The sequence below is a fragment of the Carassius auratus genome, chromosome 49 (assembly GCF_003368295.1).
Source record: "Carassius auratus strain Wakin chromosome 49, ASM336829v1, whole genome shotgun sequence".
Lineage (NCBI taxonomy): Eukaryota > Metazoa > Chordata > Actinopteri > Cypriniformes > Cyprinidae > Carassius > Carassius auratus.
The window spans coordinates 15,555,795-15,611,237 of NC_039291.1; the positions used below are offsets into that span (position 1 = coordinate 15,555,795).

The 55,443-nt window shown below is 38.2% G+C and overlaps 1 protein-coding gene across 3 annotated transcripts; it reads left to right on the forward strand.

The window, feature by feature from the left end:
- The first annotated feature begins 4,697 nt into the window (after positions 1–4,697).
- cdh19 (cadherin 19, type 2) lies at positions 4,698–53,273 on the forward strand. Of its 3 annotated transcripts, none has more exons than XM_026238252.1 (9): positions 4,698–8,286; positions 17,728–17,895; positions 18,449–18,636; positions 20,163–20,416; positions 21,872–22,008; positions 32,767–32,888; positions 33,108–33,225; positions 38,826–39,068; positions 52,553–53,273. In XM_026238252.1, exons 1-9 carry the CDS (start codon positions 8,211–8,213, stop codon positions 53,038–53,040), a joined length of 1,794 nt encoding a protein of 597 aa, XP_026094037.1. In that variant the 5' UTR covers positions 4,698–8,210; the 3' UTR covers positions 53,041–53,273. The 3 variants fall into 3 exon arrangements, with proteins under 3 accessions (XP_026094037.1, XP_026094038.1, XP_026094039.1); XM_026238253.1 differs by lacking the exon at positions 52,553–53,273 and adding an exon at positions 39,216–41,058; XM_026238254.1 differs by lacking the exon at positions 52,553–53,273 and adding an exon at positions 39,219–41,058.
- Positions 53,274–55,443: the final 2,170 nt, after the last annotated feature.

A 55,443-nucleotide genomic window follows, 5' to 3' on the forward strand; every position in this document is an offset into this window, starting at 1 on the left:
TTAATGAAGACTATGATGAAAAATGTTTGTTGAAAAGCTTTTTTCCCATGACAAAGATGAGATGAGAACGAGATGAAAATAAGGTAAAATATAGCTGCAAGCAGCAATTACGGGGCCAAGCACTGCAACGGCAAATGTAAGAGCTAAGCATGGCAAGGAGCATCACACCAAATGCATTAATGAACAATAACAGCAATTTTAGGATTATTGTAATTGAAATGGCTAAAAAAAATAGCTCTACTAGCATGATTACTTGGCTTATCAAGTTTTACCAATAGGTGGCACTGTTATAAAATCAATTTGGTGTACTCTGTGTTACTTTGCAATGACACACACAAAGTTTGGTGTTAATATGCCAAAGCATTTCAGAGATACAGCCTCAAGTGTCATTTTCTCATTGTGCCTCAACTTCGTCGCTGTGGTATGCAAAAACGGTTTTGTCTATCGACACAAAATCCATAACTTTGTTTCAGCATAGTCTGAAGATCAATTGATTCGAATTTGGTGAAAATCGGACCTACGGTTGATGAGGAGTTAGAAAAAGTAGGTTTTCAACATAAATCAAAATGGCGGACCGGAAGTTCAGCTTACTATGGCATATTTGGTATCTATGTTATCGGCATAAGTCAGGGAATATTTTGAGACCAGTTACGTTGCAAAAGATAATGCATTAAAAAGTTATTAGCATTTTTATACCTGTAATTATTCATGGATAATGAATGGTTTATTACTCTTGACCAATAGGTGGCGCTGTTACAAATTCATGTGGCATGGTCAGTGTGAGGTGTGGATGACACATACAAAGTTTGGTGCAAATATGTCAAAGCGTTGCAGATATACAGCCTCAAATGCATTTTGGCTTCGTTGATGCGCTAAATGAAAACCGTTTTGTATATCGACACGAAATCCATAACTTTTTGCCAGCATGGTCTGAAGATGATTCACGTCCAATTTGGTGAAAATCGGACTAACAGTCTAGGAGGAGTTGGAAAAAGTAGGTTTTCAACATTAATCAAAATGGCGGACAGGAAGTATGGCCAATTTTTGCATAATTGGTATCAATGCTCTCGGCATGACCCACAGAATATAGAGAGACCATTTTCATTTTAATAGTGTAATTTATTCAAAAGTTATTATTATTTATTTGATATTTCATTATAACTCTTGGCCACAAGGTGACGCTGCCACCAAACTTTTTGAGTACCTTCAGGGCATGGAGCCGAATATTTTTGTAATTATTTGCGAAACGATACGATGCTGCGTTCAAAAAATACAGCATTTTAAAACATAATTCAAAATGGCCGACGCCTAAAATGGCCGACACAGGAAACTTGGATATTATTCGACTCGACATGACTCACTGAATCTAAAGAGACAAGTTGTGTGATTTTTGGCCAAACCATTCAGAGGTTATAAGCCAAAATATGCAAAATATTTTCTATATCTCCTGACCACTAGGTGGCGCTGTGTCGAAACACTGCAGGTAGTCTCAGGTCATGCTAATTATAACACACACCAAGTTTGGTCTCAATACGCCAAACCGTTGCCGAGATATAGCCTCACGTGTATTTTTGTGTGTTTTTTGTCATATTTTTTCACGTGTCATTCGAGAACGATTAGACGAATCAACTTGAATTCCATAACTTTTAGCCAGCATTGTCTGAAGATGGTCTGAGCCAATTTTCGTGAAAATCGGACAAACAGTCTAGGACGAGTTCGAAAAAGTAGGTTTTTCGAACAATCGAAAATAGCTAAAAAACTAAACCTTGCGATTTTGGAAGTTCATTCGACTTGGCATGAACCAAGGATTCAGAGGAAAAAAGAATTTCCATTTTCTGGCTTACGGATCAAAAGTTATTAGCATACAAACATTGAAAGTTTGGACAAGTGGTGGCGCTAGAGAGTAGGAGTTAGAGACTTAAAACTTGCTACAGTTAACCCCTTACTAGTAACCCCCCTTTTTTTGGCATGGAGACCGAAATTACATACCCAAAATAAAAAGGTTTCTGCTCATGATTCTTTCTGACTAGATACATAATCAACCTTTGTTCACAAAGCTGACACTTTAAAGTTTACTGTTCAGGAATCAGAATCACTCAGACTGTTATGATAATAGAGATATATAAGCTCAAACATAAAAACAAAAAATAAAAATATAAAAAACATATATGTTTTAAATGTATTTAAAAAAATGTGTTGATGTAGGAAATAAGTTTGAAAACACAGTGTAGCTAAGGCCACAAGTCTTCCAAAACTTCATTAAAAATTTCATAATCAAATCTGTAAAACTGTGAATTTTATGAAATATTTTCTAAGGCCATGTCATGTGTGTTTTTAGAGAAGGTTAATCAGATTGATTTATGGCCCTTGTCATCTCTATAAGATCTCACATGTAAACATTCCTGTGCTCTTTGTGTATGTTTCACTGTTGAAAACTGCCCGATTCATTATTCTATTGTTCTCACCAAACGAGTCTTTCACACCTCCGTCAGGTATGACACATTATCCGCATTATTCTTTTATCATTATTCTTTTGTTTTTATTCCACCTTTATTAGCCTTGATTGTGGTTTTTCAGGCTTTACAAAGCAACAAAGCAGCGATCTCACTTCAGTCTCTCTTTGCATTTAGCCCTTATTTATCAAAAGTCTTACTATAAAAATACAACAAAACATTTTCGTACGACCTTACGTGAATTGTTGAGACAAAAACGCATTATGAAGAAGAAAAGCACCTGCTATGAGTAGCATTGGTGCTAACGTTAGCATCAAGCTACATCTGACAGTTTATGAAATTATTAGTACACTTTTACACAAATTTTTACATTTTTACACTTTAAACCCCGATCGAGTGTTTATAATAACTTCCTTTAGCGATCAGGGGTGGAATTTGGTCGTTTACTGTTACATAAAAATATGTTATTTGTAGCCTTTTTCATCGCTGCACAAGTTAGCATTTCCGATGTACATTTTCGATTTTTTTTTATAAAAACGCCCCAGATCTCAAGAAATGCTCATACCAAGCTTTACTATCGTAATCGCGGGTTTATTATTCGGATATTTTGTGTGTACAGAGGTGTTTCAGTGTTGTTTTGGCCAGATAACTACCAGGAAGTGTGCAGGAAGCATGTGACACGATGGGGCGGTGTCCAGATATGACACTCTCAGATTGACATTGGGAAGGCCCAATCGGAGTCTGAGTCACACACAGCACAAGCTGACACCACTGCAAACACATACACAGATCGCTGGGAGAGGCTGTTTATCATCTGATCGCGTAAATCCGTGGAAAATGAATAGAAATGACGATTCTGTCTGAAGAAATATGAAGTAAACATCAGTAAATATATCCATATATCTCCGCAGATATGCATCTTTGGTCTATAAATCCTTATTGATGCTGTTCAGTGAGTCTATGTGAACACAAATAAACCGCTGCTGACGTGACTGAATATGAGTGAGTGGTGAATTTCTATTCAAAATGTGGCATAATACGGATTTATTATTTTGCACTCCTGACATAAATCACTAAATATCTGTCACTGCAACAATGTTTTATCAAAATATTGGTCAAATATCGAAGCTAGAGTCTTTAAACTTTCAATTGATGCACAGTTTGTCCAGATGAAGACAGTGATGTTTAATGTGCTGTGAAAGTGAAACAATAATAAACTGGGGCCGTCGGCGATGTTTGCACGTAATTAATGATGGGACTGTCCTCTATCAGTGTGCCAAATTATACAACTTTCCCGCAATTGGTTCTATGGGCTGCCATAGACTTGCGGCGGAAGAAGAAGAATAATAACGCCAACGATTACAATAGGTGCCTATGCACCTTCGGTGCTTGGCCCCTAATAAACGATAACTAAGACTATATCAACTAGCAATTTTGTTGACAACATAAGACCAGACTAAAATGTATTAAAAAATCAAGAAATCTCTATTTTTTTCATCAAAAAGGGCAGACTGTAACACAGTTTGTAGGAAGAAGGAGGCGGGAACCAGTGAACATTTAAATAAAACTTGAATAAAGTAAACACAAACAGCATGACGGCCCCTTGCAGATGACTGTCAGAAACAGAAACAAAACACAAAATAAAATCCAGGCCTGGTCCTCTCTCTTCCTTCACTGTCGCTACTCCTCCTTTTAACCTTCCGGAGCTCCTCCGTGGAACTCAAGGCTGTGAGTGGTGCAGGTGTAGCTAATTTTCAATTATTCGCTACGTTCCTGTTTCTCTCGGCACCGCCCCACTCATCACATAGACAAAGGCTGCATCCGAAAACTGAAAAATGCTGCCTTCGGAGGACGCATTCCAAGGTAGGAAGACATCAAGGCACGTCCGAAATCAATGTCAGCTTCATTTCCTGTCTCCTGAGATGCCTTCATCTGGTCGGTTTTTGAAGGCAGCATAGATGTATCCTTCACTGCCTTTGATATCCCACAATCCTGTGGGTTCCATTCTGTGACCGTTAAGCCAAAAAATAAAGATGGCGTCTGAAGTTGCGATCGGTGGTCAGTTTGTGTGTAAATGTATGTTTCTGAACAACGTTTTCCACTTTTATGTCATTTCTAGCAATAAGTTAATATTGCAGTAATGAAATATCCACTTAGTTATCACCAAAGCTCTCTATATTTTGCTGTAGATCATTAAACCATTACTCCGCCTCAGAAGCCTGTCCGAAATCCGTTTCATGAAGTGCCTCTGGGCAAAAACGCTGCCTGCAAAGTCATTGCCTGATTAGACAGCAAGGCAGCAAGTCACCTGCCTAAGTTTTCGGATGCAGCCAAAATGTTATTGCAGGCTGCTCTACAGGCTTCTACCACGCGAGCTTTCATGAGTGCTGTTGCCAGATATCATAAATTCTAATCCCTGAATCAGAACTTTTCTTATTTATACAATCTGGCAACCATACACATGTGCTTACTCTTCATTGTGGAAGCACCGCCGCTGATGATCTGAATACACCAACAGACAAGCTGGAGTTTATAATTTAAATGAAAGCATCACTCAGCTGGTCTGACTTCTGTCATGAGATCTCGGCTGTATTGTTTGCGATTGTAATTGCTAAATAAATTCACTAACTCAGCCGTTGTTGTTCTAATAGAGATATTAACTATTGCAATTTTGGAATTAGTGGAATTACTAGGAATTTCATAGTTATAATATATTCATTTGTTTTAGCTGTTTTCATAATGTAGACAGAGAGATTGCAAGTCTTTGGTATTTATTTATATAATAGAAAGCCTATAAATCAGTACACTAGATTTGATCAAATACACCATGTGTGTCCATTCTATTGACTTATGCTTACTGGAGAAAGTGCAATATCTGAAATGCAAAAGTAAATTTCTAAAATGGCAACAATCATTATGATTATTATTTTGAGAATATCTCTACCGCAAGGGACTCACAGCCGAATTGCAGTCTGAGCTCACCTGTTCTGACGAGAGGAGAACCCTTGAACAGTTTATTGATCTCTCCATCCGCACTGACAATCTGATGCGAGCATGACGTGTCCCTCGCAACCTTCCCATGCACCCTCGAACAACCACAGTTTCTGCCGAGTCAGAACCCATGCAGATTGGTTAAACTCACCTCACTAATGAAGAAAGAGAGATGAGGATTTGCAATCATCTTTGCCTCTATTGTGGTTTGTCTGGACATCTGAGAGTTCCTGCTCTACTCATTCTACCCCTTGAGGCTTCCCTGCGGTGAGTTTAAATCTCAAATCTACAAACTGCCTAGAAGTTCCATTAACTCTTAAATGTAACAAAATATTTACTAAAACCATAGAACTGATAGATTCAGGGGCTGTAAGAAATTTAATTGACAAAGTTTGCCAATACTCCTAATCTTCCATGTGAATAATGGGTGGCAGTGGCAGCCTTAGATGGATGTCCTTTGTGCTCAGGACAAGTCATATTTGTCACCAAGGATATGTGTCTTCAAACTGGCATACTTCATACTGAAACCATTCGTCTATACAGTATGCCATTGAATCTCCTCAGATTCCCACCATCCTGGGTCTGCCCTGGCTATAGAGACACAATCCTTGGATTTCATAGACAACCAAACAAATTCTTCAATGGTCTGATTCCTGCCAACATAACTGTCTACTTACCACTCAAGCTCATCCTTCTTCATGAACAGTCCAATCTACAGCAAACTCACCTGTGCAGGGATTACGGGCAGTACTTCAGAGACTCATCGATAATCAGCTATACTCCAAGATTGAGAAATGTGAGTTCCACCAGACAGTAACATCATTCATTGGTTACATCATCAGTGCAGAGAAGGTAGCAATGGGTTATAAAAAAAATACAGTCTGTGCTCAACTGGCCTCAACCTATGATTGTAAAGGAACTACAATGATTCTTGGGCTTAGCAAATTTTTACAGACTGTTCATTCATAACTTCAGCACCTCTCACCTCCATGATAAAAGCAAACAGACATCGTCTGCTCTGGTCTTCGTCTGCTACCATGGCATTCTAACAGTTGAAAGAACGTTTCACCACTGCACCCATTCTTCATCATCCTGACCCAGAATTAGAGATCACTGTGGAGGATGATGCATCCATCACCAAGATTGGTGCCATACTCTCTCAGTGACAAGGTAATCCTCTCAGACTCTTCCCTTGTGCCTTTTATTATCGTAAATTCAACTTTGCAGAGCAAAATTATGATGTAGGAGATCAGGAACTTCTAGCCAAGAAGGCAGTCTTGGAAGAATGGCATCACTAGTTGGAGGGGGACAAACTTCCCTTTGCTGTTCTAACGGATCACCAAAACATTGCGTACTTCAGATCAGCCAAACGACTCAACCCACAACAGACAAGATGGTCTCTGTTTTTCACTTATTTAAATTTCCAACTAACATACTGGGCCGTGGGCCATGTAGCAGTGACAGACAAAGGAGCAGAGAGGGATCTGGGCTGTGGAGCAGTGACAGACAATGGAACGGAGGGAGACCTGGGCCATCGACCAGATCCAGACCATTATGTTGCCATGGCAGAGCAGGCCTAGCTGGGAGCCATGGCAGAGAAGAGACATGGACAGAGAGCCACACACCTCAGGAGGTTCTACAGTGGAAGCCACCACCTCTGGAGGTTCTGTAACAGAAGAGTGGAGTGGATTCATGTTCAGGAGAGGACTCAGGAGCAGACTCGTGGACAGGAAAGGTCTCTGGAGCACAGTGTGCAGCCAACATGCTCAAAATAGTGAATGTCATAACAGGAAGCACTGAGGTCAGGGGAATAGTCTCTGTGACAGCCAATCCTGAGACCCTGCGGATGCCAGCTGCTTGCACTGACATCAATGGTGGGTCCATCGTACTGGCAATCAGTCCTAACCCAAGCTCCACATCTGTGGGGGACTCAGGCATGGCGTCCATCTTGGCCGGAGAATAAGGCGTGGCCACCATCTTGTGTGAAGGCCCAGGTATGACATAAGCAGACACCAAATTGGTGGCCATGTTGTAACAAGGTTTCGAAAGATTAGCGTCATGAGAGATGTGACGAGACTCTACAAGCGCAGCTATCTTGTGAAGAGACTCTTCAATGGTGGCCATGTTGTGGAGAATCTCTTTTTTGAGACTGGCATGATGTGAGTAGACTCTGGGGTAGCAGAGAGCATGTAATCAGACTTTGACTTGGTAGACATGATATGAGTAAACTGTGAATTAACTGGCATGTTGTGAGCAGGTCCCGGATTAGCAGGCATGAGATGAGCAGGCATTGGCTTAGCAGGCATGATGTGAGCATGCTTTGGGGAAGTGTCATGTTCCTCCTCCATAAATGGACAGACATTTTAATTAATGTGGGTATTATATTTGTACTTTGAAATTTCTATGCATTGAGTTAGTCAAACCTCTTCAACGGGGAGGTGATAGGGATCGCTATCTTCTTCAACGAGAGGCTTTTTGGATTTACACACTACCAACAGTAACAAAAAATATACGAAAGCCAGCAGAGAAAAGACAGGACAGAAGACAGCTAGGAGCAATTGTAGTGACACTTGATGGAATGATTAAAGAACAGAATCACTGAAGGACTTTTCATAAATGAGAAACAGACAAACAATGGCAGATTCTATGAGAGTAACATTTTGAAAGTGTGTGAAATAATGTGAGTTTGCTTATTACGTTATTAATTCTCTCTCTTCTACAGGAACCACAGTTATCCAGGTGACAGCCACAGATGCTGATGACCCTATGTTTGGGAACAATGCTAAACTCATCTATTCCATCCTGGAAGGGGAGCCCTACTTTTCAGTGGAACCCAAAACAGGTGCAAATCTTACAAATCTTGCAAATACTTAGCAATATGATTTAAACAGCCACACATTAAATTATCTGAATCTCAGTGCATTAAATGCTAAATATAAAAATAAATGGCATTTATGTAAAATAAGACAATCATAAATACAGCACTGTATAGTTATGAGAATGAAGACACTGTGTCACAATGAAGTATTGTAAAACATTTCCATAGTGATGTTATAAAATATACCAGTGGTTACTGTGCTAGTTTAGACACCTGCGGCCTTATTTATCAAATGTGCATATGCACAGATTTGATCTTAAAGTTCGAATATGCAAAAATCCATGGCAATGTTCATATTTTAAAAAACCTTTACCTTAGAAAAGGACTTACCATCAAGTCAGGGTCTGAGCAGGAATACACACTTTTCTCTGTGCAAAGTCAAAGTACTGCAGCTATTTGAACATCTAAGCTGCAATTATAACAAAAGCGGTGTATGTGCAAGCACCGAATTCATCATAAACAACAAAGATGCAGTGTAAGAGATTAATTGTGCAATGCAGTCAGATTTTCTTCTTAACAGAAGTTTTTGCGAGATTAAACTGACCTTTTTAGTTGCCTGATGTTGAGAGTTCTGTATTCGCTTTCTGTACAGTTTAGTACACGTTGTTGTTGTTTTTTTTAATTATTTTATTTTACAAGATAAATGGTGAAGTGTTGATTTACTACTAATGCAAGAAATAGAAAAAACAAAATGCATAAACACATGTCCTGTTTGTGTAGCCTAATAGGCCTATGTCATGCAATTACGGATTTAATCTATTCTATTAAATAACATTGTTAACTTTCTTGATTTATAACATCTGCTGCTTTACTTCTGTCAAGACATCAGCTTTATTTATATAGCTCTTTAAACAAATAAAAGATTGTGTCAAAGCAATTGAACAACACTAATTAGGAAAACAGTGCCAATAATGCAAAATGACAGTTAAAGGCTGTTCATTATTGAATTCAGTGATGTCGTCATTCAGATCAGTTCAGTTTAAATAGTATCTTTGCAATGATTTTGCAATCAAGACAACAATATTGCTGTAAATGAAGTGTCCCCAACTAAGCGAGCCAGAGACGACAGCGGCAAGGAACCAAAACTCCATCTCTGACAGAATGGAGAAAAAACCTTGAGAGAAACTAGGCTAATATTACAGACTAATATTAGCATAGATGCCATTCTTCTAATGATGTAGCAAGTACATTGGTACATAAGTTATGGGGAAAAAATCCTTTAACAGATTTGGATATTAGATGTGTATTAGTGTTATGTGTAAGCCAGGTTAAAGAGATACGATTTTAATCTAGATTTAAACTACAAGATTGTGTCGGCCTCTCGAACAATGTTAGATAGGTTTGATAGGGAGCCAGAGCATTTTGGAATAAGATCTAAGATCGGTCTATAATTAACTAGTTCTTTGGGGTCAAATTGTGTTTTGTTTTGTGTGTGTGTGTGTGTGTTTTATTGATGAGAGGCTTAATAACGGCCAGTTTGAAAGTTTTTGGTACATATTTCAATGACAATGAGGAATTAATAATAGTTAGAAGAGGATCTATGACTTCTAGGAGACTTTTAGGAGCTTAGATTGAATAGGGTCTAACATACATGTTGTTGTATGGAGTGGTTTAGATTATTTAACAAGTGTATACAATTCTTCCTCTCCTATAGTAGAGAATGAGTAGAACTGTTCCTCAGGGGGTCTATAGTGCATTGTCTTATGCAATATTGTAGCTGATGGCTGATTGGTTAAAATTTTATCTCTAATAGTATCAATTTTAGAAGTAAAGTAGTTCATAAAGTCATTACTGCTGTGATGTTGGGAAATGTCAACACTTGTTGAGGCTTTATTTTTCATTAATTTAGCCACTGTAGTGAATAAATACCTGGGGTTATGTTTGTTTTCTTCTAAAAGAGATGAAAAGTTTTATTAAGTTTTACATTACATTAAGTAATTTAAACATTAAGTTTTTAATGTTTTTCTGTAGGATAGGTTACTTTACAGCGCCAAGCAATTCAAAATACCTCTATTCTTGTTTTCCTGCAGGTCTTTCCGGGCTGTTCTCTTTAGGGTGCGAGTGTGCTCATTATACCACGGTGTCAGATTGTTTTCTTAACCTTCCTTAAGGGGAGGGGGGGTGAAATGCTATTTCATGCATACTGAGTTTTTTACACTGTTAAAGAGTTGGATTCCCATGCTAAACATGGACAAAGTTTCAAAAATTAAGTTGTACGTTTGAAGGAGTATTTCTGTTCCAAAAATACTCCTTCCGGTTTGTCACAAGTTTCGGAAAGTTTTTTTCGAGTATGGCTCTGTGTGACGTTAGATGGAGCGGAATTTCCTTATATGGGTCCTGAGGCACTTCTGCCGGAAGAGCGCGCGCTCCCGTATAGCAGAGCACTGAGAGCACAACAGACTTCACTGATCAGAGCGAGAGCGTCACCAAATGTCACAAAAGGAGTGTGTTTTTGGTTGCCAGGGCAAGACAACCCTGCACAGATTACCAAAAGAGAAACAGCATTAAGGGACCAGTGGATGGAGTTTATTTTTACAGAGCATCAACGGAGTTGTGCAAGTGTTTGTGTTTGTTCCCCTGCATTTCGAAGATGCTTGTTTTACAAACAAGGCCCAGTTTGACGCCGGATTTGCACATCGTTTATTTCTTAAGGATAATGCAGTCCCAACGAAAAAGGGTCACGATCGTGTGTTGGAGTTTCAGCCTCTGGATCTGATTCTGGATCATAAATATACGCTGAATCTGACTGTTAGCCATGGTTTGTTTTGGTTGGTTTTGTCCTCACGGTAATGTCACAGCCATGCGCGTAATTTGCAGGGGGGTTACGGGGGTCATGACCCCCCCAAAAATCAGATCCAACTAATATAACCCCCTTAATATCATAACATCATTCAGATTAAAATAATATGAAATATTCAGAATGAATACTTTTGTTCGTTTTCTTTATTAATTTCATTTGCCAGCAAGAAAGATAGTATCATATTTTAAATAATCTGTAGTGTAAATTAGCATGTTACCTTTTACACAAGATAATTATTCATATGCCGCGAGTTTAACCCCCCCAATGGTAGACCCAAAGTTATGCCCTTGGTCACAGCTTCCAAACGCTCTCAACGCAAAAGCCTACTCACGCTCGTGATTCTTTAGCTCCGCCCACATGTCACGCCTCCAGCCGCTCGTGTTTTTCCGGGAAAAATCGGTACAGACTATCTTTCTCTTATGAATATAATAAAACTAAAGACTTTTTGGAGTTATGAAGGATGCCGTACTACTCTATAGGTACTCAAGATTAACAGGATATTGAGTGAAAACGAGCATTTCACCCCCCATTAAGCATAAAGGAGCAACTGTATTTAAAATGCTAGAAAAGTCCATAGAGTCCATAGTTTCTGTTACATCATCAAGTTGTTCTGAGGTTTTGGATATGCTAAGGAATTCAGATACATAAGGAAGATTACTTACAAAGCAGTCTTTTGTGGTAGAAATGATGGTTCTACAATACTTGTAACAAGAAGTAGAATTTACAGTTTTAGCTATATGAAGTTTGCAAAAAACTAAATAATGATCTGAGATATCATCACTTGGCTGCATAATTTCAACACCATCAACATTCATTCCATGTGACAGTATTAAATATAGAGTATGATTACTACAATGACTAGATTAGGGGTATGCAAGAGTGGTCCTAGAGAGCCGCAGTCCTGCACATTCAGCTCCAACCCTGAAAAAAAAAAAAAAACTCACCAGCCTGTACTTAGTAATCCTGAATGGATTGATGAGCTTGTTCAAGTGTGTTTGATTAGGGTTGAAGCTGAACTCTGCAGGTCTGCGGCTCACTAGGACCGAACTTGCCTACCCCTGGACTAGATCCTGAGACGTGTTGCCTAACCCAAATATAGTTCAGAATATCTATAAATGCTGATCCCAATGCATTTTTTCATTATCGACATGGATATTAAAATCACCAGCTATTAAAACTAGCACTGTGCGATGTCTAAACTGAATGCACTGTATTTTATGTTTTGATCTAGGGATGCATGACTAATCAAATGCTATTGTCATGTGCATTTTGTTTGTAAAGCCAGTTCTATAATCAGCAGTAAATCATCATCACATGCTTTCTGATGGAGCAGCATTTACTACACAGACCCACAGCTCTCTGACAAGTTATGCAGACGATAGTATTGTACGATTATGAAATCGAAGAAATCGTTGGCAATAATGAAAGCTGTTTGTGTAGCTTCTCATTGAACTATGGCTCTGTGCAATAAATGCATGTACAAATACCACATTTAATAACACATTTTTACTCCAAACTCAATTCATAACATCAGTCGAGTGTTTGAAATAAATCCTTCTGTGAGATGATGTGGCTTTCTAACACAGAATAAGAAGTTTCAAGATTCAAGATTTTTATTTAGCATATACACAATTACATAGAGCATATATAACCAGCAGTGAAATGTGAGTCCGGTCTGCTCCATGGACAGTGCAATTACTAAAGGATACAGCACAGATGGAAGTATACATAAATATACTTCCATCTGTGTAAAGTGAATATTAAGTGGAGAGAAGGAATAAGGCATGCAACCTAAATATATTAAAACAAAACATAAATATAAAGCATTTCATTATAAATATGCTTTATTTTAATAATAATAATAATAATAATAATAATAACTCAGATAAACCATATATTGTCATAATCATGTGTTTTTAGTAATGCTGAATCAATAAAAGCAGTTAAATCTTCTGTTTATCCAGCTATCCAGTTCATATATCTTCAAAAAATTGACTTATTTCACTAATTCCATTCAAAAAGTGAAACTTGTATATTATATTAATTCCTTGCACACAGACTGATATCTTTCAAATGTTTATTTCTTTTAATTTTGATGACTATAACTGACAACTAAGGGAAATCCCAAATTCAGTATCTCAGAAAATTAGAAAAAAATAAATAAATTAACTAGAATTAATTAGAAAATTAACTTAAGACCAATACAAAGAAAATATTTTTAGAAATCTTGGCCAACTAAAAAGTATAAAAATGAAAGGTATGAGCATGTACAGCACTCAATACTTAGTTAGGGCTCCTTTTGTCTGAATGACTGCAGCAATGTGGCGTGGCATGGAGTCGATCAGTCTGTGGCACTGCTCAGGTGTTATGAGAGCCCAGGTGTCTCTGATAGTGGCCTTCAGCTCTTCTGCATTCCTGGGTCTGGCATATCACATCTTCCTCTTCACAATACCCCACAGATTTTCTATGGGCTTAAGTTCAGGCGAGTTTGCTGGCCAATTAAGAACAGGGATACCATGATCCTTGAACCAGGTACTGGTAGCTTTGGCATTGTGTGCAGGTGCCAAGTCCTGTTGGAAAATTAAATCTGCATCTCCATAAAGTTAGTCAGCAGCAGGAAGCATGAAGTGCTCTAAAACTTCCTGGTATACGGCTGTGTTGAACTTGGACCTCAGAAAACACAGTGGACATACACCTGCAGATGACATGGCACCCCAAACCATTTACAGTGGACCTCAAGCAACTTGGATCCCCCACATTTTTGAATGCATTTTGTTTCACAATCCTCTCCTGGGTGTGCTTATCCCTATTGCTTATACACTTTTTCAACCACATCTTTTCCTTCACTCCGCCCTTTCTATTAATGTGCTTAAACACAGAGCTCTGTGAACAGCCAGCCTCTTTTGCAATGACCTTTTGTGTCTTGCCCTCCTTGTGCAAGGTGTCAGTGGTCATCTTTTGAACAACTGTCAGGTCAGCAGTCTTCCCCATGATTGTGTATCCTACAGAACTAGACTGAGAGACCATTTAAAGGCTTTGTAGGTGTTTTGAGTTAATAAGCTGATTAGAGTGTTACACCAGGTGTCCTCAATATTGAACCTTTTTGCAATATTCAAATATTCTGAGATACTGAATTTGGGATTTTCCTTAGTTGGAAATAAACATTTGAAATATATCAGTCTGTGTGTAATGAATGAATATAATAAACAAGTTTAAATTTTTGAATGGAATTAGCTAAATAAATCAACTTTTTGATGATATTCTAAGTATATGACCAGCACCTGTATACTGAAGTTATTAACTATTATTATTATTATTTATTATTATTATTATTATTATTATAAGCTATTAGGCCTACTTGAAGTATAGCATACTCTATTGTGCAATAGTACTATATTTCTGTTTAAATTTATTCAAGTTATACCAATGTTTTATTTTGACAGGTTGTCGTAAACACATTGCATTTTCTATCTGTGTATATGATACGAATGAATGAAGATAGTTTTATCAAATGAAATGGTGAAATCCTCTCATAGCGCGCTGTGCACATGTGTAGCATACCACATGTGTTAACATAGTGAAGAGCTGAAAACAACACGCGTGCTTCAGTGTGTGTGTGTGTGCAGTAGAGGACTCATTGAGCGCTCATTGTATATAACATGTTTAACATGATGTGTATAACACCTTTAAGAAACTAGTCCATATTGAGATTTGATTTAAGATACAGCCTTCTTTTTATTTATTCCTTCAAAAATGGCCGAATTCCGTGACATTCTGCTGTATACAGTAAGTTCCATTTGTGACTGAATTACGCAATTCAATCCGTGTCGCTTCTCAAACAGACAATAAGACAAGCCTACCACAAGTTTAGGGCCTAGTCCATGCGTTGAAAAATGTCTTGTGGACTATATATGAAATATAACAAATAACTCTGTCTGATCTGTCTAAAGCTCAGTTTGTGTTATAATAATCAATATAATATTGTGGTGACACTAGGGCTGGGAAAATAAAGCGAAGCATCGCTAATCTAGAAATTATTCATCATCGAGTCTGGGTTTTTCCGAATGCATCACTATTCTTTCTTGAGTCGATCCTGAGCTTAGTTTTGAACAGCAGATGGCACTGCATGCTTTAGAAACAGCAGTACTCTGCTTGTTTCCAAATCCGTATACACACTTGAACCTAAAATAAACATTCATAAAATTCAAAAAGTTTGAAGTGTATTACAAGGGTGTTCTGAGCTGAGGCGACACAGCCAAATGCACAAGGGCTCTTTAGCACTCTTCTTCATTTGAGAGTGCGGATAAAAACTAGATTAGAGTGCCTTCTGTTTGATTCCAGATGTAATCGATCCATGAATCGATTTATCATCCCACCCCTAGCTGACCAGGAGACTGTTTAGAGATTTTGTAACTGTGTTCCAGACCGGAACAACAACCCTTTTTCTGAGGTCCTCAAAGATCTCATTTGTTCGTGTCTTGATTCATTTCCACGAACATGATCAGAATTTGATAGATTCCTGGGCTCATATTCACAAAACATCTGAAGACTTAAAGTAGCTCCTAACTTGCCGATTTAGGAGAAAATAGTAAAAATAGTGTGTGTAAGTAATGTAGGACTCCTACATTTTTGCTCTAAGAGTATTTCGTAAAGTGTATTAGCTCTAAAACTAGCTCCTAAATCTGTGAAACGTTAGGAGTAGTGAAGAGGACTTCTAAGTACCTAAGACCAAATCTGAAATATCTTAAAATGGCTGTTGCCAACAATCTACATTGGAATATAAACATTTTATAGAACAAAAAAAATGTTTCTAATCGGTTTGGTTTGGAGGTTATCCCTACTCCAAAAGTTTGATTATATATTTAATATATATGTAGCGAGTGGGGCGGGGCCGAGAGGCGTGGGAACGAGGAGTGAGGCCAGGTGTAGTGATTGAAGATGAGCTGCACCTGCGCCCCACCGCCAGTATCGAGTCCCACGTAGGAGATGGAAGGATATAAAACTGGAGCGACGACCGTGAAGGACGAGAAAAGGACCAGGCCTGGGACATTGTTTTATGTTTGCTTTTTATTTATGCGCACCAGTCGTCCGTGAGGGAATAATGTCCCAGGCCTGGTCCTCTCTCGTCCTTCACGGTCGTCGCTGCAAAATGTAGCATAACACAGTAGTCAGTACACTAAGGAAAATAAAAAAGTTTTTAGCAAGGATTTAAAAATAGACAAGGAAGGGGCCATTCTGATCTCTAAAGGCAGGGTATTCCAGAGTCGTGGCCCAGCCACTGCAAATGCACGCTCCCCTCTACGCTTTAGCCTAACGCGAGGGACCACCAACAGAGCCTGGTCATAGGAACGTAGGTTTCTCGATGGAGTATAAGGTTGAAGAAGTTCAGATAAATAGACAGGAGCTTTGTTATGAAGGGATTTATAAATGAAGAGGAGAATTGGGGTTATGTGTTCATGTTTACGACAGTTTAAAAGAAGTCTGGCTGCAGCATTTTGGACAAGCTGAAGTCGTGCAATTTGAGATTTAGATATACCGCAATATAAAGAATTGCAGTAATCTAGACGCGATGTAAAAATGCATGAACAGCCATTTCTAGAGTTTTTGGAGTGAGAAAGTTTTTAATTTTAGACAGTAAACGAAGCTGATAGAAACTGGATCCAATAACAGAAGAGATATGTCTATCAAATTTTAAGTGTTGGTCAATAGTAATACCTAGGTTCTTCAACCGTGAGGATCTGAAAATGGATAGACTATCAAGCTCAGGGCTTATACACTGAGAGTTATCATTAGGACAGAAAACAATTACCTCGGTCTTGTCCTCGTTTAAGAAGAGGAAATTTTGGGCTAGCCATAATTTAACCTCCTCTAAATGTTGTGATTTTTAAGAATAATTAAAGCAAATTACGTGCTTTCTGTAGATTTAGATGCTGTGAACTTGAGCGTGTCACTTCGAAACTCCATGGGTGGTTGCCTTATTACAGACATGAAAAATATATTGGTCCCACCTTATATTAGGTGGCCTTAACTACTATGTACTTACATAAAAAAATAAGTACAATGTACTTATTGTGTTCATATTGTATTGTAAAACACGTTTGCTGCTATTGAGGTGGGATAGGGGTAAGGTTAGGGAGAGGGTTGGAGGTATGGGTAAGTTTAAGGGTGGGTTAAGGTGTAAAGTATGGGTCAACAGTGTAATTATAAATGTAATTACAGAAATTAAATACAGATGTAATTACATGTAGTTTTTTTTTAATATAAGTACAATGTAAAAACGTATGTACACAATAAGAACATTGTACTAAATTATTAATTAAATTGTAAGTACATAGTAGTTAAGGCCACTTAATATAAAGTGGGTCCAATATATCTATAGAGAGTAAAACTTTTAAATTAACCAATTCAAATGGAAAACATATTCTCACATTTGCTATGCAATTGATAAGGAAGCTAAGGATAAGCTAATAAATTACTTTGCAAACTAATGAAGGTAACCAAAAACCAATATTTTTTATTTTTTATTATTTTATTTTTTTTTACAGCAGATTTAAATATCCAAATACTATCTGTGCTCGGTTTATTTAAATTTTTCTCCAACACAGGTATAATTGTGACCTCATGGCCTAATATGGACAGAGAAGCCAGGGAGACATATCTGGTTGTGGTTCAAGTGGAAGATATGCTCGGACTCACTGGAGGCTACAGTGCCACAACCACAGTGACCATCAGCCTGATGGATGTTAATGACAACGGACCAACTTTCCAGCACAGTAAGAATCCAAAACACCATCATTACATATTTCAGCCAATCAAACAGTTCAATTATGTTAAACCCCCAAAACATATAATGTCAAATATGTCATTCAAATAAGCAGTACTTCCCTTATACAAATATAAAAAATATATTAAGAAAATGTTTCCTAATATTTGAATAATCAATATATTAAGCACTGACAGAAAAAAAAAAAAAAATGAAATAAAGCATGCTGGGAACGAGAGATCTTCTTTAACTTATTGTGTTAATGTGAGTATTTATGTGTGTATATATTCACATTTATATGGGAGGATCTATGTGTAATACATACTCAATAAAGGATCAAACAATAAATATTTATTTTTGTCTTCATTTCTAAATATATATTTGTATGCATCAGTATATAACCATACATTGTCAATGCACATTGCTATTTATTGAAAAAATATAAACACAAGTTTTCAATATATGAAAATGTATTAGGTAATAAATTGCATAATATTTTACAGTATATTCCCATATACAGTCATGGCCTATAAAATATGATCAAATTTCCTCTTTATGTCCAGATTTGTACACATTTGCTATATCAGAGTCAGCACCAGTGGGTACCACATTGGGAAGAATAATGGCAGATGATGGTGATGTTGGTCTGAACGCTAAAATGAACTACAGCTTAGAAGATCTTGAGGAGAGCAGCACCTTCACAATCCAGACAGACCCTGACACTCAAGAGGGGATTGTCATACTGGCTCAGGTCTTACAGTACAATACGGATATATGCATATGTAACCATCATCATTTATTTAAGTAAATATATATATATATATATACAGTGGGGCTCGAAAGTTTGGGCACCCCTTGCAGAATCTGTGAAAATATGAGTAATTTTCAAAAAATAAGAGAGATCATACTAAATGCATGTTATTTTTTTATTTAGTACTGTCCTGAGTAAGACGTTGTACATAAAAGATATTAACATTTAGTCCACAAGACAAAAAAATTGCTGAAATTATTAAAATAACCCCCTCACAAGTTTGGGAACCCTTGGTTCTTAATACTGTGTTCTGTTACCTGATCATCCAGGACTGTCTTTCTGTTTTGTGATGGTTGTGCATGAGTCCCTTGTTTGTTCTGAGCAGTTAAACTGAGCAGCGTTCTTCAGAAAAATCTTTAAGGTCCTGCAGATTCTTCAGTTTTCCAGCATCTTTGCATATTTGAACCCTTTCCAGCAGTGACTTTATGATTTTGAGACGCATCTTTTCAGACTGAGGACATTTGAGGGACTCATACACAACTATTAAAAAAGATTCAAACATTCACTGATGGTCCAGAAGGAAACAAGATGCATTAAGAGCTGGGGGGTGAAAACTTTTGGAATTTGAAGATCAAGGTAAATAGTACTTAATTTGTGTACCGGGAAACATACAAGTATCTTCTGTTGCTTACGAAAGGCAGAACTAAATGGAAAAAAAATTACATTTCGACAAAATAAGACAAATTTGGCCATCTTCATTGTGTTCAAAAGTTTTCACCCCCCAGCTTTTAATGCATCTTTTTTCCTTCTGGAGCATCAGTGAATGTTTGAATCTTTTTTAATAGGTGTGTTGGAGTGCCTCAGTTGTCCTTAGTGTGAAAAGATTTATCTCAAAATCATAAAGTCACTGCTGGAAAGGGTTCAAATATGCAAAATTGCTGTAAAACTGAAGAATCTGCAGGACCTTAAATATTTTTCTGAAGAACGCTGCTCAGTTTCACTGTTCAGAACAAACAAGGGACTCATGCACAACCATCACAAAACAGAAAAACCATTGTGGATCATCAGGTGACCACACACAGTACTAAGTACCAAGGGTTCCCAAACTTTTGAGTGGGGTTATTTTAATAATTTCAGCATTTGTTTTGTCTTGTGGACTAAATGTTAATATATTTTATGTACAATATCTTACTCAGGACAGTACTAAATAAAATATAACATGCATTTAGTATGATCTCTCTTATTTTTTGAAAATTACTCGCATTTTCACAGATTCTGCAAAGGGTGCCCAAACTTTCGAGCCCCACTGTATATATATATATCACATTTATTTCACAAATGTTGGGCATGATGTTTTCAGAAACAAATTCAAGACACATTTATATTTATACAAAATAATAAATATTTTTAGTTTAATATTTTAAGTCATAATTAATATTTTAATTCATAATGTTAATTTTCGAACTAGCAATCACTGAACAACTGTTTTATGTTTGTCTTTAATAAGTGTTCTCTTGTCTCTGTAGCCACTGGATTATGAGACGAAGAGGCGGTTCGTCATTGCTGTAGAAGCCATCAATGCAAACATAGACACACGTTTTATGAATGCATATGAGTTTCGTGACAGGACAACAATCAAAATCACTGTGACAAATGTAGACGAACCACCCATATTTTATGAAACACCTTATAATTGGAAAGTTCTAGAGAGTGCCCAAATAGGCACTCAAGTTGGAACGGTCTACGCTAAAGACACTGACACAAACAACAATGACATAAGGTATTTTTTTTACCTTCTCTCCTTTCTTATTTCGACCCATATTACCTCCTAAATGTCAGATCAGAAGGACATTACAACATCTGAGGATACACACTGTGACTCCATAGTGACTCTATAGTGCTTTTAAAATATTGCTTAGTTCATTTTGAATAGTCCATGTCGACTTCTATAAACTTACATTTGCGCTGTTGTAGGAAATTCAGTAGTGAAGGCTAGGAGACTCAGATATCTCTTCACCAGGATTGCTTATTGAGAATACAGTCATCAAATATAACTGAGCTATTCAATCCTTATCAATATTGGCCTTACACCCAGGGGTGAAACAGAGCTGAGCGAATGTCTTATCTAGATAAATACTAACAATAAAAGGTGTGAGGTCTACATGGTCCTGAGATCTAGAGACAGGTCGACATTCTTTCAAATTGTAATTCTTATCAAGAATTAATTGAGAAACAGAACTCCATTTATTGCTGCAAGCAGTGATTGTCCACCAAGTGGACCATGTCATGGTCATTTGTATGTGCCACACTTCCTTCTGCCAGTTGGAGGCACTCTGTCAAACACAAATGCTGCCACAACCTTGTGATCTGTGATCAAACTATTTGATTTCAATCAGACAATGCGTCTAGACAATATGAGACTGTTTACTTTTTTTTTCATTTATCTCTCTCCATCGCAATCCTGAGTGAAATATTGAAAGTCTGCATTTTCAATGTCTCAGCATATTGTTGAACAAATTTATTGAGAGGCGCCTGCAATTTTAAAATAAATAGATAAATCCACATTAATCCCAAAAGGATTATGTTCCTTTTGGGCAGATATAATGACTGTGTTTTTAAAAGTTGTATTGACAACAGTATATGAACAAAGTGACTAGGTAAAACTCACCCCACTACTTTAGTTAAAAAAGACCCCAAAACCAAAGAAAAAAAAGAAAGAAAGACAAATTTAAAACATTTCTTTAACAACAAACCTTTGGGGAAAACAACTACTAATTATAATAACAATAAATAAAAGGGAGATGTTTACAAATTATTGACATTCTGTAGCTTACAATGATTAATCAAATTGTGATTAATGCTGTGAGACCAGAGGATAAAATAATGCCGCTATATAATCTTATGTAGAGTAAATTTATAGTAGATATTAAGGTTGTAATTATAACTGATCGAAGAGCTTGTTGACACCGTTTTCCTATTTTCCTAGTTGAATGTGTTGTTTGGTACAGTTGTTTGTACATTTGGAGCCATCTGGAGAAACAGACTAAAGGATTCTGAACCTACAGCACCAATAACAATACATTGTTTTCCATACTATTTATGTGCTTGGTCAGAAAGTCCATGATTTTTTTATTTACCTGCTGTTTTTGCATGGTTGAAATCTGCATATGGTAACAAATAAGGGAAGTATATGAAAAAAGTTGTTCTAAAAATAACAACTGTTTCCCTTGAACAGATACAGCATTTTAAAGAGCAGTGACACACGACAGATGTTCAAAATTGATCCAAGTAATGGGACAGTGTATGTGGCCAACCTTTTGGATCGAGAAACAGCAGCCTGGTACAACTTGACCATCGACGCCAGAGAGAACAGTGAGCACATTTTTGTCACTAGCATGCATTAACCACTGACTAACACATATTTGAATATACATGCAGTAGGTGGACAACCAGAATGGGTAATACCGCCGTGTGTATCACCACCGCAGGGCCATGGAGTTAACTGCAAGTCAGTTGCATGTTAAAATAATTTGCAAAACTTCCACCAGATGGTGAAAAAGGGACGGATTGCAAACTGAATGTAATTGTAAAATGTTGGCTTGTAAATGGAGATGAAAGGACAAAGTAAAACATCTCAGGTTACGAATGTAACCATGGTTCCCTGAGTAAGGAACAAGACACTGCATCCTCTAGAGGGCGGTTTGGGGAACACCTCGTCGTGCCCTATGTCTGAAGCATACATTGAAAAAACACCAACGAGTCGGCCAGCAACAGCCTATGAGCAGCCTATGAACAGGCTCCGGGAGAACACGTCATTCACTTCTTCGTCTGAAGCTTGCATCCGAAGCATTGCAGGGAGCTAGAGGACGCAGTGTCTCATTCCCTACTCAGGGAACCATGGTTACATTTGTAACCTGAGATGTTCCCTTTCACGGTGTCTCAACAGATCCCTAGTAGCAACACCCTGTTTAAATAGGTATCCGAGAATAGGTGGAGAGGTGCCCAAGATGAACGGGAGTTTTACCAACTCAAGAAAGGGCACGAAGCAACCGTGCAAAGCCCTCACCATATAGGATTTTAGAAAGAACACAGAATACTAGCGTGCAAACTTACCACAGTGTGGATTTTCAAACACTGTTCTAAGGAGGGGATCTCATGGCACTCTGATAGAGCTGCTCATAGATGGAATGGTGCATCTGAAAAAGTATGTTTGGGAGTCATCAACTCGATCTGTGGAAATAATGCTGGAGCCTTCAGGGAAAAAAAAACAGAGAACTAAGTATGATATAAGAAGAAAACACAGAATTCAGAGTAGTGCGCTCAAAGGCGAAAAGGAAAAGGGGAGCGCTAATAAACTACCATGAGAATCGCCTAAATAGCCCCTCATGTTGAGGGAAGTGATGCTTGTAGTGTATTGCAGGACATCCATGAAATTCCCTGCAGTGCTGTGCCAGACCTGAAGATCAAGGAGGCTCCCGCAGAAACCTGTGATCTCAGCCACCAAATAACGGAACATGAAGCCAGATGGCTGGTGCTGACAATTGTTTTGTAAACTCTGTAACTGAGCACTGCAAAGGAAACTCACAGAGTTTATTAGTAGACACATAACCACCAGCACTTTAATACACATAAGTATATACAGAAAGGGTTACACACTCAACCACCCTCCTGTGCTGAAGTCCTGCTCAAGGGGCACCTCCTTTTAGTCTGGACCCTCTTGTTGTTGCGTTATGCGAGAGGTTTCCACCTAACCTTGATCAGGTGGAGAGCTGGTGGTTACAGGGGAATTAGGAAGGGGAGGGTAAAAGCAGAAGTTAAAAATCCCTAAAGGGAGTAGATACTTTGGTATAGCTCTGATTCAAACGAGAACGCTGCCTTGTCTGGATCACATCCCTTAGGTTCTGCTTACCTCCTTGAGACTCACGATTCCTCTTAGCCCTGCCCGCAGGTGGGGGACGAGTGCAAGTCGTAACACCAGCCTTCTGTGCCCTTCTTTGATTAGATCTCTGTACACCAAATTAGTAAAGCAGAAAATAGTTTATATTTTGTTTTCATTTTCTCCCTGTGCTTAACATCAACCTGCCAAAAGGTGCTATGGATGAAAATTAGCCAGTGTTGGCTAAATCTGACACTTTTTACATATTTATGTATTATTAATGTGCATTGTCCCTGATAAAAATAAAAAAAGAAAATCAAAAAATCATCACTGCCACTTCTGCTCTGCTCCTGCTACATGCTGCAACACTGCCTCTGCATTGGCTGTGACTCTACTCTGTTAAAGTTAGGCACCAAAAAATATACTTAAATTCTGCTTATGTGTTCGGTGTGAAACCAGCTTGAAATTGTTAATTTTGCTTTGTACTACAGGGCACTGCTCTGCAAACTAAACCAAGGCCATTTTTTTATGATAAAATAAAACAAACTAAACTACACAGTGGGGTAAAACACAGCAGCAGGAGGTTGAACACAGATCAACATGAAACAATGAACTGGCACAGGACAGAAAACTCTGGGTGAATAAATAGGGAAGCAAACCAGGAGGGTAACGAGGGAGGACAGGTGAGGAAGATGAACCAATAATGGGTTAAAAAGTAAGATAAGATAAACTGTATTGTCCCGAAGGAAATTTGTCTAATGCTTTAATAGACAGTGGGACAAAAGAGTTCTTTAAATGGTTAAGCCTACATTTGGGAACTCGAAAGCGTCTTCCCGAGGGAAGAAGTAGGTACTCAGAGTGAAGGACATGAGTAGGATCTGAAATATTTTTAGGCCTGTCTAGTAATGGTTTCTTCAAAAATAGCCTGAAGTGTGGGATGCTCTTAACCCCCATAATTTTCATGGCTCTCTGTGTGAAGCAACACTTTCTGGTTGACTACAAAGACTCTCAACCTTCGAAGAAAGTACAGACGCTGTTGGACCTTAGTACAAACGTTTTCCATGTAAGTTTATTATCAATGTGAATGCCCAGATATCTGTAAGAGTCCACCTGGGCTATATTCTGACCGTTAAAGACCACTGGTTAGTGGTCTCCGGTGGATTTAGGGTCAAACATAATCTCCACTGTCTTCTTTGTGTTAATGCTAAGGAAATGGTTATCACATTAACTGGACTAAACTCTGGACCTCATGTTTGTAAGTAACAACATCTGATGTTCCAGAAATGAGACCCAGAATAGCTGTATCATCAGAGAACTTAATCATGTAAATGGTGCCAGTACTGCATGCACATTCGTTAGTGTATAATGTGAATGACAATATAATGGAGAACTAACACACCCCTGTGGGGCACCTGTGCTGATGTTCAGAAGTTCAGACAACGACTTATTCACCCTGACCTGCTGACTACAATTGGTCAGAAATTAGTGGAACCACTTAATAACAAAGGGATTTACATTCATCTCCTGCATTTTTTTTCAGAAGAATATGAGGCTGGAAGGTGTTAAAGGCTGAACTAAAATTGACAAACAGCAGTCTACCCTAGGAATCTCAAGATGTTTAGTTACTAGGTGCACTAGACTGTTGATTGCATCATCGGTGCCTCTTCAGTGTTTATAAGCAAACTGATATGGATCCAACTGTGGACCTAGTACCCGTTTTAGATGGTTTGTAATAAACCTTTCCATACACTTAATCACAACAGAGGTTAAAACAATAGGTCTAAAATCATTGTATAGATTTAGGAACAGAAGTAATAATTGCCTTCTTCCATATAGTTGGTACTGTGTGAGAGTTTAGGGACATCTGGAAGATAGGGCACCAGACTAATGCCAGTTCCTCTGCGCATGTTATTAATAAAAAAGGAGAAATGCCATTTTGACATGTGGCCTTATTAACATTAACTTCCTTAAAAATCTTGTTACTGGTTTTTGGGTCAATCTTCAATCTATCAGCATCATTGATAGCAATACTGTCATGCACCGAATCACATCCAGCAGATCAATTATAATTGTCAAACCTCTTATAAAAATAGTTCAACTCATTTGCTTTCGCCAGTTCATCTGTAGCATGCAAGGACTTGTCCGTTGATTTCATGTTATTTGCTATTTTCATTGAGTCCCATAGTTTTTTTAGAGTTAATGTTTTGAAAGTTTTCAGTCCCCTGTGATGTTCCTTTGCCTCTTTAAGCCTGTAGTTTAACTCCTTTTGTACTTTTGTATTTAAGTTGTTGTTATGATCAGACACACTGGTCAGAACATAAAACGACCGCAAAGTCAGTTGAACTCATTTATCTAGGGGATTTATTAATCAATCGAGTAAATTAGAAACAAAACAGAACCAAATAAGAGGAAGACTATCTACATTGGGACAAAAACAAATGCAGGAAGATCAACAACAAGCGTGGATGCCAGAACTCAAGTCTCTCTCCTCTCCATGGAGTGGCTCCGACTTTAAAGAGTGTCTCTCTCCGCCCACTTGTTAACGATCACACCTGCACAAAACAACACATGAAAACATATTGCCAAGCAGCCAAACATTAATAGAGTAAACAGAGCCACCACAGGTAGTGGAGGGACGTCACACACCCCCACACCAAAATGGTGACTCCAGTCTCCATAACCATAATATAAATAACAAGACACATAATTCCAGACACAAACACCCCACCAATAGAGATGCGTGAGCAAATAACTGTAAACAGAAATACTGGACTAAGGTACTCTAGATAAGGCGCCTGCCAAGACATTATCAGTACCATTGATATGCTTGACCTCAATGTTAAAAGGTTGTAAGATCAAACTCCACCGCATCAGATGTTGATTGGCATTTCTCATGCGACTTAGGAACTTCAGGGAGTCATGATCACTATAAACAATCATTCTAGCTGAAACAACCAGATACACTTCAGTGTTGGACAGCAAGAACAAGGGCCAGCATCTCCTTTTCGATGGTGGAGTACCACCGTTGATGTTGATTAAATTTCTTGGAGAAGTAGCAAACGGGGTGATGTACTGTACTTCCTTCTTTAACACAGCACGTTTCAAAGGATTTACCCTGTATGGATGTTACCATAGCAATAGTCTAGAATCCTATTTTTCCTGGTGTGAAAATTAATATACTGTTCAAAACCCGACAGGGCAGTATTCAAATCACAATGATTAAAGTCTCCCATGATGAAAATAGGGGCATTTGGAGTACGTTGTAATTGTTCGTGAAAGCAGTCTGCAACCCGTGTAGCAGCCTGTAAGGTTTTGCCGGTGGGGGGTACATAAACAGAGCAGATGAGAATATTACCAAACTCTTGTGGTAGGTAAAATGGCCTGAGACTTACACATAACAGTTCAACTTTAAAGCTGCAGATTTTCTCCCGAATTGTGTATTATCTACACTACTTTTAATTTATATACAAGCAGAGACCACACCCTTTACTTTTCCCTGACGTCACACTCCTGTTGTAGCGAATGTTCGAAAACCCGTCTATCCCACTAGTCATACACAGAGCGCAGACAAAAAGAACGCTCAAGGATTGAGCATACAAAACCGAGTTGTTTAAACTGTTTTAAACAAACAAACAAACACAGCAGCGTAAATGTGTGTTCTTGTCGCCCGCAAAGCAGCGCAATTCAAGTCCTGAGAATGAGAAGGCAGGATGAAGACAAACAGACAGGGGAGCACATGGCTTTGTTTTGTTTATATGTGCCATATGCTCCCCTGTCTATTTGTCTTGACCCTCACACAAAACATAACAAGAACACACACACTATGAAAACTCATGATCTGCTTGTTCACACAAGACATCACAACAGCATACAGCCACAGAGAACACTCACGAACCACATGCTACAAAACATGACAACACAAGAACTAACAGAAACGTGAGACAAGTGCATTCAACACTTGCACTCACAACAAAGACAACATATGGAACACCGACACTAAACCAAAACCGGGGCCCATTTCAGTAAGGATGTTCAACCAACTCTGAGTTGAAATTTGAACTCTGAACTGACTTAACCTTAGATGGGAAAAAGGTTCAGCACAGCTGAACTGAGTTAGTTCAGTCGACTCTGAGTAGGTTGACTCTCCCTGTGTTCCATTCGGAAAGGCTCATCCCTATGCTCTAATCCCTTCAAAGGGTTTACACTCCGGAGTGAGAGCTTTGAAGGGAAGAAAGTGTAGGGGTAAAAAAAGACACAAACTTTGGTTCATTTGAATATAGAGAGGAGGAGCCTTCGTCGCACATTTTGTATGCTGGTTGACCCCCAATTGTCTTTTATGTTAAAATATTATGTATATTTGTATATGCATTGTAATGTAATATGTATTTGTCATGTATTTTGTGTCTATGCATTTAGGACATTTGAATGGACTGATAAAGACTGCTGTAAAGTAATTTTGTTAAAGTACAATGTCCTTTTGACTAATAATAATGTATCAAATCTAACTTGTATAAATATTACAGTAGTATACAAAAATACTATACATACATGTATAGGTGAAATCAAACTCTGTAATTCCAAACTTCTCTGTGCAAAGGATCACGGGAGCCCGAAGTGTCCATCGATTGTACCCACTGAAATCCTTCATTCCGAGGGGGCTTTGAACTGGACAGTTTTGAGCACTTTGGTTTGGAACGACCCTTCAGTATGGCAGCCATGATTGTTTTCACCTTGAAGTGCACAATATATATTCCGTTTGGAACAAACCATCTGAATTTAGCATGTTCACTATGACTATGAAAAGCTATGATCAGTGGAGCTCCGAAATTATGATTCACCATGGCAACAGCACCTGGCAAAAAGATGTCCACATACCTCAGAGTCAATACGTAACTTTAATTCTTAATCACTATTATAATATCTAAAAAGCAGATAAACATGAAGGATACAAATATTTTAATCAAAGTAAAGCTTTAAGCATTTAAACAAGGTTTATGTAGGGCAGGGATAGGCAACTCCGGTCCGGGAGGGCCACTATCCTGCAGTTTAGCTTCAGCCCTCATAAAAACTCACCTGCCTGTATCTATCTAGTAATCCTGAAAACACTGATTGCCTTGTTCAGGTGTATTTAATTAGTGTTGGAGCTAAACCCTGCAGGATAGTGGCCCTCCAGGACTGGAGTTGCCTATCTCTGCCCTAGGTGACTATGAATAAAGGCTACATGACTTTGCAAGCATTTGACATATAAAATAATATCATTATATGTCTATTTCAGTGCGCTACAGCTTTTTCCACATAGTATGATGCTCTTTCATGTAATTAAATGTGCTGTAATCCAAACTGTTGCATTTCTAAATTAGAGTAATGAAATTAGCATTTGACTCACAAAAAAATGAAAAACACATGAAGGGGAGATGGCCACAATACAGAGAATTGGATGAATATTAAAATCCAACAGGAATAAGAATAATTGTTGCTTTTGTATTAGTAGAAATAAAGATTGCCAAATAAACTGAACAGCTGTGGTGGTGGTTACAGCATATATCTTGAAGTAGCCTTCCATCTGGCATCATTCCATTCCATACAGTGATTATCTTCATTTTCGACTGGTTTGTGCTCAAAAAATTACTCAAATATTATAAAAAGAGTGTGAGAGCGAGACACACTGTACTGCTCTGCATACAGCAGCTTTACTAAATGTGCTCTGCATCCTTGATGTTATATAGAAAACTACCATTTGAAAATGGTAGTGCTCAAATAAATATGCATGCGGATATGGCAAAAAAAAATTCTAAATAATCCTCTCCTGATGTAAATATAACTCCCTAACAACTGATGCAACCTCTTCATCAACAGGATTCTGTAGGCCTATAAAAACACATGTTGTTTTAGTCACCTTCAGAGTGTCTGCATGATGAAAATATTTGCAATGAATGAATTGTCCCTGCATTGCAAAAAAAAAAAAGAAAAAATGCTTTTCTTACTAAGGATTTTTTTTGGCATGTAGTTTCCAGTCAGAATATCTAAATACTCTTATATCTAGATTAATTTTCTACCTAAGAAAAAATACATAATGTATTTAGTCTTTTAAGTGTATTTTTCTTATTTTGCAAGTTATCTGCCAATGGGGTAAGAAATATCATCTTGTTTCCATTTTCATTATAATTATTTTTATTTTTAGGGTTAAGGTAAAGTAAAATGTACTTAATTTAGTAGCCAAAATACTATGAAATGCCTTTTATTTCTATTTTTTTATTTTTTGCAGTTCAATTCAAGTTTATTTTTATATCGCTTTTTACAATACAAATCGTTACAAAGCAACTTTACAGAAAATTATGTATCTACAATATTTAGTAGTAGCTTATAAGTGGTGACTGTCAGTTTGTGCACGTATGACAGGATTTAAAAAAAATAAAATAATACAAGACATAGTCAACCAGACGATGAACATTATTAATATTATTATTTAATAATTATTATATGATGCAGTCACACTTGTAGTAATATTGGTTAGTTCTGTTTGTTGATTTAGGGTTAGCATCATCTGAGGTCCTCTGAGGGTCAGTATCTTCTCTTCTCTCTTATTCCGAGGTCACCGTAGCCACCAGATCCAGTCTGTGTCCAGATCAGAGGGTCACTGCAGTCACCCGGATCCAGTACGTCTCCAGACCAGATGGTGGATCAATACTTAGAAAGGACCTCTACAGCCCTGAAAGACAGCGGAGACCAGGACAACTAGAGCCCAGATACAGATCCCCTGTAAAGACCTTGTCTCAGAGGAGCACCAGGACAAGACCACAGGAAACAGATGATTCTTCTGCACAATCTGACTTTGCTGCAGCCTGGAATTGAACTACTGGTTTCGTCTGGTCAGAGGAGAACTGACCCCCCAACTGAGCCTGGTTTCTCCCAAGGTTTTTTTCTCCATTCTGTCACCGATGGAGTTTCGGTTCCTTGCCGCTGTTGCCTCTGGCTTGCTTAGTTGGGGTAACTTCATCTACAGTGATATCATTGACTTGATTGCAAATAAATTCACAAACACTATTTAAACTGAACAGAGATGACCACTGAATTCAATGATGAACTGCCTTTTTGCATTATGCATCATTTTGCATTATTGACACACTGTTTTCCTAATGAATGTTCTTCAGTTGCTTTGATGCAATGTATTTTGTTTAAAGCGCTATATAAATAAAGGTGACTTGACTTGACTTGACTTCTCAGGTGTTCTGGATCCAGGCTGGAGCTTGTGTAAATCCTAGTTACATAGAAACATAGAAACAAAACATAGAAACAAAATAGAGACATCATTAGCATAGCTGCTGATCCAACAAAGTAGGGCTGGGCGATATGGAGCAAAAAATATATCTCGATAAATTTTGTTATATCTCGATATACGACATATTTCACGATATCTTTACAGGAAAAATAACCCCCCAAAAAACTACTGCAAAAACAGATATACCAAATATAACATTTTTGGTTTAGGGCCCTATGAAATGTTTTATATTTTCTTCAACAAATGTTTTATTGTTACGTAATTATGTGTTTTAGCATTATTTAATTATTTAAATGCATTAAAACAACTTAATTAGTTTAAAAAAATAATCTTAAAATAGCCTTATATGAAACTTTTTTTCTCTTCAGAAATTCTGTGTATTTACATTTTTCTGGTTATCAAATGAAGGCATAAAACATGCATTTAATTTATCTTTTAATGATTTAAAATTAAGCAAACTTTATTTTTTGGTAAACAAAGGGGATTTACTATTAAAAATAAAACATGGAAGAAGTGTTGTGTGATTATTCCTTAAAAAATGACGTTCCTTTGATTTTAATAGTAGTAGTAGTGGGCTATGTACATTCCGCTGAACAATAGTAATAGATTTCTGGCAAATACTTTTATTTTGATGTGTTTACCTTTACAGTTCTGGGTATGTGATACTAGTCTATGATGTGATATGTGAAGATAGTTTTACTCAAATCAAACGGTCAAATGCTCATGAAGTGGCTCTCAGTGCAGTTCTTGAGATGTTCTTCATGTGTTTACGTCCTCATTTAGAGATGCTGAAATCACGCGCGCTTCCATGTGTGTAATAGATGAAGACGCGCTTCTGCGCCATTCATTAACACAGACACACAGAACATGCAGGATTCATATTTAAATAGACTTTTCTGGCTTAATATTTCCAGATATTAGTCAATATCGCGATTTGATGAAAGTGCAATGAACTAATTTTGATTAATTCATTCAAAATTTTACAAATTCTGTGACATACTACGTTAAACTACTTTAGTCTGTGTACATTACATTTATTTAATACATGAGTTTCACAATTTGAGTTGAATCACTGAAATAAATTAACTTTTGCATGACATTTTAATTTATTGAGATGTACCTTTAATGGGAAAATTCTTGGACAGGAAAGCCCATAAAGTCATATCCCAGTTAACGACTTACTAAACTGAGCTCCTGAAATGAGGGACCTTTTCGGGCACTTCTATGGCACTGTTTATCCCATAGGTCTTCAACCCTTCTACTGGGGACCCACTGTCCTGCAAAGTTCATTTCCAAACTGCTTCAGTGCACCTGGCTTCTGACTTTTCATGTGTTCCCGAAGACCTTGATTAGCTGGTTCAGGTGTGTTTGATCAAGGTTGCAGCTGAAGTCACAGGAGCAGGCTTGAAGACTTATGGTTTATCCCATTAAACAAACCTTTGAGAAAATACAGCTCATTAACTCATGGAACTCTCTTTTGTTTAGTTTATCATAATTATTATTATTTTGTAAAGTCACATAAGCATTTATACCTTACATAGAAAATATCTTTGTTTGCCTACAAATGTAATGAATCAAAGAGTCAGAAAGCGTGTTGTCTATGAATGGAGTTGAGTTTAGCCCTGATGAAAATAATGAATATCAATCTATCGTCAATAGCAAGAGCCCATTATCTCTTTTTTTATTTGATTCAAGGAAGGAAGGAACAAGGTAACAATATCTCAGTCTATAGGGTCTTGTTATTTAATTCTTATAATTATTTTTCTTGTATCACAAATCATTTATAGTTTGTTAAACACATTTTTAAGTCAAAAGAGATCAGAAGCTTACTTTTTTTCCCCCATTTTGTTCCGCTTTTTTACACTGAGTGCATGGGGTATGTTATTTAACCAAATGTAGAAAACTCCCTTAGCTCTTCTTAACTATAACTGATGCGCAGTGAAGAATAAAATGTGTGTTTTACTGCATCTTTCAGGTGATGAGCAGCTGTCCTCATCAGTGTCTTTGCACATAACACTCCTTGACATCAATGATAACGTGCCCACCTTGTCACAAGACTATCAGCCCTATGTGTGTGAGGATACACAGGCAGGAGAGGTAACACGTACAAGGAAAAAGTTTAAATCTTTCTAATTTTTCCATTGGCTGTGCTAGTATAGAGCTTTCTCGTTCTCTAAAGAGAATTGCTTGCTCATTTTGCTCACCCATTTTAGTCAAAATATGGCCTGTTGCAAGGATCTAACTATTTGAGTTTGAACTGTTAATAAATTGAGGTACATGTTCAGATTATGTGTTCTCTGTTTGTCTCATTTAAAGCTAATTGAGTTGATCAGTGCCACTGATGCAGATGATCCTGTAGACGGCCATCATTTCTATTTCTCCATGATCCCAGAAAAACACATCAACCCGAACTTCACCATCAGAGACAACCAAGGTATGTCACAACATGAGCTTTCTAAGTTTAGAATGGCTGGTTTCACACAACTTACACCTGTGCAAAAACAGTAAGTGATGGTATTTATTCGGTTGCCTATTTTAACAAATGTGAAAAGCATAATTTTGCCCAAACTGCGAGTAGAGCTTCATGCTGGTTATTCACACTGCACATTTTTTTTAAGTCAGACATTTCCCCACCACTTTTTGAAAGTCATTGAAAAATATCTTCCATAAGGTATGTATTAAAGGGATAACAAGATCAACAAATCATTCTTCATAATCTAATTAGGGAGATAAAAAAGACTCCTTACTCATGCATAACTCACGCAGTGCAATAACGATGTGGTTTGCAGATGTTGCACTTTTTTTTCGTAATATAATTATAGCATTTTATTTATTAAAAAAATTGAGTACTTCCTTGTGCTAAGTAGGCCTGCCCTCTATTAAAGATTTTCTAGTCAACTAGTTGCACGTTATATTCAATTAATTACTATAATAATATATTAACCATACATTAATATATGGGGAGGCATATTAGAGCCTATTCTGCGCTCAAGCACACGCATACAGCAATTGCCTCAAAGCACCGGAAAACTAATTATGGACTTATCAGGGAATTTTTTATTTTATTTTAATCATTTATTAATAAACTAGTGCTTTCTGAGTTATTGTTGGGGGCAAAGATGAGGTTTGCTGAATGCCGACGCTGACTCGCCATCCCCACATGTACGTGCTTTTAAAGAGGTCATATGATGCGATTTAAATTTTTCCTTTTCTTTGAAATGTTACAAGCTCTTGGTGCATAATGAAGATCTGTAAAGTTACAAAGGCTAAAGTCTCAAATCCAATTATCAAAGTCAAAACTCTGCCACGCCCCTCAAAACACCTTGTTTAAACACCACCCACATATCTACTTCACTATGTGGAAATATTTGCTTAATGCAGCTCAAATGTTCATGCAAAGAAAGAAGTTTCAGTAACCACAGTTAGTGTTGAAGCAGCAATGTCAAGGATATGTGTATCTAGGCAAAAGTTCTTTATTTGGCCTTCCAAAAGTAGATGCATTTAGAAATCATTAAGATTACCTACAACAGAACAGCAACACATTTTGTAGAGGACTGTTTCATGAACCTAGGAGAGGATGTAATTTAGACTTTGCTATGACAATCTGGTGCTTCTGAATCAGCTACTTTAAGTATGTTTTTAGTTTAAATATTTGCTATTGATTGTTCAAATGCGTGGTGTGTGTGTGTGTGTGAGAGAGAGTGAGAGAGAGAGAGACAGTCAGCTGTCTTAACCGTCCATTGTTTATGTTCTGTAAACACATACAAGATTAATCTCTGTGTCTGTCACGTGACTCTGTTCCTCTTACAGGCTTGAACTGATGGTAAAACTAAGGACATTATTAACTGTCTTTACATTTATTTTGAAAGACGATTGTGGAAAGGGGCGTTATATTTACGAGTGCTTGCAGTGATCGGCCAATCACAATGCACTGGGTCAGTTGGCCAATCAGAGCAGACTGTGCTTGTCGGAAGGAGGGACTTTGTAGAAAACTATGTATTTGAGAGAGGCGGGGCATAGAGGACCTACAATAATGTACAGTATTTGAAATATGTGTTTTTGAACATTAAAGCATTTCAACATATTCTATTAAAGCAAATACACAAAATATTGATCTTTAAAAAAGCATCATATGACCCCTTTAATATAAATGCACCTTTTCATACGCACTACAAAATTAAATTTTAAATGCCATTTCTGTTGCATTTTAAAAACATTAAACAGCAACTCATTTGAACTGTGCAGCGCTTTGAATGTAGAGCATGCTTTATACTTGCCGCACCAGCAGGGGAGCAAAGGTGCGCTCAACAAAAATGATAAACATATTTATTTTTCACACGAAAGTAAAGTGAAAGACTGCTTCCTAAACCAGAGAAGGTAAAGTGTTGGGTGGGGCATGGGGACATGCAAGCACTGTCATCAGCAGAAAGTTTAGTTTTACTTTTACTTTTATTTTTGTTTCATTTTCATTTTGAAAAGCTTAACTTTGCTTTTTACCTCATGATATGCTATGGAGGTCTATTTAATTAATTAATTTATTAATGTTATTTTATTTTATTATGTTCCTCAGTGTTTGCTAAACATTCTTTAATCTTTTAGATATTATATAGTCTAATACAGCACAGTAGTGTAGGCCTATGCCATGCCTCATTTTATTTGTTTTTGTTAATAAACGTTTTGTAAGCAAGTTTTTCATTTAATCTTACGATTTTATTGTTACTGTACATTTTAATTAAATATAACAATGAAAACAACTTTTTTTTTTTTCTTAAAAGGTGCAAGGTGTATAGATTTAAGCAATAAGACAATTATCTTTTATTGTAAAACCTAACAAGATCACAAAGTCGAAAGTGAAAGTACCTGAAGCTAGGCTTATTACATAGCAAAAGAGGAACTCCCATTCTCAAAATTAAAATCACAAATAATACTACTGATGAAAAATAATGGTATGAATGTTAACCCTTTTCATTTCCATATCACTATAAATTATGATAAAAGTTCATCAGCAAGCATTGATTAATAGCAAAAAAAAAAAAAAAAAAAAAACTATGCTCGTGGGACCAACTGAGAAAGTTAACCACAAAAAAAGTGACCAGTGAGAAGAATGCGTCTGAAGCCCTGAATTGCCCAGTTCCCCCTGTCAATGACCTAGCAACCCCTCAGCACCTGCGTTTAAAATTATCTGGTGCCACCCCTGGTACATTAATGTACTTCTGAAAAGTGAAAATTCAGTTTTTCCAACTCTAAACCCAGTCTCCAAGTAAATTAGGTTATCAAATAAAAAACTATCAAAACGAGTTGCACAGTGTCCCCACCACTTTCCATGGAAAGTTACACTTATACTGGCTGCAGGTCATTGCTGATGTAGTATTCAGACTCATTTCACACAGCAAGCGAATCTTTTAGATCGCATCTTTCATAATTCACTGGCGTGAACGAGCACCGCGTGAGTGAGCACCAATTTGCCTCCAATTTTAGGTATTTGTCAGCGATTTTTCAAAACCTGGCGGTAATGGAAAATTTGGGTTAAAATCGTGCAGTGTGAACTTGGCATAAGTCAGTTATAACTTCAGGGATATCAGGCCATGTCCACAGGATATTTTTATAAACTGAGTTTTTCCATCTTCCTATTTCACGTGGATGGAGATTTTCTTTTAAAATGCTAAATCATGGTATGAAGCACTGTCAAGAGCATGCCAAACCAACAGGTGGCAATATAATCTCAACCGTAAAGCCATGTTGGCCAAGCAGAAGCCTGAAAAAGTTTTCAGTAGGTGGAGATAACAGTGCATGCCCCAATGTCACAAGCCAAAATCTTCGATTTCACTGTCTACATGATAACACTGCAGAGTTTTTGAAAATATTTACTCGGAAAAAGCAGCAGTTTTGAAAATACTTGTGTTCATGTGGACAGGGACACAGTCTGTCCAGATAGTAAGCATAAGTCATTGTGAATCAGTTTCACTGCTTTAGTAAAAATGAAAGTGACAACAGGTTCACTGGAGAGGCAACAGCAAGACGACCTTACAAAAAGGGGATGGTTTTGCAGATGGTCTCTCCTTATCCCTCCTGACTGATTTTTCTCTAGCTTTGTTACCGTCCTTCTCACTACTTGTAGCATAAGGCAATACATGCAACCCAGTCAGTTTGCAGAGATAGTCCAACTCCTCCAGGATGGCATATTCATATACAGTCTTGTTCAAAATAATAGCAGTACAATGTGACTAACCAGAATAATCAAGGTTTTTAGTATATTTTTTATTGCTACGTGGCAAACAAGTTACCAGTAGGTTCAGTAGATTCTCAGAAAACAAACAAGACCCAGCATTCATGATATGCACGCTCTTAAGGCTGTGCAATTGGGCAATTAGTTGAATTAGTTGAAAGGGGTGTGTTCAAAAAAATAGCAGTGTGGCATTCAATCACTGAGGTCATCAATTTTGTGAAGAAACGGGTGTGAATCAGGTGGCCCCTATTTAAGGATGAAGCCAACACTTGTTGAACATGCATTTGAAAGCTGAGGAAAATGGGTCATTCAAGACATTGTTCAGAAGAACAGCGTACTTTGATTAAAAAGTTGATTAGAGAGGGGAAAACCTATAAAGAGGTGCAAAAAATGATAGGCTGTTCAGCTAAAATGATCTCCAATGCCTTAAAATGGAGAGCAAAACCAGAGAGACGTGGAAGAAAACGGAAGACAACCATCAAAATGGATAGAAGAATAACCAGAATGGCAAAGGCTCAGCCAATGATCACCTCCAGGATGATCAAAGACAGTCTGGAGTTACCTGTAAGTACTGTGACAGTTAGAAGACGTCTGTGTGAAGCTAATCTATTTTCAAGAATCCCCCGCAAAGTCCCTCTGTTAAAAAAAAGGCATGTGCAGAAGAGGTTACAATTTGCCAAAGAACACATCAACTGGCCTAAAGAGAAATGGAGGAACATTTTGTGGACTGATGAGAGTAAAATTGTTCTTTTTGGGTCCAAGGGCCACAGGCAGTTTGTGAGACGACCCCCAAACTCTGAATTCAAGCCACAGTACACAGTGAAGACAGTGAAGCATGGAGGTGCAAGCATCATGATATGGGCATGTTTCTCCTACTATGGTGTTGGGCCTATTTATCGCATACCAGGGATCATGGATCAGTTTGCATATGTTAAAATACTTGAAGAGGTCATGTTGCCCTATGCTGAAGAGGACATGCCCTTGAAATGATTGTTTCAACAAGACAATGACCCAAAACACACTAGTAAACGGGCAAAGTCTTGGTTCCAAACCAACAAAATTAATGTTATGGAGTGGCCAGCCCAATCTCCAGACCTTAATCCAATCGAGAACTTGTGGGGTGATATCAAAAATGCTGTTTCTGAAGCAAAACCAAGAAATGTGAATGAATTGTGTAATGTTGTTAAAGAATCATGGAGTGGAATAACAGCTGAGAGGTGCCACAAGTTTGTTGACTCCATGCCACACAGATGTCAAGCAGTTTTAAAAAACTGTGGTCATACAACTAAATATTAGTTTAGTGATTCACAGGATTGCTAAATCCCAGAAAAAAAAAAATGTTTGTACAAAATAGTTTTGAGTTTGTACAGTCAAAGGTAGACACTGCTATTTTTTTGAACACACCCCTTTCAACTAATTGCCCAATTGCACAGCCTTAAGAGCGTGCATATCATGAATGCTGGGTCTTGTTTGTTTTCTGACAATCTACTGAACCTACTGGTAACTTGTTTGCCACGTAGCAATAAAAAATATACTAAAAACCTTGATTATTCTGGTTAGTCACATTGTACTGCTATTATTTTGAACAAGACTGTATGTCCTTGCAAGGAGGTTTTGAATGTTTGATCATTTTGTTCTCAACAATTTACATAATGTATATAAGTAAATTTTTTAAATTTGATATTTCATTCATTGAGATCAAATGTAAGAATGTAGAACTGTTTCCTTCATTTTTTTTTAGCATTTAACACATTTACATGATGTACTGTGTGTATATATAATTGTGTCATAATCTGAAACTGTCGCAGATAACACAGCTAGCATTCTGGCACGGCGGAGCACCTTCACCCAACATGATCGCACACACTACCATCTTCCTGTGGTGATCAGAGACAGCGGCTCCCCCATTCTGTCCAGTACCACCACTCTTACCATCAGAGTGTGTGCATGTCAGCCTTCAGGTCACTGCCCATCGGGTGGCTTGGAAGTCTCTCTCGATGTCAGCATGCAGATTTTACTTGCCCTGTCTGTTTGTCTCATCATACTTGCAGGTGAGCAATTATGGGAAGTGGAATTAAGAACGTCTCATTCAAAGTGACTCTTTATAAAGTTGTAGATAGATTTCACTATTTCTGATGAATTGTGGGATATATTTATGTGGTTGCATCAGTACTGAATTGTAAGAATCTCTTTTCTAGCAGAGCTCTTGTTTTAATGAGGGAATATTATCTACAGTCCAAGCAGGCAAGTATGACAGAATACAGGAAAATCTAATAAGCTCTCATAATCAATATACTGATAAACCAGTGTGACCTCATTCTAACATAATAACACAGATGCTTAATCAAGTATCAGAATGCTAATGATATACTGTATGTAAATTAAATTGCATATATAATTTGCATATGTGCAGTACTGAGTGAAACATAATGAACATTTCTCTTTAGTCAGACAGATATTATCCTTAACACTCTGTAAGACTACATTTTGTGATAATGACCATCTGACTATACATTATTGTTTACTTGAGTCTTATTTTGTAATGTTTTGCTCTCTTTCATTTCCATTTTTGCTTCCTGTGTTAAGTTACTGTGCCTTTGTCTGGTGTTGTCCATTGTGGCTGTGTGTTGGTTTTTCTTCCGTTTCTTTTTCTCTTGGTTTAGTTTTGTTACTTGTGGATCTGTTTCATTTTGTTTTAATTTTTGTGCTTGGCTTTGTGCATTTTCGTCTTTTATTGAATAAAGCACTCTGCATTTGCATCCTCCTTTACCTCCTTTGTGAGATCACTAGTTTAACAGAACACCAGACCAAGATATGGATCCATCACCTAGGCTAATTCACCTTTGACAGGGCACATGCTTCCTCGAGGACCACATTTGGAATATCCTCTATGGACGCTTTGTTAATTTCTTGACCATCCCCTGTAGCTATGTAGTTCCTCCTTCACAGTGGGAGAGGTGGAAGAGGCCCCTGTCATGGGGTCATTACAGAGTCTCCTCCCATCATGTCCATCACTCCTATTTCACTGCTGCCACTTCTGAGTCTTGGCCTGTTAGGGCCAAGGAGGTCATCTCTGAATTCTCTGCCTGTCCTGTCACTGCCACAAAAGCCATCCCTGAATCCTTTGCTCATCCTTTCATGACCACAGAGGCAGTTTCCAAACATCCTGCCATTTCCAAACCACAGAGGTACTCTCTGCCTCAGAGAACTCTCCTCCCATCCAGTTACAGCCACAGAGGCCTCCGCTAACCTCTCTGTGCTTTGTGTTACAGTAGCGCCTGACCCACTGCTATGGTTTACTACTCCATTGCGAGGGTCTTCTGTTCAGTCTGATCGCCTGCCCATCTGCTCTGTCTTAATGGTTACCTGCTAGGCCTGAGCCACTTTGGCAGTCTCCAGCTCTGCACCCTCCACCCTGGTGGAGCAGAAGATCCCCATTCTGAGGTGGGGATCTCCAGCTCCATCTACTCTGCTGTGGAGGCCATCTCCTCCGCCTTGGTGATTTTTTTGCTTCAACTGCTCTGCTGGCTTCACGTGGTCTCCTGCTCTATCCACTGGATCCGCTCTGGTTGCCTTTTCCTCCCTGTTCTTCTCCTCTATCAGCCAAGCCCTGGTCTCCAGCTCTGCCCTGGCCACCCGGTCTGAATGCTCCACCCTGGTCTCCCACTCTGCCTGCTCCAACATTGTCTCTTGCTCTGCCAGAGTCTCCAGGCCCTCTTCCACTTCATGGGCCTGTCCTTCTGCCCCTTCCTCTGTTCCACTTCCACTACTGCTCCCTCCTGGACTTAAAGTGTGTGTTTTGTTGTGGAGTTATGGAATCTTCTCCTTGAGGGGAATCTGTGACTATCCTGTCTCGTGTTTTCTTATTTTGTGTTTAAATGCTCTTGTTTTGTTTCCTTTTGTTTCTGTTTTTTCTTCCTTTGTTGAGTTCTTGTTTTCTTGTTCCCTATGCTGCCTTGTTTTCCTTCATAGTTTCCCTTGTGTGTTACCATAGCTATCCTTGTTATTCACATGACAGCTGATCACCTTCATCTGTCGCTTGTTCACCATGTGTGTGTGTGTTTATATATGTATATATATATATATATATATATATGTGAACCATCACGGAAACCAGTGACACAAGTCAGCAGCACAACTTTCGAGCAAAATGAGAAAGAAGCGTTTTTTTTTTTTTCAAAATTGGTGATTTCATTTTTTTGCAGAATCTGTTAGTTGATATCACAAAGAAGCCTCTGCGTGTTTGATATAGCAGTATTGGTATATTTAAAAGCGTACATTTTGAGGTTGAAATCAGGTTGTTTGTCGGAGATTCTAAGACGCAGTAGGGGCGTTTCATTGTCTGTCTGTATTTCCATACTGGATAAGCCGGCTTTTGTTTAATTTGTTATTGCCCCCGTCCTCCGAGGGAAGCGTGGCTACTTAGTATGCAGCACTCTGGCCGGCTGTAGCTGATATCAAAATTCAGTGAAGATGTGCGCCGCAAAGATGAACACAGACAAGCTGAACCGTGGCCGTTACACCGAAAATGTTTCGAAGTACTTCTTCGACAAGCCGGATGCTTATAAACAAGCGCTCACTGATTCTGAAGACGATCTGAGCGACGATGAAAGCGGCATAATAAGACTGTATAATATCCCTAATCTACAACTGAGCAAAGATGAAGACGAGGAAGAATGTATTGGACTGGCGTCAGACGAGTTGGACCGTAAGATATCAGAAGCTATATAGTTTCTTATGGGGTGAGTTTCCATAAACATTAAAGTTTGTCGTTTTGTGTTCATTCCAAGAACACGTACACGTTATCTCATGTTTAGTCCACGTTTAGACCTTCCCATATCTACCTATTGTTATTAGCTAGCTCATCGGTTATCACAGAATCCTGTTAAAAAAGTCCTAATGCTACACAATGAAATCAATTCACCAAGTTTTATGTAGAAAACCAGCAAATAAAATTAGCATCAATATGTACTTTTTGTTTACATAAACATTAAAATAATAACATAAAATGATGGCCACATTTGAAAGATTAAAGATTTTTTATAAAAAGGTAAAACTCACATATTTCAGCCTCTAAATAATTTTTATAAAAGTCAAAAAAGATAAATTACTGACATTAACAATGCACATTCTCCTTTATTATTAATAGTATGCGGTCCGATTTTTCCTGTTGTGTCTGTCGTTGCTATGCAGGGGGTATGGCTTATCTAAATGAGATGTAAATGAGCCCCGTTGTCACTCGCAGCAGTGAGAACTGCAAATCTTCAGAGGCTATTTCCTGCTTTTTGAGCTTTTTTGAGTGCCTACCTTCAAATGGCCACAACTTCTCCAAATATTATCAGATTTCCTTGTGTTACACATCGTTGGAAAGCTTGGAGACTACACTTTCAGAATCTGTGAATAACTCAAAATGCCCCAGAACTGACTTGTGTCCCTACTTTCCGTGATTGGTCTCACACACACACACACATATATATTTATATATATATATATATATATATATATATATATATATATATATATATATATATATATATATATATATATATATATATATACAGTACAGACCAAAAGTTTGGAAACATTACTATTTTTAATGTTTTTGAAAGAAGTTTCTTCTGCTCATCAAGCCTGCATTTATTTGATCAAAAATACAGAAAAAAATGTAATATTGTGATATATTATTAAGGCAAAAAAAAAACTGCCTTATTTGGCAAAAGGGTGATCACGAATGTTCTGAAGCTCAAAGCCAATGAACCTTCAGACAAGCTCTCATTTAGAACAACTAGCAGGTCTTCACCCACTATTGCCCAAAAAGCTTTATAAAATTTGACTGGAAGCCCATCGGTGCCAGGTGCTCTGCCATTCTCCATTTCCTGAAGAGCAGCATAAAGCTCCCGTCCAGACAAAGGTTTATACTCTAGCTCCACTTTAGAGTCCTCAGAGATATTTCTAATATCTCTAATAATAATTAAAAACTACCACACAGGTCCTCATCATCCTAGTAATGAGAAGTATACAGCCCAGCATAGAACCGCATAGCCCTTTGTCTAATATCAGAGGACTCTATTAACTCCTGCCAATTTTCAGAGTACAAGGAGTGAGTATAATAACTGTGACCATTTTTTCCTTTGTAGGCTAAAGATTACCTTAAATGGAGCATCCATTTGCATTAAGTTCTGAAAACAAGTCAACAAGACTTCTAAGAGGCAATGATTTCAGCCCTTTCATCTGCAGTAGATTTAGTTAATTCTTGTAACTTCAATATTTCCAATTCAAGCTTTCTTATATATTAAGTGGTATTCTGAGAGATGTTAAAAGTGTATTGCTGGAAAAGTGACTATTTAGATCGTTCTATAGTTCCATCACTGTTGCAGATTTACAAACCATAACTTCAAACATTCCATAAATAGCTTAAAACTATGGAGCTAAATGAGTCTCAATAAAGATAAATGCACACACTACATTCACATATGCACACACAGGATTCATACATGCACACACATGATTCATAAATACACACACGGGATACACAAATGCGCACAAAATTCATAAATGCACACACTAAATTTAAAAAGCACAGAAGATTCACAAATGCATACAAAATTCAGAAATTCACACAAAATTCAGAAATACACACACAATTCAGAAATGCAAACAACATTTACAAATGTACTCAAGATTCACAAATGCACAGGACAAGATTCAGAAACTTATTTCTGTTGCACACACAAATATATATTGATTTACAAACTGCTTGCGGTCTGTGAACTTCACTGCATTTATGTGTGAATTTTGAGACTTCCCTGACTTGGCTAGACACACAAATACCTTTTTTTAATCAGGGAATGATCAGCAATCAATCAGATATATCCCTTCTTTTAGCCAATCATAAGAACGCACTCCACGTGGGGGATTGTTTACTTATAGGCCAATCAGTGAACGACTCACTTTCCTCAGTGAACGACTCACTTACCTCACGTAGCGAACAACTCACTTTCCTCACGCAGCGAACGACTCACTTTCCTGCATTTTGTGCGCATTTGTGTATCCTGTGTGTGTATTTATGAATCATGTGTGTGCATGTATGAATCCTGTGTGTGCATATGTGAATGTAGTGTGTGCATTTATCTTTATTGAGACTATTTTAGCTCCATATAAAACATCCTTAAAATTAACATCATTCAACAAAAAGCACTACTAAACCTTAGAATTGCTATATAAAAAAAAAAACAAAAAAAAAAACCTTTGACTAGTCAATGATTAGTAAAGCTCACTAACTCACAGGCCAACTCCACCCACCCGGGGGGAGAGAGAGAGAAAGAGAGGGTGCAGATCCATTTGCAACTTTAATAAAGTTATAACCAAATCAAACAGGCAGTAATCAATCACCGGCATCAGGAACAGAGACAATCCAGAAGAGCAAACTGTAACAGAGCGATGGTTGAGACAAGCAGCAGACAGGGAATAATGAATAGAATCCAACAGTATGGTCACAAGGGCAAGCAGAAGATAAATTACACAATTTCAAACAGTCCAGGGTCAGGAAGGAACGCTCAGAAATGTAGCCGGGGCAATACAAGACTTCACAATGGTTAAGTATCCAGAAGCAGTTTAAATAGGGGAACTAAGGGGAAACACCTGTGCTAGCAATCAATGGACATACGAATCTGGGACTTAGTTGCCGGCATGGGAGTTGAAGGTGAAGATCCTTGGTGGAGATCCAGACCCATTGCCTAGGGGTGTAAGCAGGTCTTAACCTTCTGTGATGATCAGCTTTTCCCTTTACTCTGCAAGTGGTGCATTGAAGATTCACATGAGCAGTATTCCAAGTTTCCTCACTTCTCTGAAACGAGTTGTTAATGGCAGGGAGTTTTGAGGGTTCCCCAGGCCAGTGGATGGTTTGCTGAGAGAAATCTGTGCAAATTCAGCCCATACAAGAAAATGACTCCAGTCGTTCTGATTGTGATGGCAGTAGGAATGCAAAAAATGTGTAAGTTCCTGGTTCAATCTCTCTACCTGTCCATTCGACAGTGGGTGATATCCGGAGATAAGACTGATGTTGATGTTGAGGTTTCTACAGAATGCAAACCACACCCGGGAAGTGAACTGAGGACCACGATTTGAGACAATGTCCTCAGGGAGGCCATAAAAGTAGAAAACCTGTTCCATGAGTACCTCTGCTGTTTTAAAGGCTGTTGGGAGTTTACTTAAAGGTATTAGGCGACATGCCTTAGAGAAATGATCGATTACTGTCAGAATGGTGGTGTAGTTCCTTGAGTTGGGGAGGTCTGTGACAAAGTCTATGGCTATGTGAGACCATTGTCGTTGGGGAACTGGAAGTGGCTGGAGTAGGCCTGCTGGGCACTGGTGAGATGATTTAGAGAGGACATTCTGGCAGAGAGTTCTCACTGATCTGTGCCTCTGTGATTCCTGTCATGATATCCCACTGGATAGGAGCGAGAATGAGGTTAGAGGGAATTATGGGTTAAATGGATGGAGGAATCAGATAAGATTCAAGCTGTCTAGGGAGAGCGTCTGCCTTGAAATTCTTTGAGCTTGGACGGTAGGTTAGTTTAAAATTGAAATGAGTGAAAAACAGAGACAATCTTGCCTGTCAGGTACTTAAGGTTGTGGTGATCCGTTAGAACAAAGGGAAGTTTGGCCCCCTCCAACCAGTGATTCCATTCTTCTAAGGCTCCCTTTATTGCTAGAAGTTCCCACATCATAATTTAGCTCTGTAGAGTTGAATTTATGATAATAGAGGGCACAAGGGAAGAGTCTGAGAGGATTATCTTGTCGCTGAGAGAGTATGGGACCAATCCTGGTGTTGGATGCATCAACCTCCACAGTGAACTCTAATGGGTCAGTATGATGAAGAATGGATGCAGTGGTGAAACGTTCCTTCAACTGTTGGAATGCCATGGTAGAAGACGAAGACCAGAGCAGACAATGTCTGTTTCCTTTTATCATTGAGGAGAGGTGCTGCGATGGTGCTAAAGTCACAAATGAACCATCTGTAAAAATTTACGAAGCCCAAGAAGCATTGTAGTTCCTTTACGATCATGGGCTGAGGCCAGTTAAGCACAGACTGTACCTTTTTATCATCCATTGCTACCCTCTGCACTGACGTAACCTTGTAACCAAGAAAGGATGTTACTGTCTGGTGGAATTCACATTTCTCAATCTTGGCATATAACTGATTATCAATGAGTCTCTGAAGTACTGCCCTTACATGTTACACATGGCAGTCCAGAGTATCTGAATAAATTAAGATATCATCTATGTAGACTTTGCAAAGTAAAATGGATTGATTTGGAGACCAAAATGGACAAAGAGAGTAACCGTGTAATTAGAATGCGGCTACTCGCCAAGTACAAACAACTGCAATCTTATCTTCTTTCAGCTGCCCTCTACCGACACTGGCCTCGGCCAATGCCACTGTTGGAATACTACAACTCCCCCGGATGAGCACTGTAGCGAGAAACTCTTGCGTTCCGTCCCCCTCTCCACAAACACCTGCTGATTGGTGTCTTTATCTGGGCCTGATCAAGGCTGTCTCCATGGCAAATTCCTGTGTATCGCTATCACAATCCTGTGGACTGAGGCACCTAGATTGAGAATTTTTACATACATACACACATGCACATATATACAGATATGCATTCACCCCCCCCCCCCATCCCTCGACTTCACGCTTTGTACCACCAGTCTGACAAGCAGGTCTGTGACCAGCACTTTGGGGCTGATGGACCGGATGGCTGCTTGCCTGCGCTGGATTACCTCGACCCCACAACTCCCCCTCCCCTGTTGCAAAGTTGTGTGGTTATGCTATATTGATTCTGTGCTTTTGTTGCTGAGGTGTTTTTTCCTGTTCTCACATTGTACTCCCAAAGAAGCATAGTCTGGGTGTTGTCTGGATGCTGTCATATTAGGGAATTTTACTTTCTTCCTCAATTGTCTGTCTTCCTGTCCTGTCTACCCCCTTGTCATATTGTATGTATGTTGTGTATATGTATCTATGGACAGGTTGATGGCTAATTTCATTGGTACTGGTTACTATTGACAATAAAGGTCTACTACTACTACTAGACCTACTACAAGACTGAAGGACTGTTGACCAATCCAATGGGCATAACAAGATATTTATTAATAGTGCCCGGATGTTGTTGAGAAGGCAGTATTCCATTCGTCTCTCTCTCGGATTCAAATTAGGTTGTAGGCAGAGATGTATAGTAACGAAGTAGAACTACTTCACTACTGTACTTAAGTACTAAAAGGCGGTATCTGTACTTTACTAGAGTATTATTTTTTTCTCCTACTTCCACTTTTACTTCAGTACATATTTTCGCTGAGTTTAATACTTTTACTCCGATATTTTTTTTTATGTGCTGCATCGTTACTCGTTACAATTATAAAAATGTTACGAATCATTCCATTACAAACCACTGCCAGAACTGCTGGCACATCATTGAGCGAATCAAGCGATTAAGAAGACTGCGCATGCTGACTGAACTGCTGTGAAGAGAGAAATGAACACAGAGCCAAGCCAGATAATGACTCGTTCACGAGTCAAGAACCGGTTGCATCGGTTCTCGGATGACCAGTAACGTTAGTTCTTTCTGACAGTTCGATTCAATAAACCAGCTGAAGAAAACAGTTCACCGATTCTTTTGCGTTCGACGCAATGGCGTCATTGGTGTTGACTGCACCTGGGCTCATAACATTAATACAGAATCACACATGCGCAGTATCATCAGCTCCTCGTTTCACGAATCGGACGCGTCTGACAGAAACGGTTCTTGACTCGTGAACGAGTCATTATCTGGCTTGGCTCGGTGTTCATCTTCAGTTCTCTCTTCACATCAGTTCAGTCAGTGTACTGTTTGAGTCAATGAATTACTCCGGGATATTGGTTTGTTTTAACTCAGAGGGAGTGTCAGACACATTAAACAAGTTAACAGCTTAATTAATCTGTGGATTAATGCGTATTGGAGACGCGAACCGTTTAAAACGATTCAGTTCGATTTGGTGAACGGTTTCAAAAAGATCCGGTTACATCGAATGATTCGTTCGCGAACCAGATATCACAAACTGCTTTGTTTTTAACTGTCTTACAACAGACACGGAAGAGAAGACAATGCTGAATAAAGTCGTAGTTTTTGCTATTTTTGGACCAAAATGTATTTTCGATGCTTCAAAAAATTCTAAATGACCCTCTGATGTCTTATGGGTTTGAAACAACATGAGGGTAAGTTATTAATGACATAATTTTGCAAATTGGGCTAACTAACCCTAGTAAGAGTTTTTTGTTTACAAGACGTTACAGTCAAAGGAATTGTGATTTTCCTTTAGGTTAATCATTTGAAATAGTAAAAACAATATGTTCAAACTTTTGACTACTTTCTTTAATAGCTACATAACACAATACTTCTACTTTTACTTTCAGTACTTGAGTAGTATATTTTAAAATAGACTACTTGCAATACTTAAGTACAAAATTTTTTGAATACTTTAGTACTTCTACTTAAGTGTGGTGCTTAAAGAGCACTTCAACTTCTACTCAAGTCACTTTTTTGATAGAGCACTTGTACTTTTACTCAAGTATGGGTCTTTAGTACTTTATACATCTCTGGTTGTAGGCACTGCAGAGGTCGATCTTGGTGAAGTATTTAGCAGTGCAAAGTTGTAGAGCTGCAAGAATTAGAGGCAGGGGATAACGGAATTTTACTGTTACCTCATTAAGACTGCATTATTTGATACATGGTCGGAGGCCTCCATCCTTTTTCTTTACGAAGAAGCTACCTGCTGAGTCCGGTGAGGTGTATGGTCTAATGAACCCCTTAGATAGTTCTTCCTCTATGCATGTCTTCATTGCTTCAGATTCTGGTTGTGACGGAGGGAACATTCTACCCCCAATGCGCGGGTCAATCTATAAACAACCCACACCCGACCGACATTTTCAACTAACCCACCCGCAACTCGGACCACAAAAAATAAAAATAAAATATTGTACCTGACCCGCTTCCTGACTTGAATTTTTTAAAAGTAGGAAATGCTCATCGTAGCATCATTGGGCCATAGACGTAGGGCTAGCAAATGTATAAATACCATAGCAAGAAGTACACATGACGAAGCCAGCACTTTGTTCATCATCTTTCATTATTTCAGCAAATGTCTCCCACACTTTGCTCTTTCTATTTGTGTATTGCGTAGCTTCTGGTTTAACTGGTTACCATGTTATCTGTTGACCAACTTCCTGGTTCAGGTCTCTGCTGCAGATGATGGAACGACCGCAGCAGATTAGGTAACCAGTTAAACCGTAACACCGCCTCCATCTCTACCTGCAGACTGAGCTCTTGCATCATTTTTGCATCAGTTATTCAGCTATTAAAGTGTAGGCCTTTGTATATTTAAATTGTGTCTAGTACTATATAAATTACAAAGGTTTAATTGGCATCTTTATTTCAAACAACTCGACCGAATATAATTTAAAATATTTTTGGATGACTCGTAATCGCAGGTAACTGCGGGTGACCGCAGCCACTCGCTCATTTTGGATCAACCTGCGAATCACTGGTCATCATATTCAGAGGGTAATCACAGGAGTTCACTGTAGTTAGTATTAGTTTGGTTGATCATGGAATCAATGATTGTGTCTCTCTATCCAGGGCAGACCCAGAATGATGGGAGTCTGAGGAGATTCAATGGTGAAAAGAAAAACGGTTTCAGTATGAAGTATGCCAGTTTGAAGACACAGATCCTTGGTGATGAATATGACTTGTCCTGATCCCAAAAGGTCATCCACCTAAGGCTGCCACTGCCATTCATGATTTAAATGGAAGAGGAAGATTATGAGAATTGGCAAACTTTATCGATGAAATTTGCTGCAGGCCCTGAATCTATTATTGCTACGGTATTAGTTCATCTTCCATTACATTTAAGGGTTACTGGAACTTCTAGGCAGTTTTTAGATTTGAGATCGGAACTCACTGCAGGGAAGCCTTGAGAAGTAGGACAAGTAGGGCAGAAAGCTCTCAGATGGTCAGACAAACCTCAGTAGAGGCAAAGATGATTGCAAATCATCCTATTTCTTTCTTTATCAGTGAGATGAGTGAAACCAATCTGAATGTGTTCTGACTCGGCAGAAACTGTGGTTGTTCGAGGGTGCATGGGAAGGTTGCAAGGGGCATGTTATGCTTGCATCAGATTGTCAATGCAAATGGAGAGATCAATAAACTCTTCAAGGGTTCTCCCATCCTCACGACAAGCGAGCTCAGACTGCAATTCAGCTATGAGTCCCTTACATAAAGCAACTTGAGTGGTTCATCCTTACATCCTGGTTGTGCTGCGAGGGTGAGGAATGAAAGTGCATAATCTGCAGCTGTTCTACGTCCCTGTCACAGACCGAGTAATTGCTCTACAGGTTCCTTTCTGCCTGCTGAATGCTCACACACCTCACGGAAATGTTTCAGGAAGCAATCAAATGATGGAAAAGACAGCTGTTTCCCCTTCCAAGTAGCGGTGGCCCAATCCAAAGCTTGTCTAGGCAATAGTGAGCACACAAATGAAACCCGACTATTTTCTATTTCAGGGTCGAAAAACATCAAACATGTATGGCACAGGCAAAATAAAGAATATCCCTAGGGTAAGCGTGGGTCTTTGATCAGGGAGCAGTATCCAGAGGGCTTGACAAAAGGGGTAATTCAATTTAAATGGGCAGAATGTCAGGGAACAGACATCAAGGCAAAAAAAAAGACTAGACTAAGATTGAACTGGAACAGAGAAACACATAATGGCTTGGGAAAGCAACTAACACTTGGGGAGTGATAAATACAGAACAATACACATGACTTACTAGGACCACGGAAAGGTAGCTATAGCTAAACAGTGATATGCTAAACAATATTCGCAACTTTAGCAGGACCTGAGTGTGTGTTATTTACTGGGTGTAATCACTATCAGGTGAGCAGGAGATTGGTGACAGCTGTGTGCAATCATTGTAATGGATGATGGGGATAATGGGAAATGTAGTCCAGGTAGTCCAGAGAATAACAATTAGTGTGATGCAAGTTTTGTAACTGTTAATATTATCATTAAACTTAACTATGTTTATTTGGTTAACTTTATCTGACTACGCTTAATGTATTTATTGAACTAATTTTTAAAACATTAAAAGCACAGTTTTATGAAATACACTAATAAAACTATGTGTACATATTATTACTATTATTATAAAGTATTATTTATAATTATTTATATCAGCTGCCATAAGTAACTCTAAACTTAAATTACAATGAAACAAATAAATGCATTACAAATAAATCTTATATTAAACCCTTTAGTTAAATGCACGATACTTCCATTGCCTTGGTAGTTTAACCAGCTTCCGGATGCCGTATAAGATAAAAGTGTTTATGGTGTTGAAGTTGCGATCAAATTTTTCTTGGTTGAAGAAATATTCTTCTGACTCAGTTGTGGTCGGGAGAGTTCTTTCAGGTAGAAAGTTTTGAGCCCTGCTGATGCAGGGGAGATCCCACGGCATCATGATTGATCTGGATGTATAATGGCAGTAAGAACAGAAGGAGATATACAAGTGCAAGGTGGCACTCTCACAGTGCCCATTAACTTCTGTGGAGGTCACACTGTCAGAGGGAAAGTTTGAACATGGTTTTTCGTATATGTAACTGGATTCGGTGTTGATGCAAAAACTATTATTAATACTTATAATACTAATATTTTGCATAGGTATAACCTAACTAGTTATATTATAAAACATGCATAAAATAGTATATAATACAAAAGACGATATACAAAAATAGCAATGATATACACAATGTCCTGGGGATATGCATGTTCATTCACAGAAAGGTTTGTATATTGATTAATGAAATAAGTATTTTTCTATAAGCAGTATGTGTCTGTTTCAAAGTGAATTTAGTGAGGAGTCTCTCTCTACATTTCAAATTTCAATTGTAATCATATTTATTTTCTGAAAATAAACTTCTTGATGGTCAAAAGCTGCAATGAATGGGTAAGTGTTTGATGCATTACTTTTGAGATGCTCTTGTGCAAACATTTAATCTTTCTTGAAATCTATTCTAGAGATTATTCATGTGTTTCTTCAGAAATGCACTGTGACAATGTAGCATTTTGTTTTATTTTTCAGTTGTCGCATATGGTTCAAATCTCAAATAGATAGTGTATGTGATATAAAGATAACGGGAGTGTTTCTCATGTTCTTAAAAAGAAGATAAGGAGTTAGATGTTGTGGAGATTAATTTTTATTTTATAAAAATATATGTATTTATATATATATGTATATATATATAGTATAAATATATATAAATATATATATGTATATATATATAATTAATTATTTATAGTTTTTCATATACATATAGTTTTATGATGATTAATGTTATAATGAAGTTAGGGAGCTGACCCTGGTAAGACTTTCTGATTAAATCTGGTATAAAATGTGTTAGTTTTAAAAGCATACTAAAACATGTTCTCTCTCTGGCTTACCCTGCAGTGCTGTCCACACTAATGCTAGCCATGCGAAAGTACAAGACATTACGGAAGGAGAAAATGGCAACACAAGAGTTGGAAACAGTGGAGTTCTCAGAGAAAATCTTGAGTTTTACCATCCCAGATATACAGTCCAGCCAATCAGTTCCTCTCCGGCACCCACATCGGCGAGAGCGAAAGCTCTGTCGGGAGGAGGTCACCACCAGTATCCGCATGTCTCTGCGTCACTCTCACCTCATTGGACCAGAAGACACAGTCTTTCAACAGTTTATTATGGACCGGCTGTATGAGGCAGATGAAGACCCATATGTTCCACCCTTTGACTGTATGCACACTTATGCCTTTGAAGGGACAGGGTCTGTAACAGGCTCACTCAGCTCACTGGAGTCTGCCATATTTGACCCTTGCATGATTCAAACTCATGATGCGGGGCCACATCTCCTGCCACTTTCACCCTGGCTGGGAGCAGCAGCTGATGAAACTTCATTCTGACCTGAAGATAACAAAAGTATTCCAAGGTTTTTATTTTATTTTATTTTTTACATACCTACCAATACTGGAACTACATTTTTAGGGGTCAAAACAAAGTAGGTTCTCGAACCCTATTCTTCTTCTTCTGCTACTACTACTACTTCCTGTGGGGAAGTCGTGGCCTAATGGTTAGAGGGTTGGACTCCCAATCGAAGGGTTGTGAGTTCTAGTCTCTGGCCGGACGGAATTGTGGGTGGGGGGAGTGCATGAACAGTTCTCTCTCCACCTTCAATACCACGACTTAGGTGCCCTTGAGCAAGGCATCGAACCCCCAACTGCTCCCCGGGGGCCGCAGCATAAATGGCTGCCCACTGCTCCGGGTGTGTGCTCACAGTGTGTGTATTTGTGTTCACTGCTCTGTATGTGTGCATTTCGGATGGGTTAAATGCAGAGCACAAATTCTGAGTATGGGTCACCATACTTGGCTGAATGTCACTTCACTCACTCACTCACTCACTTCACTCACTCACTTCTACAACTTTTTGGGAATCAGATAATGTATATTGCAAAGCCCCTAAACTTGGTATGGCCCTGTATTGCACCAACATTCAGGTGTACATGCACACACCCATCGTTGGGTACAGGTATAATAGTAATCCAATTACAATTTTCGTTCAGAATTCTAACACTGTGCGAAATATAATAATTTTTTGCCTCTGATTCCTTGAGGTTTCCTAAACCTGTTGGTGATTATACGGTTCCATTCTGTATAAAATGTTTTGAACATTTTAAATGTTCTCTCTCTTTTCCACATAGTTCATACAAAATTGTTGTGTGTGTAATCTGCAAACCCTCTTGACGATACATTATTTAAATAATTTAGATTTATGAAATTGTTTTGAAAATATTTTGGCCAATGAGGAGTGAACATATATAACACCTGTGCAGAGCAGCAAAACAATCCCATATGCACATTATGGGTACATCATGATGTGCTTTTTTCATTTCCTTATAATATTTGAATGGCTAAAGTCTGATAACACTGTATTCAGTATAAACTGTGTTACATTAATGTGTGAGAAGCATGTACAATATATACACATTTGTATTTCTGAGAAAATCAACTCACTGAAATAGAATATAAAACGCATTCTAAACATTTGTTTGCAAGACTTTTGAGTGCTGTATTTTGTAGTGTAGAGCTACAAAAGTATTTGAAAATCATCATGCACATTAATTCACATAACAATACAAACACTGATTTTTTTAGAGCCTTTATGCTGGAAAGACAGTATGTGAGGGAGTGTTAGTGGTCATAAAGATAATTGTGTTTCACACCAATCCAAAAGTTTATTTAAGTTACTTACAAATGTTGATATTTACATGAAATTATCAGATTGAGTTGAGCATAGCCATTACAAGTCAAGTCACCTTTATTTATATAGCGCTTTAAACAAAATACATTGTGTCAAAGCAACTGAACAACAATCATTAGGAAAACAGTGTGTCAATAATGCAAAAGGACAGGCAGTTCATAACACATAACACATAACATTAAATGTGTTAAGATTAGGTGGGGGTGGGGATGTTGTCGTGATTAGTATAATTAGGTTCAGTTTACAGTTTATGTATTTGTCATCATTAGACATGCCTGGGCTGCAGCATGTGGGTGGCATGCATGCACATGTTTATCATGTTGACATAGACAGCACTTACATGCAACACAGAACACATTCAGTTCTACTCTGTTGCTCTCTTGCTCTCTTTACTCTCCCTGTCCTTAATTGAGCCCAACACAGATTCTGCTCTTTGTAATGGTTAGTGTTAGAGGATAAAACATACAGGGGTCTTACGAACCCTTATTCATATAAAGAAGCTGCTGGAGAAGATGGCACCTGACATGAGACATTTTCCTGTCAGTTACATCTTGATTAGCTGGTTCAGGTGTGTTCTATTGTGGTTGGAGCTGAAATCTACAGGATTTTAAGATTTTCAGGAGCAGGTTTGGAGACCCCAGGCTTAAGCTGTCTACCCACAAAAAAAAAAAAAAAAAAAAAAGAGGCAAACAGACAACTATTGACCCACACTGTTGCCATGAGATTGTAATTACTAACTGACAATGTTTTAAGTGCTATAATCGGGTCCCCGGTGCATCTACCAACCAAGGAAATGAGAAAAAGATTAACCCAGTAACTTTTTTTTGGTAAGCCTTTTTCTGCAAGCGTCTGAAAAAAAAACTAGTGTGTCATATTTTGCTCCCTCTGTGAAGTGGCAAAGGGATCTTATTATAATATTACTGCCCCTTAATCTGCATCTTTTCACCTGCGACCCCACCATTCTGTTTTCACAAGCGACAATGGTGTACCAGTTCTAGCGCCAAGTTCAAGCACAGCATGCAAACTGTTCTGTATTTGCCTGCACAGA

Excerpts from the sequence above, each read along its gene's own strand:
- cdh19 (XM_026238252.1), top strand. The coding sequence starts at position 8,211 with ATGTTTGGGAACAATGCTAAACTCATCTATTCCATCCTGGAAGGGGAG. Across the intron at positions 17,896-18,448 it reads CGGACCAACTTTCCAGCACA|ATTTGTACACATTTGCTATA; the intron begins GTAAGAATCCAA and ends CTTTATGTCCAG. Across the intron at positions 18,637-20,162 it reads GGATTGTCATACTGGCTCAG|CCACTGGATTATGAGACGAA; the intron begins GTCTTACAGTAC and ends TTGTCTCTGTAG.